This window comes from Pseudophryne corroboree, chromosome 4 (assembly GCF_028390025.1).
Source record: "Pseudophryne corroboree isolate aPseCor3 chromosome 4, aPseCor3.hap2, whole genome shotgun sequence".
NCBI classification, from domain to species: Eukaryota; Metazoa; Chordata; class Amphibia; order Anura; family Myobatrachidae; genus Pseudophryne; species Pseudophryne corroboree.
Genome location: NC_086447.1, coordinates 9,151 through 81,239, shown reverse-complemented (window position 1 = coordinate 81,239; position 72,089 = coordinate 9,151). Strand labels below are relative to the sequence as shown.

The window sequence follows — 72,089 nt, the reverse complement described above, 5'->3', positions numbered from 1 at the left end:
ACTGTTATTGACCTCTGCTCCGCTTTCTTTTCGGTACCTCTGCACCCTGACAGCCAATATTTGTTTGCATTCACATACAGAGGAGTCCAATACACGTGGACTCGGTTACCCCAAGGTTTCATAGATAGTCCAAGTATATTTTCTCAGGCTTTGCATGATTGTTTACAGTCTTTCCAACCGGAAAGTGGATCAGTGTTGATACAGTACGTGGATGATCTACTGCTGTGTTCTGATTCATTGGAGGCATCCCTGAAGGATACGAAACAGCTCCTGTTTCATCTTTCAGACACAGGTCACAAGGTCTCCAAAGACAAGTTGCAATTATGCCAAGCTAAGGTAAAATACTTGGGACACTGTCTAACACAAGGACTGAGACACCTGACCGCTGATAGAATCCAAGCCATTAGAGACATGACACTGCCACAAACCCAGCAACAGATCAGGACGTTTTTAGGAATGTGTGGGTATTGCCGTAATTGGATCCCAGGGTTTTCCATATTGGCGCTACCTTTGCAGGAAATGGTCTCTTCAAACAAACCTGATCGGATTTCGCATACAGACGAATCCGAAACAGCATTTGAGAGACTCAAACAGTGCCTAACGCAGGCACCAGCATTAGGTATGCCAGACTATGGGAAACCCTTTGAACTATACGGAACAGAAAGTGCTGGGTGCGCAGCAGGGGTACTAACACAAAAACACGGTGATGCCAGCAGGCCAATTGCATACTACAGCGCTCAGCTAGACACGGTAGCGCGATCCCTCCCCACATGCTTGCGTAGCGTTGCGGCGATAGCATTGCTAGTGACGAAAAGCGAAGATGTCGTGCTAGGCCACAACCTCACAATCCATACACCACATGCGGTATCGGCCTTATTGAATTCTGCCCAAACCAGACATGTCTCATCAGCAAGGTTTACGAGATGGGAATTGGCATTAATGGCCCCAGTAAACATCATCATAAGGAGATGCAGCGCATTAAACCCTGCAACATTTCTCCCAGGTGTGCCTGGACAGGCACAAAGGGTGGGAGGTGAGAGTGATGGGGAAGGAGGATTTAATGCAAAGGAAGATACACATGATTGTATGGAATATTTGACCCAAAATTTTTCCGCAAGGCCTGACATCAGTGACAATCCACTAGAAGATGCAGAACTCACGTTCTACACGGACGGTAGTTGTCACAGACAGTCAGACTCGGGAGACTTGTGTACTGGATACGCAGTCGTAGATGACCAAGACACCATAGAAGCGGAACCGCTAGGCCCACCTCACTCAGCCCAGGTTGCTGAACTGGTCGCCCTAACCAGAGCATGTGAATTGGCTAAGGGTAAGTCTGCCAATATCTACACCGATTCTAGATACGCGTTCGGGGTAGTCCATGATTTCGGAGCGCTATGGCGTCTCAGAAATTTCATGACGGCAGCTGGTACACCGATAGCGCATGCAGCTCACATAAAAAGGCTTCTAACAGCGATACAGGAACCCGACAGAGTGGCTGTTATCAAATGTAAAGCACATACATATAGTCAAGACCCAGTATCCCTTGGTAACAGCCGAGCAGACGAAGCTGCAAAGCTTGCAGCTGCTACCCCCATACGGACAGACACCACACAACTGATGGTATTTAATACCATCAACACACAAAAGTTGTGTGAAATGCAGAATTTGTGTTCCACTCAGGAGAAGGCAGTCTGGAAGGCAAAGGGATATGGCCAGGAGTCCTCAGGGCTCTGGACGGATGGACATGGTAAACCAGTGGCCCCCAGGGCATACCTCCCGTGTCTGGCTGAAGCAGCTCACGGGCTGACTCATCTAGGCAAGGAGGGGATGTGCAAATTGGTAAGAGCATACTGGTGCGCCCCAGGATTCTCCTCTCATGCGAGTAAAAGAGCAATGTCATGCCTTACCTGTCTGAGAAAGAATATTGGAAAGGCAATACCTACAGAACCATCCCATATCCCACCTGCCGGCGGCCCTTTCCAAGTAATACAAATTGACTTCATTCAATTACCCCCATGTAGAAATTTGAAATATGTACTTGTTTGTATAGATGTTTTCTCGAATTGGGTCGAAGCTTTTCCAACAGCTACAAATACCGCTATGTTTACAGCTAAGAAAATTGTGCAGGAATTTGTATGTAGATATGGTATCCCTAGAATCATTGAAAGTGATAGGGGTACCCATTTTACAGGTGATGTCTTTCAAGGAATGTGTAAGTTGATGGGAATTGATAGTAAGCTGCACACTCCGTACCGTCCACAGGCGAGCGCGAAGGTCGAAAGAGTGAACAGCACTATTAAAAATAAATTGAGTAAAGTAATGGCAGAGACAGGATTGACGTGGCCAGAAGCTTTACCCATTGTTTTGTATAGTATCAGAACCACTCCCAGGTCCCCTCTTAATCTGTCCCCTTTTGAAATCTTGTTTGGTCGACAACCGCATGTCATGATTAACCCTCAGGATGATTTGAAATGTAACAATGAAGTAACTGTAAAGTACTTGATTAACATGAGTAAGCAGTTGAAGAATCAAAATGATAATCTGAAGTTGGTGATTCCTGATTTACCAGATAGTAATTGTCATGACATTGAACCTGGGGATTATGTAATGATACGAAATTTTCTACGCTCAGGTTGTCTTATTGATAGATGGGAAGGACCATACCAGGTCTTATTGACTAGCACCACAGCATTGAAGGTTGCTGAGAGAGAGACTTGGGTCCATTCATCCCACTGCAAGAAGGTTGCTGATCCAGAGAAGTCCCGTGATAAGGAACAGACGGTAGAGGTTGTATCACTAGAGTGTCTGTTCCAGGAGGACTGAGGCGGCACCTGAGCCTTGAAGACCGAAAGCAGCTGTCGACTCCCCTCTCCCTTTTATTGTTTTCTCCACTTCCCATCCCCTCTCCTTTAAAATTTCTTTTTCCCCCTTCTCATTCTTCTCTATTTCCTCCTCAAAGATGGACTTGCCCCAAGAGACTGTGGTCCGGATTTTGATGTTAACCATGATGTTGACCAGAGCAGTCTGTTCCGGCGAGAGTACCATAGAGGTCGAGAGAGGTTCTGGAATGGGTTCCGATTATGATGATGGAGGCGTAGTTTTCCAAGATCAACCAAGCCAACAAGCAAAGGCGAGTATCAGAAAACGATCCGATAGAAGAAATTGTGATGGATTGTTAGCTGAGGAAAATTGTATCTGTAGGCTCTGTGATAATCTGGTTGAAGATGGATGCATAAAGAAATGCCAATCTAGTTTTAATATCCATATGGACCGGCATCCATTGAGTGACTATCACTCTCTAGTGGGTAACGTGTTGAACCAAACAGATTGTTGGGTATGCTCTCAAGTACCTCAGGGTCACAGTAAATCAGGGCTAGTACCATTTCCTTTAACGTTAGGGGAGGTACTTGAGCTAAGTGGTGGGAGACCGGTGGACCGGAGGTTTAACATCTCCAGCCCTCCTAGTTTGAAGCTCCACCAATACCATGTGGATAGGTCCCTCTTATGTTTTAACATCTCCAATCCCAGAAAACCGGGAAATTGGGAAGTGTCATGGAGCAACCTTACCATGACCTTTTCACACAGAGCAGATAGAATGCCTACAGATACAGAGCTCGTACGCCACATAGACAGTAGAGGAAAATCATTCCGGTATCGATATACCTTAGGAAATAGGATTACTAAAGTTGGAGAGGTATCACCAGGATACTGTGCACATATCGTACAAACTGATACGTGCATTAGACAGATGGAAGAATTAGGGTCAGGAGATTTCACCTGGAAGGTTTGTAACATGGTCATGTCCTTCTCCGTCCCTTATGTTCTCCCCGATGATGCATATTTCATATGCGGGAGAAAGGCGTACAAGTGGCTTGCCCCAAACTCTGAAGGATTGTGTTATATTGGAAAAGTATTGCCTGAAGTAATGACTGTTACACATGACAAAATGAAGGACATACACCGTGGTGCCCAAACTCCTTATACTCACACTCACTACGAGCACCTTGTTAAAAGACAACTGTCAGAAAGGTTAGAGCATCCGGCCTCTGATCTTATCCATGAATCCACCGGGATTCAGGTTCTGGTAGCGTTAGATTTCACTCGCACCGCTCGAGGTGTGATGAATTATAGATACATTTCCGCACTCGCCAATTTGTTAGATAATATCACTGAAATGTATGATGACACGTTTAGATACACTGGAAGAGAACTTCAAGCTTACAAAACAGAACTAGTTCAGCATAGGATGGTTCTTAATTATCTTACAGCAGTAACAGGCGGATATTGTGTTACATTGGCAACACAGTACGGCATAAAGTGTTGCACGTATATCACAAATAGCACCGAGGATCCGGTAGAGGTCATAGACCAAAAGATGGACGATATTCTGCAATTAAAGTGGGAATTTCGTCGAAAACACAATCTCACCCTTGCTGCTGTAGGTAATGAGCTGACTGGTTGGGTGTCATGGTTGAACCCGCGAAATTGGTTCTCCGGTTTAGGAGACTGGGCTCAAGGAGTCATAATGGATGTTGGAAAGTTTCTCCTATGTATTTTGGGTGTCGTTATATCTATTGGATTGATATTTAGATGCGGGCAGGCTTTGATGAGGTGCAAACAAAGTACAAAAGTGATGAGCTTGAGGAGTGAGGAAACTGTAATTAACCTGGATTTGATTTATGACCCAATGCTAGAAACCATGACGTAATGATGTAATGAGTATACGGTCCGCCTTTCACCCATTTCTATGTTTTCCTCCGAGGTACAAAGACCCACGTAGACGAAGGATTTGATGAGCCAAGGGGCCGACAACGGAAAGATGGAAAGAAGAAGAGCAGACGACCTGATAAACAAGATTTTGATGGACAATGCCATGGGTACCCCAGTTTCCCTAGGAACTTTAAAATCACGCTAGCCCAACATTTTTTTGTAAATCCATGGACGTTGTATGCTTTACTCACGATTTATGAGCAAAAGCACAAAGAAGAAGACTCCAATCAACCGACACCAAGCAAGACCCCAATCGACGAACGTACATTAACCTGACATAGAATATCATTGCATTTTTCGTAAGTGTTCTTTATCTTCATCTCTGCAACCCTCAGGTAATAACACACATAGTCGATAGGGAATACAGGCACAGATAGCAGCAACCACATACCCCCCCCCAATTCATGTATCATCAACTAAAATGTGCATCCCCATTGTGTTACAACCACAGCCGAAATGAGCTCGGTAGAGTTTGACAGCCCATCCACAGACCTGTACCACAGGATAAGAAGGAATTCAAATGTATACTTCGCAATACCTCGAAGCTTGATCTACCACACGTACGGCACGATGATACATGACCCTCCAAACATGGACTCATACACACATGCTCCTGCTTTCTCACTAGGTCACACCCTCTTCACACCTTCTCCTCTCTCCTCCCCTACCCAACCATGGAAATCAATTAACCCCTGACTTACATTTTTCTCCTTAAATATTTTGTGGCAGTTATTATTGACTGCCAAAGGGTGGACTGTCAAAGTCAGAAAAATGTCTTAGTGCACACTGCCATATTTGCACCGCACACTGGTCCGTGCTGCGCATGCGTACGCTCTCCCGTGGAAGCGCATACCCGCAATAGCGTGCACTCGCACGCGCAGTATGCGCATTTACGGTAGAGTTTATGTGATCGTAGCGTGCGACTCATTCGTTACAAAAGTTCACAATTAATGTAGTTTATAGATCATGTTCCCCTCAATAGTTTCTGTAAGTTTGGTTTAGATAGAATGTCCCTGAGCGGAGGAATCCCTCTTTGTATTGCACGAAGGGTCTAACAGGAGTCATACAGCAGTGTTTGATACCCATCGGAAGAGTATTTAATTAGCAATATTCCGGTGTTGGTTTGGAGCGTATTAATCGCTCGTGCGAATAGTTATGGACATAAGAAGTTTATGTCCATTTCTATGATTTGCACATACTCAGGTATGCGGCGGGAAACCCAGTTCCCCGCCCACCTGAGCTGTTGGAAATCAGCACAGCCCACCTGTATGAATCAACCTATGACCTTTGGTTACAGTACAGGGCCGAATTCCTGTGTCCAGTAAACTGTAGGATTGTAGGGACTAGGAGATTGCATTGTGTGTGGGGCATAAATAGGCAGACCGACCACATCCAGCTCTCACTCTCTCATCAACGGTTATCTGCTGATAATCGGGAGCTGGATATCGAGGCGCTGGCGATCATACCCTTTGTGCGTAAGTTCTCTTCATAATCATTGTCTTTCTGCGAGCCAATCTCTCTCTCTCTCTCTCTCTCTATCTCTCTCTCTCCTCTTTTTCTCTTAAATACCTTATAGTATTATAGTATTGTATCGTATTGCATTTAGGTCAGTGTAGTATTGTCTTTTTGTATTTATTGTTTAGTTCTGTGGTTAGGAAGTCTCTGTTATATTGTAGTGTATCATATGTACTGTTATCCCCTTTTACAAGTATATTAGACATAATACAGTTAATAGGCCTTGGAAACCTAAACCAGTATCTGTGTATTTCCTATAGTGATAAGTGTTCACTTGAGCGTCGGTGACGCTCAAACAGCTTTGTAGATAGTCAGGTTACACAAGGTTGCATTTACACCCTGTACTCACATTAAGGTATTCTGTGTGTTTCATCGGTATGAGGTTTAATATCAAGGTATAGTGTTGTGAGCGTCTGCACCGCTGGTGACCTCCTCGTGGTCTCTAGCGTACGCTACGTTACAGCGAATCTTTCCCCTAGACATAACCAATAACGTGTCCTGTGATCACTGGGCCGTGAGCGAACGTGACGCTTGAGCGTCTCGCCTACGGCTGAGCGATCGTTACGCAAATAGCGTATCATTACGGTATTTCTTAAGTAAACAGCGTACAGTGTTCTTAGCTTCATAAGGGTTGTTTATACGACAAGGAATTTAGCATTGTCAATCTGTACAGGAAGTGGCCGGGCAGCGCTCTTATCCTGCTGTTACTGATGCTTCCTCTCAGCGGGGAGTGAGTGAAGCAGGGAGAGGAGCGGAGGTCAGGGGTGCAGAATCAGTACAGGAAGTGGCCGGGCAGCGCTCTTATCCTGCTGTTACTGATGCTTCCTCTCAGCGGGGAGTGTGGGAAGCAGGGAGAGGAGCTGAGGTCAGGGATGCAGCATCTGTACAGGAAGTGGCCGGACAGTGCTCTTATCCTGCAATTGCTGATGCTTCCTCTCAGCGGTGAGTGAGGGAAGCAGGGAGAGGAGCTGAGGTCAGGGATGCAGCATCTGTACAGGAAGTGGCCGGGCAGCGCTCTTATCCTGCTGTTACTGATGCTTCCTCTCAGCGGGGAGTGAGGGAAGCAGGGAGAGGAGCTGAGGTCAGGGATGCAGCATCTGTACAGGAAGTGGCCGGGCAGCGCTCTTATCCTGCTGTTACTGATGCTTCCTCTCAGCGGGGAGTGAGGGAAGCAGGGAGAGGAGCTGAGGTCAGGGATGCAGCATCTGTACAGGAAGTGGCCGGGCAGCGCTCTTATCCTGCAATTGCTGATGCTTCCTCTCCGCGGGGAGTGAGGGAAGCAGGGAGAGGAGCTGAGGTCAGGGGCGCAGCATCTGTACAGGAAGTGGCCGGGCAGCGCTCTTATCCTGCTGTTGCTGATGCTTCCTCTCAGCGGTGAGTGAGGGAAGCAGGGAGAGGAGCTGAGGTCAGGGGCGCAGCATCTGTACAGGAAGTGGCTGGGCAGTGCTCTTATCCTGCTGTTGCTTCCTCTCAGCAGTGAGTGAGGGAAGCAGGGAGAGGAACTGATGTCAGGGGCGCAGCATCTGTACAGGAAGTGGCCGGGCAGCGCTCTTATCCTGCTGTTGCTGTTGCTTCCTCAGCAGTGAGTGAGGGAAGCAGGGAGAGGAGCTGAGGTCAGGGATGCAGCATCTGTACAGGAAGTGGCCGGGCAGCACTCTTATCCTGCTGTTGCTGATGCTTCCTCTCAGCGGTGAGTGATGGAAGCAGGGAGAGGAGCTGAGGTCAGGGACACAGCATCTGTACAGGAAGTGGCCGGGCAGCACTCTTATCCTGCTGTTGCTGATGCTTCCTCTCAGTGGTGAGTGAGGGAAGCAGGGAGAGGAGCTGAGGTCAGGGGCGCAGCAGCTGTACAGGAAGTGGCCGGGCAGCGCTCTTATCCTGCTGTTACTGATGCTTCCTCTCAGTGGTGAGTGAGGGAAGCAGGGAGAGGAGCTGAGGTCAGGGGTGCAGCATCTGTACAGGAAGTGGCCGGACAGCGCTCTTATCCTGCTGTTGCTTCCTCTCAGTGGTGAGTGAGGGAAGCAAGGAGAGGAGCTGAGGTCAGGGGCGCAGCATCTGTACAGGAAGTGGCCGGGCAGCGCTCTTATTCTGCTGTTACTGATGCTTCCTCTCAGCGGTGAGTGAGGGAAGCAGGGAGAGGAGCTGAGGTCAGGGGTGCAGAATCAGTACAGGAAGTGGCCGGACAGCGCTCTTATCCTGCAATTGCTGATGCTTCCTCTCAGCGGTGAGTGAGGGAAGCAGGGAGAGGAGCTGAGGTCAGGGGCGCAGCATCTGTACAGGAAGTGGCCGGGCAGCGCGCTTATCCTGCTGTTACTGAAGCTTCCTCTCAGTGGTGAGTGTGGGAAGCAGGGAGAGGAGCTGAGGTCAGGGGCGCAGCATCTGTACAGGAAGTGGGCGGGCAGCGCTCTTATCCTGCTGTTACTGATGCTTCCTCTCAGTGGTGAGTGTGGGTTAGCAGGGAGAGGAGCTGAGGTCAGGGGCGCAGCATCTGTACAGGAAGTGGCCGGGCAGCGCTCTTATCCTGCTGTTACTGATGCTTCCTCTCAGTGGTGAGTGTGGGAAGCAGGAAGAGGAGCTGAGGTCAGGGATGCAGCATCTGTACAGGAAGTGACCGGGCAGCGCTCTTATCCTGCTGTTACTGATGCTTCCTCTCAGCGGGGAGTGAGGGAAGCAGGGAGAGGAGCTGAGGTCAGGGATGCAGCATCTGTACAGGAAGTGGCCGGGCAGCGCTCTTATCCTGCTGTTACTGATGCTTCCTCTCAGCGGGGAGTGAGGGAAGCAGGGAGAGGAGCTGAGGTCAGGGATGCAGCATCTGTACAGGAAGTGGCCGGGCAGCGCTCTTATCCTGCAATTGCTGATGCTTCCTCTCCGCGGGGAGTGAGGGAAGCAGGGAGAGGAGCTGAGGTCAGGGGCGCAGCATCTGTACAGGAAGTGGCCGGGCAGCGCTCTTATCCTGCTGTTACTGATGCTTCCTCTCAGCGGTGAGTGAGGGAAGCAGGGAGAGGAGCTGAGGTCAGGGGCGCAGCATCTGTACAGGAAGTGGCCGGGCAGCGCTCTTATCCTGCTGTTACTGATGCTTCCTCTCAGCGGGGAGTGAGTGAAGCAGGGAGAGGAGCGGAGGTCAGGGGTGCAGAATCAGTACAGGAAGTGGCCGGGCAGCGCTCTTATCCTGCTGTTACTGATGCTTCCTCTCAGCGGGGAGTGTGGGAAGCAGGGAGAGGAGCTGAGGTCAGGGATGCAGCATCTGTACAGGAAGTGGCCGGACAGTGCTCTTATCCTGCAATTGCTGATGCTTCCTCTCAGCGGTGAGTGAGGGAAGCAGGGAGAGGAGCTGAGGTCAGGGATGCAGCATCTGTACAGGAAGTGGCCGGGCAGCGCTCTTATCCTGCTGTTACTGATGCTTCCTCTCAGCGGGGAGTGAGGGAAGCAGGGAGAGGAGCTGAGGTCACGGATGCAGCATCTGTACAGGAAGTGGCCGGGCAGCGCTCTTATCCTGCTGTTACTGATGCTTCCTCTCAGCGGGGAGTGAGGGAAGCAGGGAGAGGAGCTGAGGTCAGGGATGCAGCATCTGTACAGGAAGTGGCCGGGCAGCGCTCTTATCCTGCAATTGCTGATGCTTCCTCTCCGCGGGGAGTGAGGGAAGCAGGGAGAGGAGCTGAGGTCAGGGGCGCAGCATCTGTACAGGAAGTGGCCGGGCAGCGCTCTTATCCTGCTGTTGCTGATGCTTCCTCTCAGCGGTGAGTGAGGGAAGCAGGGAGAGGAGCTGAGGTCAGGGATGCAGCATCTGTACAGGAAGTGGCCGGACAGAGCTCTTATCCTGCTGTTGCTTCCTCTCAGTGGTGAGTGAGGGAAGCAGGGAGAGGAGCTGAGGTCAGGGGCGCAGCATCTGTACAGGAAGTGGCCGGGCAGCGCTCTTATCCTGCTGATGCTTCCTCTCAGTGGTGAGTGAGGGAAGCAGGGAGAGGAGCTGAGGTCAGGGGCGCAGCATCTGTACAGGAAGTGGCTGGGCAGCGCTCTTATCCTGCTGTTACTGATGCTTCCTCTCAGCGGTGAGTGTGGGAAGCAGGGAGAGGAGCTGAGGTCAGGGGCGCAGCATCTGTACAGGAAGTGGCCGGGCAGCGCTCTTATCCTGCTGTTACTGATGCTTCCTCTCAGCGGTGAGTGAGGGAAGCAGGGAGAGGAGCTGTGGTCAAGGATGCAGCATCTGTACAGGAAGTGGCCGGGCAGCGCTCTTATCCTGCTGTTACTGATGCTTCCTCTCAGTGGTGAGTGAGGGAAGCAGGGAGAGGAGCTGAGGTCAGGGGCGCAGCATCTGTACAGGAAGTGGCCGGGCAGCGCTCTTATCCTGCTGTTACTGATGCTTCCTCTCAGCGGTGAGTGAGGGAAGCAGGGAGAGGAGCTGAGGTCAGGGGCGCAGCATCTGTACAGGAAGTGGCCGGGCAGCGCTCTTATCCTGCTGTTACTGATGCTTCCTCTCAGCGGTGAGTGAGGGAAGCAGGGAGAGGAGCTGTGGTCAAGGATGCAGCATCTGTACAGGAAGTGGCCGGGCAGCGCTCTTATCCTGCTGTTACTGATGCTTCCTCTCAGTGGTGAGTGTGGGAAGCAGGGAGAGGAGCTGAGGTCAGGGGCGCAGCATCTGTACAGAAAGTGGCCGGGCAGCGCTCTTATCCTGCTGTTACTGATGCTTCCTCTCAGCGGTGAGTGAGGGAAGCAGGGAGAGGAGCTGTGGTCAAGGATGCAGCATCTGTACAGGAAGTGGCCGGGCAGCGCTCTTATCCTGCTGTTACTGATGCTTCCTCTCAGTGGCGAGTGTGGGAAGCAGGGAGAGGAGCTGAGGTCAGGGGCGCAGCATCTGTACAGGAAGTGGCCGGGCAGCGCTCTTATCCTGCTGTTACTGATGCTTCCTCTCAGTGGTGAGTGAGGGAAGCAGGGAGAGGAGCTGAGGTCAGGGGCGCAGCATCTGTACAGGAAGTGGCCGGGCAGCGCTCTTATCCTGCTGTTGCTTCCTCTCAGTGGTGAGTGAGGGAAGCAGGGATAGGAGCTGAGGTCAGGGATGCAGCATCTGTACAGGAAGTGGCCGGGCAGCGCTCTTATCCTGCTGTTACTGATGCTTCCTCTCAGCGGGGAGTGAGGGAAGCAGGGATAGGAGCTGAGGTCAGGGATGCAGCATCTGTACAGGAAGTGGCCGGGCAGCGCTCTTATCCTGCTGTTACTGATGCTTCCTCTCAGCGGGGAGTGAGGGAAGCAGGGAGAGGAGCTGAGGTCAGGGGCGCAGCATCTGTACAGGAAGTGGCCGGGCAGTGCTCTTATCCTGCTGTTACTGATGCTTCCTCTCAGTGGTGAGTGAGGGAAGCAGGGAGAGGAGCTGAGGTCAGGGGCGCAGCATCTGTACAGGAAGTGGCCGGGCAGCGCTCTTATCCTGCTGTTACTGATGCTTCCTCTCAGTGGTGAGTGAGGGAAGCAGGGAGAGGAGCTGAGGTCAGGGATGCAGCATCTGTACAGGAAGTGGCCGGGCAGTGCTCTTATCCTGCTGTTACTGATGCTTCCTCTCAGTGGTGAGTGAGGGAAGCAGGGAGAGGAGCTGAGGTCAGGGATGCAGCATCTGTACAGGAAGTGGCCGGGCAGCGCTCTTATCCTGCTGTTACTGATGCTTCCTCTCAGTGGTGAGTGAGGGAAGCAGGGAGAGGAGCTGAGGTCAGGGGCGCAGCATCTGTACAGGAAGTGGCCGGGCAGTGCTCTTATCCTGCTGTTACTGATGCTTCCTCTCAGTGGTGAGTGAGGGAAGCAGGGAGAGGAGCTGAGGTCAGGGGCGCAGCATCTGTACAGGAAGTGGCCGGGCAGCGCTCTTATCCTGCTGTTACTGATGCTTCCTCTCAGTGGTGAGTGAGGGAAGCAGGGAGAGGAGCTGAGGTCAGGGGCGCAGCATCTGTACAGGAAGTGACCGGGCAGCGCTCTTATCCTGCTGTTACTGATGCTTCCTCTCAGTGGTGAGTGAGGGAAGCAGGGAGAGGAGCTGAGGTCAGGGACGCAGCATCTGTACAGGAAGTGGCCGGGCAGCGCTCTTATCCTGCTGTTACTGATGCTTCCTCTCAGCAGTGAGTGAGGGAAGCAGGGAGAGGAGCTGAGGTCAGGGGCGCAGCATCTGTACAGGAAGTAGCCGGGCAGCGCTCTTATCCTGCTGTTGCTGATGCTTCCTCTCAGTGGTGAGTGAGGGAAGCAGGGAGAGGAGCTGAGGTCAGGGGCGCAGCATCTGTACAGGAAGTGGCCGGGCAGCGCTCTTATCCTGCTGTTGCTGATGCTTCCTCTCAGTGGTGAGTGAGGGAAGCAGGGAGAGGAGCTGAGGTCAGGGATGCAGCATCTGTACAGGAAGTGGCCGGGCAGCGCTCTTATCCTGCTGTTACTGATGCTTCCTCTCAGTGGTGAGTGAGGGAAGCAGGGAGAGGAGCTGAGGTCAGGGATGCAGCATCTGTACAGGAAGTGGCCGGGCAGCGCTCTTATCCTGCTGTTACTGATGCTTCCTCTCAGCGGGGAGTGAGGGAAGCAGGGAGAGGAGCTGAGGTCAGGGACGCAGCATCTGTACAGGAAGTGGCCGGGCAGCGCTCTTATCCTGCTGTTACTGATGCTTCCTCTCAGTGGTGAGTGAGGGAAGCAGGGAGAGGAGCTGAGGTCAGGGATGCAGCATCTGTACAGGAAGTGGCCGGGCAGCGCTCTTATCCTGCTGTTACTGATGCTTCCTCTCAGTGGTGAGTGAGGGAAGCAGGGAGAGGAGCTGAGGTCAGGGATGCAGCATCTGTACAGGAAGTGGCCGGGCAGCGCTATTATCCTGCTGTTACTGATGCTTCCTCTCAGCAGTGAGTGAGGGAAGCAGGGAGAGGAGCTGAGGTCAGGGATGCAGCATCTGTACAGGAAGTGGCTGGGCAGCGCTCTTATCCTGCTGTTACTGATGCTTCCTCTCAGTGGTGAGTGAGGGAAGCAGGGAGAGGAGCTGAGGTCAGGGAAGCAGCATCTGTACAGGAAGTGGCCGGGCAGTGCTCTTATCCTGCTGTTACTGATGCTTCCTCTCAGCGGTGAGTGAGGGAAGCAGGGAGAGGAGCTGAGGTCAGGGGCGCAGCATCTGTACAGGAAGTGGCCGGGCAGCGCTCTTATCCTGCTGTTACTGATGCTTCCTCTCAGTGGTGAGTGAGGGAAGCAGGGAGAGGAGCTGAGGTCAGGGGCGCAGCATCTGTACAGGAAATGGCCGGGCAGCGCTCTTATCCTGCTGTTACTGATGCTTCCTCTCAGTGGTGAGTGAGGGAAGCAGGGAGAGGAGCTGAGGTCAGGGGCGCAGCATCTGTACAGGAAGTGGCCGGGCAGCGCTCTTATCCTGCTGTTACTGATGCTTCCTCTCAGTGGTGAGTGAGGGAAGCAGGGAGAGGAGCTGAGGTCAGGGATGCAGCATCTGTACAGAAAGTGGCCGGGCAGCGCTCTTATCCTGCTGTTACTGATGCTTCCTCTCAGTGGTGAGTGTGGGAAGCAGGGAGAGGAGCTGAGGTCAGGGGTGCAGCATCTGTACAGGAAGTGGCCGGGCAGCACTCTTATCCTGCTGTTACTGATGCTTCCTCTCAGCGGTGAGTGAGGGAAGCAGGGAGAGGAGCTGTGGTCAAGGATGCAGCATCTGTACAGGAAGTGGCCGGGCAGCGCTCTTATCCTGCTGTTACTGATGCTTCCTCTCAGCGGGGAGTGAGGGAAGCAGGGAGAGGAGCTGAGGTCAGGGGCGCAGCATCTGTACAGGAAGTGGCCGGACAGCGCTCTTTTCCTGCTGTTACTGATGCTTCCTCTCAGCGGGGAGTGAGGGAAGCAGGGAGAGGAGCTGAGGTCAGGGGTGCAGCATCTGTACAGGAAGTGGCCGGGCAGCGCTCTTATCCTGCTGTTACTGATGCTTCCTCTCAGTGGTGAGTGAGGGAAGCAGGGAGAGGAGCTGAGGTCAGGGGCGCAGCATCTGTACAGGAAGTGGCCGGGCAGCGCTCTTATCCTGCTGTTGCTGATGCTTCCTCTCAGCAGTGAGTGAGGGAAGCAGGGAGAGGAGCTGAGGTCAGGGGCGCAGCATCTGTACAGGAAGTGGCCGGGCAGCGCTCTTATCCTGCTGATACTGATGCTTCCTCTCAGCGGTGAGTGTGGGAAGCAGGGAGAGGAGCTGAGGTCAGGGGCGCAGCATCTGTACAGGAAGTGGCCGGGCAGCGCTCTTATCCTGCTGTTGCTGATGCTTCCTCTCAGCAGTGAGTGAGGGAAGCAGGGAGAGGAGCTGAGGTCAGGGGCGCAGCATCTGTACAGGAAGTGGCCGGGCAGCGCTCTTATCCTGCTGATACTGATGCTTCCTCTCAGCGGTGAGTGTGGGAAGCAGGGAGAGGAGCTGAGGTCAGGGGCGCAGCATCTGTACAGGAAGTGGCTGGGCAGCGCTCTTATCCTGCTGTTACTGATGCTTCCTCTCAGCGGTGAGTGAGGGAAGCAGGGAGAGGAGCTGAGGTCAGGGATGCAGCATCTGTACAGGAAGTGGCTGGGCAGCGCTCTTATCCTGCTGTTACTGATGCTTCCTCTCAGTGGTGAGTGTGGGAAGCAGGGAGAGGAGCTGAGGTCAGGGATGCAGCATCTGTACAGGAAGTGGCCGGGCAGCGCTCTTATCCTGCTGTTACTGATGCTTCCTCTCAGCGGTGAGTGAGGGAAGCAGGGAGAGGAGCTGTGGTCAAGGATGCAGCATCTGTACAGGAAGTGGCCGGGCAGCGCTCTTATCCTGCTGTTACTGATGCTTCCTCTCAGTGGTGAGTGAGGGAAGCAGGGAGAGGAGCTGAGGTCAGGGGCGCAGCATCTGTACAGGAAGTGGCCGGGCAGCGCTCTTATCCTGCTGTTACTGATGCTTCCTCTCAGCGGTGAGTGAGGGAAGCAGGGAGAGGAGCTGAGGTCAGGGGCGCAGCATCTGTACAGGAAGTGGCCGGGCAGCGCTCTTATCCTGCTGTTACTGATGCTTCCTCTCAGCGGTGAGTGAGGGAAGCAGGGAGAGGAGCTGTGGTCAAGGATGCAGCATCTGTACAGGAAGTGGCCGGGCAGCGCTCTTATCCTGCTGTTACTGATGCTTCCTCTCAGTGGCGAGTGTGGGAAGCAGGGAGAGGAGCTGAGGTCAGGGGCGCAGCATCTGTACAGGAAGTGGCCGGGCAGCGCTCTTATCCTGCTGTTACTGATGCTTCCTCTCAGTGGCGAGTGTGGGAAGCAGGGAGAGGAGCTGAGGTCAGGGGCGCAGCATCTGTACAGGAAGTGGCCGGGCAGCGCTCTTATCCTGCTGTTACTGATGCTTCCTCTCAGCGGGGAGTGAGGGAAGCAGGGAGAGGAGCTGAGGTCAGGGATGCAGCATCTGTACAGGAAGTGGCCGGGCAGCGCTCTTATCCTGCTGTTGCTTCCTCTCAGTGGTGAGTGAGGGAAGCAGGGATAGGAGCTGAGGTCAGGGATGCAGCATCTGTACAGGAAGTGGCCGGGCAGCGCTCTTATCCTGCTGTTACTGATGCTTCCTCTCAGCGGGGAGTGAGGGAAGCAGGGATAGGAGCTGAGGTCAGGGATGCAGCATCTGTACAGGAAGTGGCCGGGCAGCGCTCTTATCCTGCTGTTACTGATGCTTCCTCTCAGCGGGGAGTGAGGGAAGCAGGGAGAGGAGCTGAGGTCAGGGGCGCAGCATCTGTACAGGAAGTGGCCGGGCAGTGCTCTTATCCTGCTGTTACTGATGCTTCCTCTCAGTGGTGAGTGAGGGAAGCAGGGAGAGGAGCTGAGGTCAGGGGCGCAGCATCTGTACAGGAAGTGGCCGGGCAGCGCTCTTATCCTGCTGTTACTGATGCTTCCTCTCAGTGGTGAGTGAGGGAAGCAGGGAGAGGAGCTGAGGTCAGGGATGCAGCATCTGTACAGGAAGTGGCCGGGCAGTGCTCTTATCCTGCTGTTACTGATGCTTCCTCTCAGTGGTGAGTGAGGGAAGCAGGGAGAGGAGCTGAGGTCAGGGATGCAGCATCTGTACAGGAAGTGGCCGGGCAGCGCTCTTATCCTGCTGTTACTGATGCTTCCTCTCAGTGGTGAGTGAGGGAAGCAGGGAGAGGAGCTGAGGTCAGGGGCGCAGCATCTGTACAGGAAGTGACCGGGCAGCGCTCTTATCCTGCTGTTACTGATGCTTCCTCTCAGTGGTGAGTGAGGGAAGCAGGGAGAGGAGCTGAGGTCAGGGACGCAGCATCTGTACAGGAAGTGGCCGGGCAGCGCTCTTATCCTGCTGTTACTGATGCTTCCTCTCAGCAGTGAGTGAGGGAAGCAGGGAGAGGAGCTGAGGTCAGGGGCGCAGCATCTGTACAGGAAGTAGCCGGGCAGCGCTCTTATCCTGCTGTTGCTGATGCTTCCTCTCAGTGGTGAGTGAGGGAAGCAGGGAGAGGAGCTGAGGTCAGGGGCGCAGCATCTGTACAGGAAGTGGCCGGGCAGCGCTCTTATCCTGCTGTTGCTGATGCTTCCTCTCAGTGGTGAGTGAGGGAAGCAGGGAGAGGAGCTGAGGTCAGGGATGCAGCATCTGTACAGGAAGTGGCCGGGCAGCGCTCTTATCCTGCTGTTACTGATGCTTCCTCTCAGTGGTGAGTGAGGGAAGCAGGGAGAGGAGCTGAGGTCAGGGATGCAGCATCTGTACAGGAAGTGGCCGGGCAGCGCTCTTATCCTGCTGTTACTGATGCTTCCTCTCAGTGGTGAGTGTGGGAAGCAGGGAGAGGAGCTGAGGTCAGGGGCGCAGCATCTGTACAGGAAGTGGCCGGGCAGCGCTCTTATCCTGCTGTTACTGATGCTTCCTCTCGGCGGGGAGTGAGGGAAGCAGGGAGAGGAGCTGAGGTCAGGGATGCAGCATCTGTACAGGAAGTGGCCGGGCAGTGCTCTTATCCTGCTGTTGCTGATGCTTCCTCTCAGTGGTGAGTGAGGGAAGCAGGGAGAGGAGCTGAGGTCACGGATGCAGCATCTGTACAGGAAGTGGCCGGGCAGCGCGCTTATCCTGCTGTTACTGATGCTTCCTCTCAGCGGTGAGTGAGGGAAGCAGGGAGAGGAGCTGAGGTCAGGGGGGCAGCATCTGTACAGGAAGTGGCCGGACAGCGCTCTTATCCTGCTGTTACTGATGCTTCCTCTCAGTGGTGAGTGAGGGAAGCAGGGAGAGGAGCTGAGGTCAGGGACGCAGAATCAGTACAGGAAGTGGCCGGGCAGCGCTCTTATCCTGCTGTTACTGATGCTTCCTCTCAGCGGGGAGTGTGGGAAGCAGGGAGAGGAGCTGAGGTCAGGGGCGCAGCATCTGTACAGGAAGTGGCCGGGCAGCGCTCTTATCCTGCTGTTACTGATGCTTCCTCTCAGTGGTGAGTGAGGGAAGCAGGGAGAGGAGCTGAGGTCAGGGGTGCAGAATCAGTACAGGAAGTGGCCGGACAGCGCTCTTATCCTGCTGTTACTGATGCTTCCTCTCAGTGGTGAGTGAGGGAAGCAGGGAGAGGAGCTGAGGTCAGGGACGCAGAATCAGTACAGGAAGTGGCCGGGCAGCGCTCTTATCCTGCTGTTACTGATGCTTCCTCTCAGTGGTGAGTGAGGGAAGCAGGGAGAGGAGCTGAGGTCAGGGACGCAGAATCAGTACAGGAAGTGGCCGGGCAGCGCTCTTATCCTGCTGTTACTGATGCTTCCTCTCAGTGGTGAGTGAGGGAAGCAGGGAGAGGAGCTGAGGTCAGGGGCGCAGCATCTGTACAGGAAGTGGCCGGGCAGCGCTCTTATCCTGCTGTTACTGATGCTTCCTCTCAGTGGTGAGTGAGGGAAGCAGGGAGAGGAGCTGAGGTCAGGGGCGCAGCATCTGTACAGGAAGTGGCCGGGCAGCGCTCTTATCCTGCTGTTACTGATGCTTCCTCTCAGTGGTGAGTGAGGGAAGCAGGGAGAGGAGCTGAGGTCAGGGATGCAGCATCTGTACAGGAAGTGGCCGGGCAGCGCTCTTATCCTGCTGTTACTGATGCTTCCTCTCAGTGGGGAGTGAGGGAAGCAGGGAGAGGAGCTGAGGTCAGGGGCGCAGCATCTGTACAGGAAGTGGCCGGGCAGCGCTCTTATCCTGCTGTTACTGATGCTTCCTCTCAGTGGTGAGTGAGGGAAGCAGGGAGAGGAGCTGAGGTCAGGGATGCAGCATCTGTACAGGAAGTGGCCGGGCAGCGCTCTTATCCTGCTGTTACTGATGCTTCCTCTCAGTGGTGAGTGAGGGAAGCAGGGAGAGGAGCTGAGGTCAGGGGCGCAGCATCTGTACAGGAAGTGACCGGGCAGCACTCTTATCCTGCTGTTACTGATGCTTCCTCTCAGTGGTGAGTGAGGGAAGCAGGGAGAGGAGCTGAGGTCAGGGGCGCAGCATCTGTACAGGAAGTGGCCGGGCAGCACTCTTATCCTGCTGTTACTGATGCTTCCTCTCAGTGGTGAGTGAGGGAAGCAGGGAGAGGAGCTGAGGTCAGGGATGCAGCATCTGTACAGGAAGTGACCGGGCAGCGCTCTTATCCTGCTGTTACTGATGCTTCCTCTCAGTGGTGAGTGTGGGAAGCAGGGAGAGGAGCTGAGGTCAGGGATGCAGCATCTGTACAGGAAGTGGCCGGGCAGCGCTCTTATCCTGCTGTTGCTGATGCTTCCTCTCAGTGGTGAGTGAGGGAAGCAGGGAGAGGAGCTGAGGTCAGGGGCGCAGCATCTGTACAGGAAGTAGCCGGGCAGCGCTCTTATCCTGCTGTTGCTGATGCTTCCTCTCAGCGGTGAGTGATGGAAGCAGGGAGAGGAGCTGAGGTCAGGGATGCAGCATCTGTACAGGAAGTGGCCGGGCAGCGCTCTTATCCTGCTGTTACTGATGCTTCCTCTCAGCGGTGAGTGAGGGAAGCAGGGAGAGGAGCGGAGGTCAGGGGTGCAGCATCTGTACAGGAAGTGGCCGGGCAGCGCTCTTATCCTGCTGTTACTGATGCTTCCTCTCAGTGGTGAGTGAGGGAAGCAGGGAGAGGAGCTGAGGTCAGGGATGCAGCATCTGTACAGGAAGTGGCCGGGCAGCGCTCTTATCCTGCTGTTACTGATGCTTCCTCTCAGCGGGGAGTGAGGGAAGCAGGGAGAGGAGCTGAGGTCAGGGGCGCAGCATCTGTACAGGAAGTGGCCGGGCAGCGCTCTTATCCTGCTGTTACTGATGCTTCCTCTCAGCGGGGAGTGAGGGAAGCAGGGAGAGGAGCTGAGGTCAGGGGCGCAGCATCTGTACAGGAAGTGACCGGGCAGCGCTCTTATCCTGCTGTTACTGATGCTTCCTCTCAGCGGTGAGTGAGGGAAGCAGGGAGAGGAGCTGAGGTCAGGGGTGCAGCATCTGTACAGGAAGTGGCCGGGCAGCGCTATTATCCTGCTGTTACTGATGATTCCTCTCAGTGGTGAGTGAGGGAAGCAGGGAGAGGAGCTGAGGTCAGGGATGCAGCATCTGTACAGGAAGTGACCGGGCAGCGCTCTTATCCTGCTGTTACTGATGCTTCCTCTCAGCGGGGAGTGAGGGAAGCAGGGAGAGGAGCTGAGGTCAGGGGCGCAGCAACTGTACAGGAAGTGACCGGGCAGCGCTCTTATCCTGCTGTTACTGATGCTTCCTCTCAGTGGTGAGTGAGGGAAGCAGGGAGAGGAGCTGAGGTCAGGGATGCAGCATCTGTACAGGAAGTGACCGGGCAGCGCTCTTATCCTGCTGTTACTGATGCTTCCTCTCAGTGGTGAGTGAGGGAAGCAGGGAGAGGAGCTGAGGTCAGGGGCGCAGCATCTGTACAGGAAGTGGCCGGGCAGCACTCTTATCCTGCTGTTACTGATGCTTCCTCTCAGCGGTGAGTGAGGGAAGCAGGGAGAGGAGCTGAGGTCAGGGGTGCAGCATCTGTACAGGAAGTGACCGGGCAGCGCTCTTATCCTGCTGTTACTGATGCTTCCTCTCAGCGGGGAGTGAGGGAAGCAGGGAGAGGAGCTGAGGTCAGGGGCGCAGCATCTGTACAGGAAGTGGCCGGGCAGCGCTCTTATCCTGCTGTTACTGATGCTTCCTCTCAGTGGTGAGTGAGGGAAGCAGGGAGAGGAGCTGAGGTCAGGGATGCAGCATCTGTACAGGAAGTGGCCGGGCAGTGCTCTTATCCTGCTGTTACTGATGCTTCCTCTCAGTGGTGAGTGAGGGAAGCAGGGAGAGGAGCTGAGGTCAGGGATGCAGCATCTGTACAGGAAGTGGCCGGGCAGCGCTCTTATCCTGCTGTTACTGATGCTTCCTCTCAGTGGTGAGTGAGGGAAGCAGGGAGAGGAGCTGAGGTCAGGGGCGCAGCATCTGTACAGGAAGTGACCGGGCAGCGCTCTTATCCTGCTGTTACTGATGCTTCCTCTCAGTGGTGAGTGAGGGAAGCAGGGAGAGGAGCTGAGGTCAGGGACGCAGCATCTGTACAGGAAGTGGCCGGGCAGCGCTCTTATCCTGCTGTTACTGATGCTTCCTCTCAGCAGTGAGTGAGGAAAGCAGGGAGAGGAGCTGAGGTCAGGGGCGCAGCATCTGTACAGGAAGTAGCCGGGCAGCGCTCTTATCCTGCTGTTGCTGATGCTTCCTCTCAGTGGTGAGTGAGGGAAGCAGGGAGAGGAGCTGAGGTCAGGGGCGCAGCATCTGTACAGGAAGTGGCCGGGCAGCGCTCTTATCCTGCTGTTGCTGATGCTTCCTCTCAGTGGTGAGTGAGGGAAGCAGGGAGAGGAGCTGAGGTCAGGGATGCAGCATCTGTACAGGAAGTGGCCGGGCAGCGCTCTTATCCTGCTGTTGCTGATGCTTCCTCTCAGTGGTGAGTGAGGGAAGCAGGGAGAGGAGCTGAGGTCAGGGATGCAGCATCTGTACAGGAAGTGGCCGGGCAGCGCTCTTATCCTGCTGTTACTGATGCTTCCTCTCAGTGGTGAGTGAGGGAAGCAGGGAGAGGAGCTGAGGTCAGGGATGCAGCATCTGTACAGGAAGTGGCCGGGCAGCGCTCTTATCCTGCTGTTACTGATGCTTCCTCTCAGTGGTGAGTGTGGGAAGCAGGGAGAGGAGCTGAGGTCAGGGGCGCAGCATCTGTACAGGAAGTGGCCGGGCAGCGCTCTTATCCTGCTGTTACTGATGCTTCCTCTCGGCGGGGAGTGAGGGAAGCAGGGAGAGGAGCTGAGGTCAGGGATGCAGCATCTGTACAGGAAGTGGCTGGGCAGTGCTCTTATCCTGCTGTTGCTGATGCTTCCTCTCAGTGGTGAGTGAGGGAAGCAGGGAGAGGAGCTGAGGTCACGGATGCAGCATCTGTACAGGAAGTGGCCGGGCAGCGCGCTTATCCTGCTGTTACTGATGCTTCCTCTCAGCGGTGAGTGAGGGAAGCAGGGAGAGGAGCTGAGGTCAGGGGTGCAGAATCAGTACAGGAAGTGGCCGGACAGCGCTCTTATCCTGCTGTTACTGATGCTTCCTCTCAGTGGTGAGTGAGGGAAGCAGGGAGAGGAGCTGAGGTCAGGGACGCAGAATCAGTACAGGAAGTGGCCGGGCAGCGCTCTTATCCTGCTGTTACTGATGCTTCCTCTCAGCGGGGAGTGTGGGAAGCAGGGAGAGGAGCTGAGGTCAGGGGCGCAGCATCTGTACAGGAAGTGGCCGGGCAGCGCTCTTATCCTGCTGTTACTGATGCTTCCTCTCAGTGGTGAGTGAGGGAAGCAGGGAGAGGAGCTGAGGTCAGGGGTGCAGAATCAGTACAGGAAGTGGCCGGACAGCGCTCTTATCCTGCTGTTACTGATGCTTCCTCTCAGTGGTGAGTGAGGGAAGCAGGGAGAGGAGCTGAGGTCAGGGACGCAGAATCAGTACAGGAAGTGGCCGGGCAGCGCTCTTATCCTGCTGTTACTGATGCTTCCTCTCAGCGGTGAGTGAGGGAAGCAGGGAGAGGAGCTGAGGTCAGGGGCGCAGCATCTGTACAGGAAGTGGCCGGGCAGCGCTCTTATCCTGCTGTTACTGATGCTTCCTCTCAGCAGTGAGTGAGGGAAGCAGGGAGAGGAGCTGAGGTCAGGGGCGCAGCATCTGTACAGGAAGTGGCCGGACAGCGCTCTTATCCTGCTGTTACTGATGCTTCCTCTCAGTGGTGAGTGAGGGAAGCAGGGAGAGGAGCTGAGGTCAGGGGCGCAGCATCTGTACAGGAAGTGGCCGGGCAGCGCTCTTATCCTGCTGTTACTGATGCTTCCTCTCAGTGGTGAGTGAGGGAAGCAGGGAGAGGAGCTGAGGTCAGGGACACAGCATCTGTACAGGAAGTGGCCGGGCAGCACTCTTATCCTGCTGTTACTGATGCTTCCTCTCAGTGGTGAGTGAGGGAAGCAGGGAGAGGAGCTGAGGTCAGGGGTGCAGCATCTGTACAGGAAGTGGCCGGGCAGCGCTCTTATCCTGCTGTTGCTGATGCTTCCTCTCAGCGGGGAGTGAGGGAAGCAGGGAGAGGAGCTGAGGTCAGGGATGCAGCATCTGTACAGGAAGTGGCCGGGCAGCGCTCTTATCCTGCTGTTACTGATGCTTCCTCTCAGCGGGGAGTGAGGGAAGCAGGGAGAGGAGCTGAGGTCAGGGATGCAGCATCTGTACAGGAAGTGGCCGGGCAGCGCTCTTATCCTGCTGTTACTGATGCTTCCTCTCAGCGGGGAGTGAGGGAAGCAGGGAGAGGAGCTGAGGTCAGGGATGCAGCAGCTGTACAGGAAGTGACCGGGCAGCGCTCTTATCCTGCTGTTACTGATGCTTCCTCTCAGCGGTGAGTGAGGGAAGCAGGGAGAGGAGCTGAGGTCAGGGACGCAGCATCTGTACAGGAAGTGGCCGGGCAGCGCTCTTATCCTGCTGTTACTGATGCTTCCTCTCAGTGGTGAGTGAGGGAAGCAGGGAGAGGAGCTGAGGTCAGGGGCGCAGCATCTGTACAGGAAGTGACCGGGCAGCGCTCTTATCCTGCTGTTACTGTTGCTTCCTCTCAGTGGTGAGTGAGGGAAGCAGGGAGAGGAGCTGAGGTCAGGGATGCAGCATCTGTACAGGAAGTGGCCGGGCAGCGCTCTTATCCTGCTGTTACTGATGCTTCCTCTCAGTGGTGAGTGAGGGAAGCAGGGAGAGGAGCTGAGGTCAGGGGTGCAGCATCTGTACAGGAAGTGGCCGGGCAGCGCTCTTATCCTGCTGTTACTGATGCTTCCTCTCAGTGGTGAGTGAGGGAAGCAGGGAGAGGAGCTGAGGTCAGGGATGCAGCATCTGTACAGGAAGTGGCCGGGCAGCGCTATTATCCTGCTGTTACTGATGCTTCCTCTCAGTGGTGAGTGAGGGAAGCAGGGAGAGGAGCTGAGGTCAGGGAAGCAGCATCTGTACAGGAAGTGGCCGGGCAGCGCTCTTATCCTGCTGTTACTGATGCTTCCTCTCAGCGGGGAGTGAGGGAAGCAGGGAGAGGAGCTGAGGTCAGGGATGCAGCATCTGTACAGGAAGTGACCGGGCAGCACTCTTATCCTGCTGTTACTGATGCTTCCTCTCAGTGGTGAGTGAGGGAAGCAGGGAGAGGAGCTGAGGTCAGGGATGCAGCATCTGTACAGGAAGTGGCCGGACAGCACTCTTATCCTGCTGTTACTGATGCTTCCTCTCAGTGGTGAGTGAGGGAAGCAGAGAGGAGCTGAGGTCAGGGATGCAGCATCTGTACAGGAAGTGACCGGGCAGCACTCTTATCCTGCTGTTACTGTTACTTCCTCTCAGTGGTGAGTGAGGGAAGCAGGGAGAGGAGCTGAGGTCAGGGGTGCAGCATCTGTACAGGAAGTGGCCGGGCAGCGCTCTTATCCTGCTGTTACTGATGCTTCCTCTCAGCGGGGAGTGAGGGAAGCAGGGAGAGGAGCTGAGGTCAGGGGTGCAGCATCTGTACAGGAAGTGGCCGGGCAGCGCTCTTATCCTGCTGTTACTGATGCTTCCTCTCAGCGGGGAGTGAGGGAAGCAGGGAGAGGAGCTGAGGTCAGGGGCGCAGCAGCTGTACAGGAAGTGGCCGGGCAGCGCTCTTATCCTGCTGTTACTGATGCTTCCTCTCAGTGGTGAGTGAGGGAAGCAGGGAGAGGAGCTGAGGTCAGGGGCGCAGCATCTGTACAGGAAGTGGCCGGGCAGCGCTCTTATCCTGCTGTTACTGATGCTTCCTCTCAGTGGTGAGTGAGGGAAGCAGGGAGAGGAGCTGAGGTCAGGGGTGCAGCATCTGTACAGGAAGTGGCCGGGCAGCGCTCTTATCCTGCTGTTACTGATGCTTCCTCTCAGCGGTGAGTGAGGGAAGCAGGGAGAGGAGCTGAGGTCAGGGATGCAGCATCTGTACAGGAAGTGGCCGGGCAGCGCTATTATCCTGCTGTTACTGATGCTTCCTCTCAGTGGTGAGTGAGGGAAGCAGGGAGAGGAGCTGAGGTCAGGGAAGCAGCATCTGTACAGGAAGTGGCCGGGCAGCGCTCTTATCCTGCTGTTACTGATGCTTCCTCTCAGCGGGGAGTGAGGGAAGCAGGGAGAGGAGCTGAGGTCAGGGATGCAGCATCTGTACAGGAAGTGACCGGGCAGCACTCTTATCCTGCTGTTACTGATGCTTCCTCTCAGTGGTGAGTGAGGGAAGCAGAGAGGAGCTGAGGTCAGGGATGCAGCATCTGTACAGGAAGTGGCCGGGCAGCGCTCTTATCCTGCTGTTACTGATGCTTCCTCTCAGCGGTGAGTGAGGGAAGCAGGGAGAGGAGCTGAGGTCAGGGATGCAGCATCTGTACAGGAAGTGGCCGGGCAGCGCTATTATCCTGCTGTTACTGATGCTTCCTCTCAGTGGTGAGTGAGGGAAGCAGGGAGAGGAGCTGAGGTCAGGGAAGCAGCATCTGTACAGGAAGTGGCCGGGCAGCGCTCTTATCCTGCTGTTACTGATGCTTCCTCTCAGCGGGGAGTGAGGGAAGCAGGGAGAGGAGCTGAGGTCAGGGATGCAGCATCTGTACAGGAAGTGACCGGGCAGCACTCTTATCCTGCTGTTACTGATGCTTCCTCTCAGTGGTGAGTGAGGGAAGCAGAGAGGAGCTGAGGTCAGGGGTGCAGCATCTGTACAGGAAGTGGCCGGACAGCGCTCTTATCCTGCTGTTACTGATGCTTCCTCTCAGCGGGGAGTGAGGGAAGCAGGGAGAGGAGCTGAGGTCAGGGATGCAGCATCTGTACAGGAAGTGACCGGGCAGCACTCTTATCCTGCTGTTACTGATGCTTCCTCTCAGTGGTGAGTGAGGGAAGCAGGGAGAGGAGCTGAGGTCAGGGGCGCAGCATCTGTACAGGAAGTGGCCGGGCAGCGCTCTTATCCTGCTGTTACTGATGCTTCCTCTCAGTGGTGAGTGAGGGAAGCAGGGAGAGGAGCTGAGGTCAGGGATGCAGCATCTGTACAGGAAGTGGCCGGGCAGCGCTCTTATCCTGCTGTTACTGATGCTTCCTCTCAGCGGGGAGTGAGGGAAGCAGGGAGAGGAGCTGAGGTCAGGGGTGCAGCATCTGTACAGGAAGTGGCCGGACAGTGCTCTTATCCTGCAATTGCTGATGCTTCCTCTCAGCGGTGAGTGAGGGAAGCAGGGAGAGGAGCTGAGGTCAGGGATGCAGCATCTGTACAGGAAGTGGCCGGGCAGCGCTCTTATCCTGCTGTTACTGATGCTTCCTCTCAGTGGTGAGTGAGGGAAGCAGGGAGAGGAGCCGAGGTCAGGGATGCAGCATCTGTACAGGAAGTGGCCGGGCAGCGCTCTTATCCTGCTGTTACTGATGCTTCCTCTCAGTGGTGAGTGAGGGAAGCAGGGAGAGGAGCTGAGGTCAGGGGCGCAGCATCTGTACAGGAAGTGGCCGGGCAGTGCTCTTATCCTGCTGTTACTGATGCTTCCTCTCAGTGGTGAGTGAGGGAAGCAGGGAGAGGAGCCGAGGTCAGGGATGCAGCATCTGTACAGGAAGTGGCCGGGCAGCGCTCTTATCCTGCTGTTACTGATGCTTCCTCTCAGTGGTGAGTGAGGGAAGCAGGGAGAGGAGCTGAGGTCAGGGGTGCAGCATCTGTACAGGAAGTGGCCGGGCAGCGCTCTTATCCTGCTGTTACTGATGCTTCCTCTCAGCGGTGAGTGAGGGAAGCAGGGAGAGGAGCTGAGGTCAGGGATGCAGCATCTGTACAGGAAGTGGCCGGGCAGCGCTCTTATCCTGCTGTTACTGTTGCTTCCTCTCAGTGGTGAGTGAGGGAAGCAGGGAGAGGAGCTGAGGTCAGGGATGCAGCATCTGTACAGGAAGTGGCCGGGCAGCGCTCTTATCCTGCTGTTACTGATGCTTCCTCTCAGCGGGGAGTGAGGGAAGCAGGGAGAGGAGCTGAGGTCAGGGGTGCAGCATCTGTACAGGAAGTGGCCGGGCAGCGCTCTTATCCTGCTGTTACTGATGCTTCCTCTCAGTGGTGAGTGAGGGAAGCAGGGAGAGGAGCTGAGGTCAGGGGCGCAGCATCTGTACAGGAAGTGGCCGGGCAGCACTCTTATCCTGCTGTTGCTGATGCTTCCTCTCAGTGGTGAGTGAGGGAAGCAGGGAGAGGAGCTGAGGTCAGGGATGCAGCATCTGTACAGGAAGTGGCCGGGCAGCACTCTTATCCTGCTGTTGCTGATGCTTCCTCTCAGTGGTGAGTGAGGGAAGCAGGGAGAGGAGCTGAGGTCAGGGATGCAGCATCTGTACAGGAAGTGGCCGGGCAGCGCTCTTATCCTGCTGTTACTGATGCTTCCTCTCAGTGGTGAGTGAGGGAAGCAGGGAGAGGAGCTGAGGTCAGGGGCGCAGCATCTGTACAGGAAGTGGCCGGGCAGTGCTCTTATCCTGCTGTTACTGATGCTTCCTCTCAGTGGTGAGTGAGGGAAGCAGGGAGAGGAGCTGAGGTCAGGGGCGCAGCATCTGTACAGGAAGTGGCCGGGCAGCGCTCTTATTCTGCTGTTACTGATGCTTCCTCTCAGCGGTGAGTGAGGGAAGCAGGGAGAGGAGCTGAGGTCAGGGGCGCAGCATCTGTACAGGAAGTGGCCGGGCAGCGCTCTTATCCTGCTGTTACTGATGCTTCCTCTCAGCGGGGAGTGAGGGAAGCAGGGAGAGGAGCTGAGGTCAGGGGCGCAGCATCTGTACAGGAAGTGGCCGGGCAGCGCTCTTATCCTGCTGTTACTGATGCTTCCTCTCAGCGGGGAGTGAGGGAAGCAGGGAGAGGAGCTGAGGTCAGGGGTGCAGCATCTGTACAGGAAGTGGCCGGGCAGCGCTCTTATCCTGCTGTTGCTTCCTCTCAGCGGGGAGTGAGGGAAGCAGGGAGAGGAGCTGAGGTGCGGTCCGCCGCCATTTTCTTGATTGGAGTGGCTGAGTATGACGTCACACAGCCACCCCAAAAATGCCCCTGCTAGGACCGTTTTGCTTGCGCCGCCCCCGTAATGCTCCTTCGAGCACCTCTGCCTGGTAATGGATAAGATTGCATTGCCGTTGCAGCCTGAATAACCCCCAGAAGCCCTTATGATAACATGGAGGCCGGGAGAGTGGAATCCTCCGACAGCTCACTTACCCCGGCAAATAATGACACCATTAGAATCTAGAATCATTTATTATAAATGGATTACAGTGGTGACTACAGAGAAGTTCTAGTTGTATTTATAGCGAGAGGTAATAACATTACTGTGTGGCCCCTACACATCGTGTCTCCGTCCTGCATACCGGATGACGTTCCATCATGAGACAATCCCATCGTAGCCTTGTATTCCGCACTTCTTGCCCGCTATGCGGCAGCCAAATGTAAGCGCCTCCTGCATTGTCTGACCTGAGGAGAAGGCCGAGAGTGATTACATGCTTCAACAAGTGACCGTGTCTGAATAACGCCGGAAATGATCAGCGCCAAGATGCAGCATTATTACTGGTGGCTGATCATGTCCCACAGTATCCACCATCCCCACCACGCCTCATAGACTGTAAGCTCATACGGTTTCATGTCACTGTATGTAATGTATGCTGCCCCCCTTAATGTACAGAGCTACATCGTACGTCAGAATTATGGGGGAATCTCATTAGCAGGCGATGGGGGTTGTGTTGTTGCTAGGAGATACGGCAGAGCCACCTTTGCTGATTTCTGCACGCACCTCCCTGACACACAATCAGAAAGCCGGTGATAATGTAGCTGGTGGTGATGCCCCTTCCCGGGACTTAGGATCTCATTCAGACCTGATCACAGCAGCAAATTTGTTCTCTAATGGGCAAAACCATGTGCAGTGTGTGTGTGTGTGTGTGTGTGTGTGTGTGTGTGTGTGTCAGATGTAACACGTGCCGTGCAGGTGGGGCAGATGTAACACGTGCCGTGCAGGTGGGGCAGATGTAATAAGTGCAGAGAGAGTTAGATTTGGAGGTGGTATGTTGAAACTGAAATCTAAATTGCAGTGTAAGAATAAAGCAGCCAGTATTTACCCTGCACAGAAACAGTATAACCCACCCAAATCTAACTCTCTCTGCACATGTTACATCTGCCCCACCTGCAGTGCACATGGGGGGTCATTCAGGGCGATTGCAGTCTGAAGCCCTATGAGGAGAGTGCTCGCGCACACCGTGAAGGCCAGTGAGATGTGAAAGCATCTCAGGACTGCGATCACCTTTGACTGCCAATGGCATTAGAACGCTGTTGGTGGGGCACGGTCCGGACAATGCAGGCATGTACGGACTGTTGCGGGGGGGCGGCCCGCGGTGGCTGCGTGCCGTCACATGCAGCCGCTGCAATCCGGGATGCGGCGGGTAGCCGCCTTCCAGTGCGGCTTGCTACTTGGCGGGTGCAATAGCACCGCCGCCGTGCGATGCTTTTGCACCTGTGTGGGGAAGGGGGGGCTGTAGGGCCTGACATGCGGGGCGGACTAGCCCTGTGCTGGGCGTCCCCCCGCATGTCTGAGTAACTGATCGTCGCTGTGCTACATGTATCCCATCTACAATCAGATATGAATGACCCCCATGGTTTTGCCCATTAGGTAAGACATTTGCTGCTGTGATCAGGTCTGAATTACGCCCGTATTCTATACAGAACAGGAGCCACTGGTGTCCGGGAAGGTTGGAGCTCTCTATGACCATCTACCTGGGAGCTACAACAATTACATAACTGAATAAGGACCAATAGAAAATCATTTCCAGGTTATACCAGAACAAATGTCACATCGGACTGACTCATTTATTCCATTAACTCACCTACAGGGGTGACCACTTACCTTTAGACAAAGCGAATATGACGGAAGCGTTGAATGTATCTCCAGCCCCCAGTGTGTCCACAATGGCCTCAGGTGGAAAGGAGGGGGAATGAATAACGCGTCCATCAGGACCTAGAGCGTCAGCTCCTTGCTCAGCCCACGCACAGACCAGGTACGCGCTGGAGGAGAGAGGAAAGGTGATGTCACTGATAGAGCAATACATCCCAGGCATCTCTGTATGCACAATAACACTGTACGTGCCGCGCACTAACACTGTATGTGCCACACAATAACACTATGTACTGCGCAATAACACTGTACGTGCCGCGCACTAACACGGTATGTGCCACACAATAACACTATGTACTGCGCAATAACACTGTATGTGCCGCGCAATAACACTGTACGTGCCGCGCAATAACACTGTGAAGGTGAGATGTACTAAAGGAAAAATGCGGTAAAACCCCCGAAAATGTTAGTACATATGCGATCAACATCGCTGCGATAAGCGGCGATGTATCTTAATACATCCTGCCCTATGTACTGCACAATAACACTGTATGTACCGCCCATTATTATACACTATTCATCTCTACAATGTGGCAATTCCCTGGGGTAACAGGTCACTGGTCCAGCACAGCCAATCGCATGCAGCTGCGCCGGCCTGTGATCCCAGGACGCAGACAATGAGTCAGGAAGTGAGGATGGAGACTTCATCTGTCAGTAAATCCTGTACAGTACATCTATCACAGAGAGAAGTTCTCGCACATACGGGGGAAAGTTCTACGGAATGGATCCGGTTTACAGAAAGAAATGACAGAGAACAATCTGCATCTTCTGGACCCCCCCCCCCCCACATACACCAAAACACAGAGCGCTTCGGAAGCTATAGTGCAGACACGCCATCATGTAATATCTGCAACCACCGCATGATAATTTAGTGGTTAGGGTATCAGGGTTAGTTTGGGTGACGGGGTTTGTCAAAGTCAAATTGCATATTTCGATATTTAGAATACGCTATGGCATTTATTAATGGATGCATCTACGATGCATGCGTCAATACGGTAGGGCGCGAATGACCATAACGGCAAGTTACTGTACGCATTACGGAAGAAGATGCATTTGTTAATAAATATCATACTGTGACAAAAATAGCAAATAATTCTTACACACACTCAAATGTGGTATCTCCAGGAATACAAATCAAATAGTGTCCGAAAACAAACAGTATCAGACTGTCTTGTTTAAGCAGGCATTGTGGCCATGGAATATGGACCTTTGATTTAATGTGTAAATACCATTGTTTGCCTCAAGTGTTGTCATCGTCTCTAACAAACAAGAAGCCAGATACGATACAATAGCAAGGACATGTAGATTCTTGATTGTGTGCTTAACACACATCCATGCACGTCAGAATCCGGTGTATTTATATTCATTAAAATACAGACCAGATATTGATACTTGAATTAAGAGTGATATGGCATATGACATATGTATTCTGGTTTTATGATTTACACAACACTGACCTGTTCCCTACACAGTGAGTTATACATAGCCTTTCCCGGTATCTCCAAGCCCCAAGGAGGGGCTTGAAGATACCGGAAACCAGCTGCAATAAAAGGTTCTCAAGGTAATCGGGGAGAGACTCTGATAACACACTCTCAAGGATGTTGCAGATGCGGACATTGTTCCGGCGATTGCAGTTGTCAATATCCTCTAACTGGTCTCTGTACGCTTCCATATCGGCCCGAATGTCCGAGAGTTCCTGACAACTAGTTTGAAAGTGGCAGACTTCATCAACTTTATGCTCCAAGGAGTCGGTACGGGAACCTAGGTCAGCCAGTCCAGATCTAAATTCAGTCAGAACCGCCCTCATTTCAGATTGAGTCGTTTTCGTGACAATGGCCACTATATCTTTAGTGAGTGAGGCAGTTAAGGTAGCAGTGTCATCCGGATCAGATGATCGATCTGCTGATGAAGAGTTCTGGACAGAGGAACCGGCCTTCTCCCAAGCGCGTAAGATACTAGGTTTAGGAGTATGCGAATTTTGACGTTCTTTTTGAGACATTGGCACTGAGACACAGGTCAATATAGTCGTGTATTGCAATATATGCGGTAGGGCCCTCTGTCACCAAGCGGTCGCTGTGATTAGGGAAACAGGAACATCATGTGGCTCGCCGAGCGTTTAAAGAAGCTTAGAAATGGTGTGGAGACCACCACAATCAGATGGCAGCAGGAGCAGGGGAGTGTAGCGCCTCGTATACTGAGGACGTGGTTACTTGTTATCCAGCAGACCTCCACAAATCCTGGGCCAGCCAAGGGATAAGCGAGAACAGCCGTGATATAGGTGCTGCAACAGGGATTGAGGGTAACCAATGCTGTGCATGGGAGAATGGAGGTCCTCCTTACCTCAGAATCTTGTGGGTATCCGGTCAGAGGCATACATGCTGCACATCAGGAGCTCCAGATTGACAGAGGGACATCTGAGGATAGCCGACAGGCACTCTCAGGCGTTTGAAAGGGAGTCCAAAATGGCCGCCGTGGCCCACCAGGAAGGCCCCACCCCCCCTCCGTGGATAATGTGTAGAGCCGTGCTGGGGTCCCCCCCTGTCGTTGGGAAGAGTGGTGAAGGCCTCGAGGGGTAGGTAAATCTGGTAAGGAAGCCTAGAGGGAGGCCTGCGGCTCCGGATTCCGAGTCCCCAGCTCCACGGAGCCCAGGATGCGGGTTAGCGCCGCACCCGAGTCTCCGGATCTCCGTCGCGACTAGGCCGCAACCTGCAGGGACCGAGCGAGCAGTCCCCCGGCTCCGCGGCTGTCAGCGGCCAGCTGCGGCAGTCTCCAGGGAGGCAAGGGGAGCCCAGGGTGTGGGACACAAGGTGGCATGCAGCTGGACAGGAGGTTTCACATAGGAGGCCCTAACAATATGGCCGCAGCACATCTCATAGGGCAGGCAGGCCGGGCCATTTTCCTCCACTGTCCGGTAGAGAAAGTAGGCTGGAGAGGCAAAGAGGGTCACCAGGCAGTGTCCAGCAGCGGTTGGTGCCCCAGGAGGGAGAGCGAGCGGCCACTCGTCGGGTTCACGGCACCAGAAGCTCGCGGCGGACCGTCGTGAAAATCATGGCCCCGGTCTGGAGGGCTCAGGTAGGCCGCAGTCCGCAGGAGCTTTAAATTTGTTCCCGACTCCCCAGGGGGGACTGAGAGGTTAGGAGCAATAGTAGGGTCAATCAGAGTGCCCGGTTAGTGGTTTTAAAGGCTCAAGCTGCAGGAGCTCCCTCCAGGCACGTCTGGCCTCCTCAGCAGCTAGGCCACGCCCCCCTCAGCTGTCATTTAATAAAAATCCTCTCCACCTCTACCAACTTTACCGTCGCCAATCTATATTCTGTTTTCTTCACCGATTCCTCTTCATCTTTTGCGTTCACAAAGGTCGTACAATACATGGACCCGACTCGCCCAAGTTTCATTGACGGCCATACAGAAACCAGACAGAGTGGCTGTTATTAAGTTCCAGGCCCACACTTACAACCAAGACCCAGTCTCACTTGGTAACAAGCCGCACAGACGAAGCTGCCAAACAGGCAGCAACATACAAATAACACACAACTGATGACATTCAATATGATTACCACACAGAAATTGATTGAGATGCAAAAATTGTGTTCCCTACAGGAAAAGGAGGTCTGGAAGGCGAAGGGGTATGGCCAAGAGTCCTCCGGACTCTGGAGAGATGGACAAGGTAAACCAGTAGCCCCCAGAGCATACCTCATAAGCTTAGGTGAGGCGGCACATGGTCTGACTCAACTACGGTAAGGAAGGTATGTGCAAATTGGTAAGAGCTTACTGGCGTGTACCAGGGTTCTCTTCTCAGGCAAGCAGGATAGCAATAACCTGTCTTACTTGCATTTGGTAAGGTAGTACTAACAGAGCCATCCCATATCCCTCCTGCAGATGGACCTTTTCAGGTAATACAAATCGAATTCGTACAGTTACCACCCTGTAGGAATTTGAATTATGAATTGGTGTGCACTGATGTTTTCTCAAACTGGGTAGAGGCATATCCTGCCGCCACAAATACTACACCTCCCCTACTCCCACCTGTACTACTCACACTGGTACACCCTCACGCCTCCCCTACTCCCACCTGTACTACTCATACTGATACACCCTCACGCCTCCCCTACCCCCACCTGTACTACTCCCACTGGTACACCCTCACACCTCCCCTACTCCCACCTGTACTACTCACACTGGTACACCCTCACACCTCCCCTACTCCCACCTGTACTACTCACACTGGTACACCCTCACACCTCCCCTACTCCCACCTGTACTACTCACACTGGTACACCCTCACACCTCCCCTACTCCCACCTGTACACCCTCACACCTCCCCTACTCCCACCTGTACTACTCACACTGGTACACCCTCACACCTCCCCTACTCCCACCTGTACTACTCACACTGGTACACCCTCACACCTCCCCTACTCCCACCTGTACCACTCGCACTGGTACACCCTCACGCCTACCCTAATCCCACCTGTACTACTCACACTGGTACACCCTCACATCCCCTACTCCCACCTGTACTACTCATACTGATACACCCTCACACCTCCCCTACTCCCACCTGTACCACTCACACTGCTACACCCTCACACCTCCCCTACTCCCACCTGTACTACTCACACTGGTACACCCCCACACCTCCCCTACTCCCACCTGTACCACTCACACTGGTACACCCTCACACCTCCCCTACTCCCACCTGTACTACTCACACTGGTACACCCTCACGCCTCCCCTACTACCACCTGTACTACTCACACTGGTACACCCTCACACCTCTCCTACTCCCACCTGTACTACTCACACTGGTATACCCTCACACCTCCCATAATCCCACCTGTACTACTCACACTGGTACACCCTCACACCTCCCCTACTCCCACCTGTACCACTCACACTGGTACACCCTCACGCCTACCCTACTCCCACCTGTACTACTCACACTGGTACACCCTCACACCTCCCCTACTCCCACCTGTACTACTCACACTGGTACACCCTCACACTTCCCCTACTCCCACCTGTACTACTCACACTGGTACACCCTCACGCCTCCCCTACTCCCACCTGTACTACTCACACTGGTACACCCTCACACCTCCCCTACTCCCACCTGTACTACTCACACTGGTACATCCTCACACCTTCCCTACTCCCACCTGTACTACTCACACTGGTACACACTCACACCTTCCCTACTCCCACCTGTACTACTCACACTGGTACACCCTCACACCTCACCTACTCCCACCTGTACTACTCACACTGGTACACCCTCACACCTTCCCTACTCCCACCTGTACTACTCACACTGGTACACACTCACACCTTCCCTACTCCCACCTGTACTACTCCCACTGGTACACCCTCACACCTACCCTACTCCCACCTGTACTACTCACACTGGTACATCCTCACACCTCCCCTATTCCCACCTGTACTACTCACACTGGCACACCCTCACACCTTCCCTACTCCCACCTGTACTACTCACACTGGTACACACTCACACCTTCCCTACTCCCACCTGTACTACTCACACTGGTACACCCTCACGCCTCCCCTACTCCCACCTGTACTACTCACACTGGTACACCCCCACACCTCCCCTACTCCCACCTGTACCACTCACACTGGTACACCCTCACACCTCCCCTACTCCCACCTGTACTACTCACACTGGTACACCCTCACGCCTCCCCTAATCCCACCTGTACTACTCACACTGGTACACCCTCACACCTCCCCTACTCCCACCTGTACCACTCACACTGGTACACCCTCACGCCTACCCTACTCCCACCTGTACTACTCACACTGGTACACCCTCACACCAACCCTACTCCCACCTGTACTACTCACACTGGTACACCCTCACACCTCCCCTACTCCCACCTGTACTACTCACACTGGTACACCCTCACACCTCCCCTACTCCCACCTGTACTACTCACACTGGTACACCCTCACACCTCCCCTATTCCCACCTGTACTACTCACACTGGTACACCCTTACACCTCCCCTACTCCCACCTGTATTACTCACACTGGTACACCCTCACACCTCCCCTACTCCCACCTGTACCACTCACACTGGTACACCCTCACACCTCCCCTACTCCCACCTGTACTACTCATACTGATACACCCTCACGCCTCCCCTACTCCCACCTGTACTACTCACACTGGTACACCCTCACGCCTCCCCTACTCCCACCTGTACTACTCATACTGATACACCCTCACGCCTCCCCTACCCCCACCTGTACTACTCCCACTGGTACACCCTCACACCTACCCTACTCCCACCTGTACTACTCACACTGGTACACCCCCACACCTCCCCTACTCCCACCTGTACCACTCACACTGGTACACCCTCACACCTCCCCTACTCCCACCTGTACTACTCACACTGGTACACCCCCACACCTCCCCTACTCCCACCTGTATTACTCACACTGGTACACCCTCACACCTCCCCTACTCCCACCTGTACCACTCACACTGGTACACCCCCACACCTCCCCTACTCCCACCTGTACCACTCACACTGGTACACCCTCACGCCTCCTCTACCCCCACCTGTACTACTACCACTGGTACACCCTCACGCCTCCCCTACTCCCACCTGTGCTACTCACACTGGTACACCCTCACACCTCCTTTACTCCCAACTGTGCTACTCCCACTGGTACACCCTCACGCCTCCCCTACTCCCACCTGTACTACTCCCACTGGTACACCCTCACACCTCCCCTACTCCCACTGGTACACCCTCACACCTCCCCTACTTCCACCTGTGCTACTCCCACTGGTACACCCTCACACACCTCCCCTACTCCCACCTGTGCTACTCCCACTGGTACACCCTCACGCCTCCCCTACTCCCACCTGTGCTACTTCCACTGGTACACCCTCACGCCTCCCCTACTCCCACTGGTACACCCTCACGACTCCCCTACTCCCACTGGTACACCCTCACACCTCCCCTACTCCCACTGGTACACCCTCACACCTCCCCTACTCCCACCTGTGCTACTTCCACTGGTACACTCTCACGCCTCCCCTACTCCCACTGGTACACCCTCACGACTCCCCTACTCCCACCTGTACTACTCCCACTGGTACACCCTCACACCTCCCCTACTCCCACCGGTACACCCTCACACTGGTACACCCTCACACCTCCCCTACTCCCACCTGTGCTACTCCCACTGGTACACCCTCACACCTCCCCTACTCCCACCTGTGCTACTTCCACTGGTACACCCTCACGCCTCCCCTACTCCCACTGGTACACCCTCACGACTCCCCTACTCCCACTGGTACACCCTCACACCTCCCCTACTCCCACTGGTACACCCTCACACCTCCCCTACTCCCACCTGTGCTACTTCCACTGGTACACTCTCACGCCTCCCCTACTCCCACTGGTACACCCTCACGACTCCCCTACTCCCACCTGTACTACTCCCACTGGTACACCCTCACACCTCCCCTACTCCCACCGGTACACCCTCACACTGGTACACCCTCACGCCTCCCCTACTCCCACCTATACTACTCACACTGGTACACCCTCACGCCTCCCCTACGCCCACTGGTACACCCTCACACCTCCCCTACTCCCACTGGTACACCCTCACGCCTCCCCTACTCCCACCTGTACTACTCCCACTGGTACACTCTCACGCCTCCCCTACTCCCACTGGTACACCCTCACGACTCCCCTACTCCCACCTGTACTACTCCCACTGGTACACCCTCACACCTCCCCTACTCCCACCGGTACACCCTCACACTGGTACACCCTCACGCCTCCCCTACTCCCACCTATACTACTCACACTGGTACACCCTCACGCCTCCCCTACTCCCACTGGTACACCCTCACACCTCCCCTACTCCCACTGGTACACCCTCACACCTCCCCTACTCCCACCTGTGCTACTCCCACTGGTACACCCTCACGCCTCCCCTACTCCCACCTGTGCTACTCCCACTGGTACACCCTCACACCTCCAAAACTCCCACCTGTACTCACACTGGTACACCCTCACACCTCCCCTACTCCCACTGGTACACCCTCACACCTCCCCTACTCCCACCTGTACTAGTCACACTGGTACACCCTCACACCTCCCCTACTCCCACCTGTGCTACTCACACTGGTACACCCTCACACCTCCCCTACTCCCACCTGTACTACTAACACTGGTACACCCTCACGCCTACCCTACCCCCACCTGTACTACTCACACTGGTACACCCTCACACCTCCCCTACTCCCACCGGTACACCCTCACACTGGTACACCCTCACGCCTCCCCTACTCCCACCTGTACTACTCACACTGGTACACCCTCACACCTCCCCTACTCCCACCGGTACACCCTCACACTGATACACCCTCACACCTCCCCTACTCCCACCGGTACACCCTCACACTGGTACACCCTCACGCCTCCCCTACTCCCACCTGTACTACTAACACTGGCACACCCTCACGCCTACCCTACTCCCACCTGTACTACTCACACTGGTACACCCTCACGCCTCCCCTACTCCCACCTGTACTACTAACACTGGCACACCCTCACGCCTACCCTACCCCCACCTGTACTACTCACACTGGTACACCCTCACACCTCCCCTACTCCCACCTGTACTACTCACACTGGTACACCCTCACACCTGTACTACTCACACCTGTACTACTCACACTGATACACCCTCACACCTCCCCTACTCCTACCTGTACTACTCACACTGGTACACCCTCACATACTCCCACCTATGCTACTCCCACTGGTACACCCTCACACCTCCCCTACTCCTACCTGTACTACTCACACTGGTACACCCTCACACCTACCCTACTCCCACCTGTACTACTCACACTGGTACACCCTCACACCTCCCCTAGTCCCACCTGTACTACTCACACTGGTACACCCTCACGCCTCCCCTACTCCCACCGGTACACCCTCACACTGGTACTTCCTCACGCCTCCCCTACTCCCACCTGTACTACTCACACTGGTACACCCTCACACCTCCCCTAGTCCCACCTGTACTACTCACACTGGTACACCCTCACGCCTCCCCTACTCCCACCGGTACACCCTCACACTGGTACTTCCTCACACCTCCCCTACTCCCACCTGTACTACTAACACTGGCACACCCTCACGCCTCCCCTACTCCCACCTGTACTACTCACACTGGTACACCCTCACACCTCCCCTACCCCCACCTGTACTACTCACACTAGTACACCCTCACGCCTCCCCTACTACCACTGGTACACCCTCACACCTCCCCTACTCCCAACTGTGCTACTCCCACTGGTACACCCTCACGCCTCCGCTACTCCTACCTGTACTACTCACACTGGTACACCCTCACAGCTCCCCTACTCCCACTGGTACACCCTCACACCTCCCCTACTCCCACCTGTACTACTCACACTGGTACATCCTCACACCTCCCCTGCTCCCACCTGTACTACTCCCACCTGTACACCCTCACACCTCCCCTACTCCCACCTGTACTACTCACACTGGTACACCCTCACACCTCCCCTACTCCCACCTGTACTACTCCCACTGGTACACCCTCACACCTCCCCTGCTCCCACCTGTACTACTCCCACCTGTACTACTCCTACTGGTATACCCTCACACCTCCCCTACTCCCACTTGTGCTACTCCCACTGGTACATCCTCACGCCTCCACTACTCCAACTGGTACACCCTCACACCTCCCCTACTCCCACCTGTACTACTCCCACCTGTACTACTCCTACTGGTACACCCTCACACCTTCCCTACTCCCACCTGTACTACTCACACTGGTACACCCTCACACCTCCCCTACTCCCACCTGTACTACTCCCACTGGTACACCCTCACAACTCCCCTACTCCCACCTGTACTACTCACACTGGTACACCCTCACACCTCCAAAACTCCCACCTGTACTCACACTGGTACACCCTCACACCTCCCCTACTCCCACTGGTACACCCTCACACCTCCCCTACTCCCACCTGTGCTAATCCCACTGGTACACCCTCACAACTCCCCTACTCCCACCTGTACTACTCACACTGGTACACCCTCACACCTCCCCTTAATTTTCCAGCCGCTGCGATTTAGTGACAAGAGTAACCCATTTGGGATGGGCAGACATCACATCTGGACCGCCTGGGTCAAACAAGTGTGTGCTTACTTTTCCATCTGGCGGTGGAGGGTCTGGGCTCAGCAGTTCCCAGTTTTTAAGACCCCCTCCAGTATCTCAGGCACTGGGTTTAAACAGCCGGATTGATGGCGGGTATTCCCTATCATCAGAGGTGCTTCCCTCACCACCCTCCTTTTTGGATGACACCACTCCCTTTATCTTTGGTGCATCAGAGAGGAGAGTGATCTGCATCAACAAAATCTGGTCTCTCGGGTCCTCACTCTCCCTCCCCAACACTATATTCCCTGGGAACTCCACCTCCATCACCTCTGGTGCATCTGGACAGTGGTTTGCCTCCCCCTCCTCCATTTTGAGTGACGTTACTCCCTCTACATCTGAGGTATCACAGGGTAGCACAATCTGCATCACCAGCCTTGCATCAGGAAACCTGGCAGGGATAGTCAGTGGCTGGGGCCCTTCTTCGGCACTTAACCACTGGGATGAATTTGGCTGCAGGGGAGCAGCGAGTATCTGTAATTCTTCTCCACGTGCTCCCCCCTCAAAAGCCTCTACGTCCTCCCTTGGGTCTGAAGTGTCTTCTACCCCCTAAAATGATAATTGCTGGGCCTCCACTAGCATAGCAAACTGGACAGCTGGTTCAGGTGCCACTGGCAGACTAGACCTCACCTGCAGCGGTGAGTCCTCGGCCCTTATCAGTTCCTTGGTACCCTTGACACCAACATCTTCTTGGTACTGGCATTCATTCACCAGTTCCTCATCTTCCATCTCTGAATGGAAAGCTTGGAAGCTGCACTTCTCCCAGGTCTATTGCTGTATCAAGCAGATCATGACTCTGGGTCTTGTCCTCTGTGTGTGGTGCATTGAGCCCTCCCACCACAGGCACCTTAGCTGACTGGTTAGTCCTTTGTAAAGGAATGCTATAACTCAGCTGTTCCCGATATATAACTTGCATAGGGTAGCACAGGGTAGCATTCACTGCACTTACCCACACTGTATGGTCCAGACTCCATGGGGTATATTTACTAAGGTCCCGATTTTGACCGAGATGCCGTTTTTTCTTCAAAGTGTCATCTCGGTCATTTATATACTATACTGGAAACTACTGAGGAGGAAAGGGATCTAGGAGTCACTATTTCAGATGACTTAAAAGCAGGTAAGCAATGTAACAAGGCAATGAGGAAGGCTAGTCAGATGCTTGGCTGCATTGGGAGAGGAATCAGCAGCAGAAAGAAAGAAGTATTAATGCCACTGTATAGGTCATTGGTACGGCCTCATCTAGAATACTGTATTCAGTTCTGGAGGCCATATCTTCTAAAGGATATTAATACATTAGAAACTGTACAAAGGAGGGCAACTAAAATGGTGCATGGCCTACATCACAAAACATACCCAGAAAGAGTAAGAAATCTCAATATGTATAGTTTGGAGCAGAGAAGGGAAAGGGGAGACATGATAGAAACTTTCAAATATATGAAGGGTTTTAACAAAGTCCAGGAGGGAAACATTCTCCAAATGAAGAGAAGCAATAGGACACGAGGACATGCACTGAGACTGGAGGGGGGGAGGTTCAGGGGAAATTTGCGGAAAAATTATTTCACAGAAAGGGTAGTGGACAAGTGGAATAGCCTCCCATCAGAGGTGGTAGAGGCTAAGACAGTAGAGCAATTTAAACATGCATGGGATAGACATAAGGATATCCTTACAAAGAAATAAGGATCAAATAAGGTTAGTGATAAAAAATAATATAAAAAAATAAAAAAAAATAAGGGGCAGACTAGATGGGCCAAGTGGTTCTTATCTGCCGACAAATTCTATGTTTCTATGTTTCTATTTACTAAGCAAAAATCACGGCAGTGATGAGGGCATTCGTAATATTTTGGAAGTCCTAGGAAAAAATCACGAATCAATACACCATCGGTCAAATACGCCTGCAATTTGCTAGAAATCGTGAATTTACTAAAAAGTGCAAAACACAAACACTGCCGACAATAGCCAAACACTGCCGTGATGAAATACAAATCGTGAAAAAGTGCTAAAAAAAAACAGACCTGCTTTTTTATCCCGTGTTTGTATAGGCATGCACGGATCCATGAGATCCGTGCATGTATTTCAGTGGGAAGGGGTGGGAAATGTTATAATTTTTCCCAAAAAAAAATGCGTGGGGTCCCCCCTCCTAAACCAAACCAGCCTCGGGCTCTTTGAGCCGGCCCTGGTTGCAAAAATATGGGAAAAAAATTGACAGGGGTTCCCCCATATTTAAGCAACCAGCATCGGGCTCTGCGCCTGGTCCTGGTTCCAAAAATACGGGGGACAAAAAGCGTAGGGGTCCCCCGTATTTTTGAAACCAGCACCGGGCTCCACTAGCTGGACAGATAATGCCACAGCCGGGGGTCAATTTTATACAGTGCCTTGCGACCGTGGCATCAAATATCCAACTAGTCACCCCTGGCCGGGGTACCCTGGGGGAGTGGGGACCCCTTCAATCAAGGGGGTCCCCCCCCCAGCCACCCAAGGGCCAGGGGTGAAGCCCGAGGCTGTCCCGGCTGCGGATGGGGGGCTGATAGCCTTTGTTGAAAGTAATGAATATTGTTTTTAGTAGCAGTACTACAAGTCCCAGCAAGCCTCCCCCGCAAGCTGGTACTTGGAGAACCACAAGTACCAGCATGCGGCGGAAAACCGGGCCCGCTGGTACCTGTAGTACTACTACTAAAAAAATACCCCAATAAAGACATTACACACACACCTTGAAAGTATAACTTTAATGCATACATACACACCACCATATACACATACTTACCTTATGTTCACACGAGGGTCGGTCCTCTTCTCCAGTAGAATCCATGGGGTACCTGTTGAAAAAATCCTACTCACCAGATCCAGTGTAGAGGGCTCCTCGGATAATCCATTTGTAATCCACGTACTTGTAAAAATAAAAAAACGGGACACCCGACCACGAACTGAAAGGGGACCCATGTTTTCACATGGTACCCCTTTCCCCGAATGCCAGAAACCCCCTCTGACTGATGTCTAAGTGGGTTTCTTCAGCCAATCAGGGAGCGCCACGTTGTGGCACCCTCCTGATCGGCTGTGTGCTCCTGCACTGTCTGACAGGCGGCACACGGCAGTGTTACAATGTAGCGCCTATGCGCTCCATTGTAACCAATGGTGGGAACTTTCTGCCCTGCGGTTGACCTAAAGTGACGTCACCACTGACCAGAAAGTTCCCACCATTGGTTACAATGGAGCGCATAGGCGCTACATTGTAACACTGCCGTGTGCCGCCTGTCAGACAGTACAGGAGCACACAGCCGATCAGGAGGGTGCTACAACGTGGCGCTCCCTGATTGGCTGATGAAACCTTCTTGGACTTAAGTCAGAGGGGGTTCCAGGCATTCGGGGAAAGGGGACCCATTTGAAAACATGGGTCCCCTTTCAGTGCGAGGTCGGGTATCCGTTTTTTTATTTTTACAAGTACGTGGTTTACAAAAGGATTTACAGAGGAGCCTAACACACTGGATTATGTGAGTATAATTTTTTCAACAGGTACACCATGGATTCTACATGGAGAAGAGCACCGACCTGCGTGTGAACATAAGGTAAGTATGTGTATATGGAGGTGTGGATGGATGTATTAAAGTTATACTTTCAAGGTGTGTGTGTGTTGTCTTTATTGGGGTATTTTTTTAGTAGTAGTACTACAGGTACCAGCGGGCCCATTTTTCCGCCGCATGCTGGTACTTGTGGTTCTCCAAGTACCAGCTTGCGGGGGAGGCTTGCTGGGCCTTGTAGTACTGCTACTAAAAACAATATCATTCACTTTCAACAAAGGCTATCAGCCTCCCATCCGCAGCCCATTGGATGGGGGGGACAGCCTCGGGCTTCACCCCTGGCCCCTGGCCCCTGGCCCTTGGGTGGCTGGGGGGGGACCCCTTGATTGAAGGGGTCCCCACTCCCCCAGGGTACCCCGGCCAGGGGTGACTAGTTGGATATTTGATGCCACGGCCGCAAGGCACTGTATAAAAGTGACCCCCGGCTGTGACATTATCTGTCCAGCTAGTGGAGCCCGGTGCTGGTTTCTAAAATACGGGGGACCCCTACGCTTTTTGTCCCCCGTATTTTTGGAACCAGGACCAGGCGCAGAGCCCGATGCTGGTTGCTTAAATATGGGGGAACCCCTGTCCATTTTTTCCCCATATTTCTGCAACCAGGATCTGCTCAAAGAGCCCGAGGCTGGTTTGGCTTAGGAGGGGGGACCCCACGCAATTGTTTTTTTACATTTAAACTTTTTTTTTTAACTAAGTGCACAATGAAGCCCAGCACGGATCTCTCAGATCCGGCCGAGATTCATTGTATTAAAGTCGGCAGTGTTTTACAAGTCACTCACGTAAAACACTGCCAAAAAAAAACGAATGACATCGACATCGGAAAACCCGAAAATGCAGAATACGGCAGCTTAGTAAATTAGTCGTAATCAATTCAAAAAGTTGCATATTTACACTTTCGATGTCATTCGTGATTGAACTTTGACCTCAAACGGGAAAATACGAATCTTAGTAAATATACCCCCATGTACGCCTTTCTGGGGATAACTGCCTCCTGGAATGATCCAACACACCTTGCTCCCTGGTCTGTTCACGCCACCTTAGAGTGGATTCCATCAGCCGACTGCTCGAGCTCTCCATCCTCTGACCCAGTCGCTGGCTTGGCAAATCTCCTCCATGCAAAACTTCAGACCCCAGGTTGTGTTGCTGGCCCATATCCTGGGGCACATCCTGATAGGACAGGGGAGTCTGTAGAGTATTGGACACTGTAGGACTGTTGTCTGGTAATCCCAGCATCTCCTTTATTACCCGCATCCGATCCTCGGGTGTTGCGCCATCTCCCAGCGCTTCTAGACGGGCCTGTAATACCTCCGGTGTCCTATCAAACTTTTCTCCAACCTTCCCCTCTCTAAGGGCTTTCAGATGGGGTTGTACTAACCCTCGGGATCCCACCTCCGATCCTCCGCTCTCCCTGCGGTTACTGGCATCGAATGTCCCGGTTGAAGGTCTCAACCATTCTGTCACTTGTTCCTCCTCATCTGACTCCTCAGAATCCTCCTCATCACCACAAGGGTGTTCTTGATCCCATTGCAGCAATTTCACAATTAGGGATTCCTTTCCATCTGTTGTGGTCACCTTAATACCTCGCGCTCGACAGACCATATGCAGGAATCTCTTGTTGAGGTTTCTGTACATTTCTGTTTCTGCCTCCATGCTGCTGACTTTCCAAACGTACCAACAACTTTTCAGCAAGATACCTGGCTACTGTGTGCCAAACTGTTTACAAGGCTCTTAGGTGCCCTCCGCTGACACCTCTCCCAGCCTTACCCAGGTAAACTGGGACTGAGTGAGCCCACTGCTGCCACCAATTGTGAAGATACGGATTCTCTGATCACTCAGGTAAACAGTTTAGTAAAGTGGCAAATGCCCTTTATTGTAAATATACACACACAGTACACAATAACATTAACAATTGTAAGCCAGGATGGTATCTTACTTACTAAGTCCCCACAGTAGTTTAGGATTACAGTCTTCTGAGGTCACATGCCAGCAGTAGTTCTGTGTCCATAATGCATCCAGACACAATCCTTACTCAGCACACTGGAAGCGCTATCCTACCAGTAGCGTTTAGAAGCCATACACCTCATTCCTCTCAGGTAAAAACTCCACTCTCTCTGTTCCAATGGGTGTGGTTCATCAAATCGACAGTATCTAGGTCGACAATGTTTAGGTCGACCACTATAGGTCGACAGTCACTAGGTCGACATGGATGGAAGGTCGACATGGTTTCTAGGTCGACATGTGCTAGGTCGACAGGTCTAAAGGTCGACATGAGGATTTTTTTTTTAATGTCGTTTTCTTCGTAGAGTGACCGGGATCCCAAATTAGTGTACCGCGTCCCCTCGCATGGCTCGCTTCGCTCGCCATGCTTCGGGCATGGTGCCTTCGCTCCGCTACCGCTTCGCACGGCACAGATTACCGTTCCAATCGTAGTCCACATGGATCGTTAAGTATGAAAAAATTCAAAAAAAGAAAAAAAATGTGAAAAACTCATGTCGACCTTTAGACCTGTCGACCTAGCACATGTCGACCTAGAAACCCTGTCGACCTTCCATCCATGTCGACCTAGTGACTGTCGACCTATAGTGGTCGACCTAAACATTGTCGACCTAGATACTGTCGATCTTCAGACCGGATCCCGTTCCAATAGCCCCTGTTTGTTATCATCAACCCTTTGTCTGTCCTACCATGAGGCAACACCTTCTGGCTCTGTATTGGGTGGGTTACGTTAAGGGGCTGGCTACAGAACAGTTTCAGATAGACCTACTTTCACATGTCCAGGCATGTCCCCTAGGCCACACTAGATGTTCACTAAATTAACCTTACTTAATCTGATTGTGTAGCCTGGAATCCATTGTGTGGGGAAGAATGAGGGGGTTGTATGGGCTGACATCTGAGACTGGCTGTATCTACCCAACAGCAAACACACAGGTTATCTGAGCAGTCACATGGGGGGAACATTATTTTACAAACTATAACACAATAACCAATACATTCACACACACACACATACACACACACACACACACACACACACACACACACACACACACACACACACACACACACATATATATATATATATATACATACACATCGTCTTATGCACTCTGTACAGTACATCAGGCTAGAGATATTATTCCCTGATAAACAAAGGACACATATAACAGAGGGATAATGTTTCACAATAATATGTAATGTCCAGTTCCACAGTTCTATTGGGAATCCAGGCAGCATGCTGTATAGGTGATAACACAGTTCTGTCCTGCCTCTTTACACTTACACACTGAATCCCAAAACAGGCTGGCAAAAAGTACTCCTCATGAGCCAGCTGGGGCTGCGTCCGTTACACTACTCACACTGGTACACCCTCACACCACCCCTACTCCCACCTGTAATACTCACACTGGTACACCCTCACACCTCCCCTACTCCCACCTGTACTACTCACACTGGTACACCCTCACACCTCCCCTACTCCCACCTGTACTACTCACACTGGTACACCCTCACACCTCCCCTACTCCCACCTGTACTACTCACACTGGTACACCCTCACACCTCACCTACTACCACCTGTACTAATCACACTGGTACATCCTCACACCTACCCTACTACCACCTGTACTACTCACACCTCCCCTACTCCCACCTGTACTACTCACACTGGTACACCCTCACACCTCCCCTACTCCCACCTGTACTACTCACACTGGTACACCCTCACACCTCACCTACTACCACCTGTACTAATCACACTGGTACATCCTCACACCTCCCCTACTCCCACCTGTACTACTCACACCTCCCCTACTCCCACCTGTACTACTCACACTGGTACACCCTCACACCTCCCCTACTCCCACCTGTACTACTCACACTGGTACACCCTCACACCTCACCTACTACCACCTGTACTAATCACACTGGTACATCCTCACACCTCCCCTACTCCCACCTGTACTACTCACACCTCCCCTACTCCCACCTGTACTACTCACACTGGTACACCCTCACACCTCCCCTACTCCCACCTGTACTACTCACACTGGTACACCCTCACACCTCCCCTACTCCCACCTGTACTACTCACACTGGTACACCCTCACACCTCCCCTACTCTCACCTGTACTACTGACACTGGTACACTCTCACACCTCCCCTACTCCCACCTGTACTACTCACAACTCCCCTACTCCCACCTGTACTACTCACACTGGTACACCCTCACACCTCCCCTACTCCCACCAGTACTACTCACACTGGTACACCCTCACACCTCCCCTACTCCCACCTGTACTACTCACACTGGTACACCCTCACACCTCCCCTACTCCCACCTGTACTACTCATACTGGTACACCCTCACACCTCCCCTACTCCCACCTGTACTACTCACACTGGTACACCCTCACACCTCCCCTACTCCCACCTGTACTACTCACACTGCTACACCCTCACACCTCCCCTACTCCCACCTGTACTACTCACACTGGTACACCCTCACACCTCCCCTACTCCCACCTGTACTACTCACACTGGTACACCCTCACACCTCCCCTACTCCCACTTGTACTACTCACACTGGTACACCCTCACACCTCCCCTACTCCCACCTGTACTACTCAAACTGGTACACCCTCACACCTCCCCTACTCCCACCTGTACTACTCACACTGGTACACCCTCACACCTCCCCTACTCCCGCCTGTACTACTCACACTGGTACACCCTCACACCTCCCCTACTCCCACCTGTACTACTCACACTGGTACACCCTCACACCTCCCCTACTCCCACCTGTACTACTGACACTGGTACACCCTCACACCTCCCCTACTCCCACCTGTACTACTCACACTGGCACATCCTCACACCTCCCCTATCCCACCTGTACTACTGACACTGGTACACCCTCACACCTCCCCTACTCCCACCTGTACTACTCACACTGGTACACCCTCACACCTCCCCTACTCCCACCTGTACTACTCACACTGGTACACCCTCACACCTCCCCTACTCCCACCTGTACTACTCACACTGGTACACCCTCACACCTCCCCTACTCCCACCTGTACTACTCACACTGGTACACCCTCACACCTCCCCTACTCCCACCTGTACTACTCACACGGGTACACCCTCACACCTCCCCTACTCCCACCTCCACTACTCACACTGGTACACCCTCACACCTCCCCTACTCCCACCTGTACTACTCACACTGGTACACCCTCAAACCTCCCCTACTCCCACCTGTACTACTCACACTGGTACACCCTCACACCTCCCCTACTCCCACCTGTACTACTCACACTGGTACATCCTCACACCTCCCCTACTCCCACCTGTACTACTCACACTGGCACATCCTCACACCTCCCCTATCCCACCTGTACTACTGACACTGGTACACCCTCACACCTCCCCTACTCCCACCTGTACTACTCACACTGGTACACCCTCACACCTCCCCTACTCCCACCTGTACTACTCACACTGGTACACCCTCACACCTCCCCTACTCCCACCTGTACTACTCACACTGGCACACCCTCACACCTCCCCTACTCCCACCTGTACTACTCACACTGGTACACCCTCACACCTCCCCTACTCCCACCTGTACTACTCACACGGGTACACCCTCACACCTCCCCTACTCCCACCTCCACTACTCACACTGGTACACCCTCACACCTCCCCTACTCCCACCTGTACTACTCACACTGGTACACCCTCAAACCTCCCCTACTCCCACCTGTACTACTCACACTGGTACACCCTCACACCTCCCCTACTCCCACCTGTACTACTCACACTGGTACATCCTCACACCTCCCCTACTCCCACCTGTACTACTCACACTGGTACATCCTCACACCTACCCTACTCCCACCTGTACTACTCCCACCTGTACTACTCACACTGGTACACCCTCAAACCTCCCCTACTCCCACCTGTACTACTCACACTGGTACACCCTCACACCTCCCCTACTCCCACCTGTACTACTCACACTGGTACACCCTCACACCTCCCCTACTCCCACCTGTACCACTCAACACTGGTACACCCTCACACCTTCCCTACTCCCACCTGTACTACTCACACTGGTACACCCTCACACCTCCACTACTCCCACCTGTACTACTCACACTGGTACACCCTCACACCTCCCCTACTCCCACCTGTACTACTCACACTGGTACATCCTCACACCTCCCCTACTCCCACCTGTACTACTCACACTGGTACACCCTCACACCTCCCCTACTCCCACCTGTACCACTCACACTGGTACACCCTCACGCCTCCCCTAATCCCACCTGTACTACTCACACTGGTAAACCCTCACACCTCCCCTTCTCCCACCTGTACACCCTCACACTGGTACACCCACACCCTACTCCCACCTGTACACCCTCACACCTCCCCTACTCCCACCTGTACTACTCACACTGGTACACTCTCACACCTACGCTACTCCCACCTGTATTACTCACACTGGTACACCCTCACACCTACGCTACTCCCACCTGATTTATTCACACTGGTACACCCTCACACCTCCCCTACTTCCCCCTGTACTACTCACACTGGTACACCCTCACACCTCCCATACTTCCACCTGTACACCATCACACCTCCCCTACTCCCACCTATACTACTCACACTGGTACACCCTCACACCTCCACTACTCCCACCTGTACTACTCACACTGGTACACCCTCACACCTCCCCTACTCCCACCTGTACTACTCACACTGGTACACCCTCACACCTCCCCTACTCCCACCTGTACTACTCACACTGGTACACCCTCACACCTCCCCTACTCCCACCTGTACTACTCACACTGGTACACCCTCACACCTCCCCTACTCCCACAGGTACACCCTCACACCTCCCCTACTCCCACCTGTATTACTCACACTAGTACACCCTCACACCTACGCTACTCCCACCTGTATTACTCACACTGGTACACCCTCACACCTCCCCTACTCCCACCTGTACCACTCACACTGGTACACCCTCACGCCTCCCCTAATCCCACCTGTACTACTCACACTGGTAAACCCTCACACCTCCCCTACTCCCACCTGTACACCCTCACACTGGTACACCCACACACCTCCCCTACTCCCACCTGTACACCCTCACACCTCCACTACTCCCACCTGTACTACTCACACTGGTACACCCTCACACCTACGCTACTCCCACCTGTATTACTCACACTGGTACACCCTCACACCTACGCTACTCCCACCTGAATTATTCACACTGGTACACCCTCACACCTCCCCTACTTCCCCCTGTACTACTCACACTGGTACACCCTCACACCTCCCATACTTCCACCTGTACACCATCACACCTCCCCTACTCCCACCTATACTACTCACACTGGTACACCCTCACACCTCCACTACTCCCACCTGTACTACTCACACTGGTACACCCTCACACCTCCCCTACTCCCACCTGTACTACTCACACTGGTACACCCTCACACCTCCCCTACTCCCACCTGTACTACTCACACTGGTACACCCTCACACCTACCCTACTCCCACAGGTACACCCTCACACCTCCCCTACTCCCACCTGTATTACTCACACTAGTACACCCTCACACCTACGCTACTCCCACCTGTATTACTCACACTGGTACACCCTCACACCTCCCCTACTCCCACATATACGACTCACACTGGTACACCATCACACCTCCACTACTCCCACCTGTACTACTCACACCTCCCTTACTCCCACCTGTAGTACTCACAATGGTACATCCTCACACCTCCCCTACTCCCACCTGTACTACTCACACTGGTACACTCTCACACCTCCCCTACTCCCACCTGTACTACTCACACTGGTACACCCTCACACCTCCCCTACTACCACCTGTACTACTCACACTGGTACACCTTCAAACCTTCCCTACTCCCACCTGTACTACTCACACTGGTACACCCTCACACCTCCCCTACTCCCACCTGTACTACTCACACCTCCACTACTCCCACCTGTATCACTGACACTGGTACACCCTCACACCTCCCCTACTCCCACCTGTACTACTCACACTGGTACACTCTCACACCTCCCCTACTCCCACCTGTACTACTCACACTGGTACACCCTCACACCTCCCCTACTCCCACCTGTACTACTCACACTAGTACACCCTCACACCTTCCCTACTTCCACCTCCACTACTCACACTGGTACACCCTCACACCTCCCCTACTCCCACCTGTACTACTCACACTGGGACACCCTCACACCTCCACTACTCCCACCTGTACTACTCACACTGGTACACCCTCACACCTCCCCTACTCCCACCTGTACCACTCACACTGGTACACCCTCACGCCTCCCCTAATCCCACCTGTACTACTCACACTGGTACACCCTCACGGCTCCCCTACCCCCACCTGTACTACTCACACTGGTACACCCTCATGCCTCCCCTACTCCCACCTGTACTACTCCCATCTGTACACCCTCACACCTCCCCTACTCCCACCTGAACACCCTCACACTGGTACACCATCACACCTGCACTACTCCCACCTGTACTACTTACACTGGTACACCCTCACACCTCCCCTACTCCCACCTGTACTACTCACACTAGTACACCCTCACACCTCCCCTACTCCCACCTGTACTACTCACACTGGTACACCCTCACACCTCCCCTACTCCCACCTGTACTACTCACACTGATACACTCTCACACCTCCCCTACTCCCACCTGTACACCCTCACACCTCCCCTACTCCCACCTGTATTACTCACACTAGTACACCCTCACACCTACGCTACTCCCACCTGTATTACTCACACTGGTACACCCTCACACCTCCCCTACTCCCACAGGTACACCCTCACACCTCCCCTACTCCCACCTGTATTACTCACACTAGTACACCCTCACACCTCCCCTACTCCCACCTGTACTACTCACACTGGTACACCCTCACACCTCCCCTACTCCCACCTGTACTACTCACACTAGTACACCCTCACACCTTCCCTACTTCCACCTCCACTACTCACACTGGTACACCCTCACACCTCCCCTACTCCCACCTGTACTACTCACACTGGGACACCCTCACACCTCCACTACTCCCACCTGTACTACTCACACTGGTACACCCTCACACCTCCCCTACTCCCACCTGTACCACTCACACTGGTACACCCTCACGCCTCCCCTAATCCCACCTGTACTACTCACACTGGTACACCCTCACGGCTCCCCTACCCCCACCTGTACTACTCACACTGGTACACCCTCATGCCTCCCCTACTCCCACCTGTACTACTCCCATCTGTACACCCTCACACCTCCCCTACTCCCACCTGAACACCCTCACACTGGTACACCATCACACCTGCACTACTCCCACCTGTACTACTTACACTGGTACACCCTCACACCTCCCCTACTCCCACCTGTACTACTCACACTAGTACACCCTCACACCTCCCCTACTCCCACCTGTACTACTCACACTGGTACACCCTCACACCTCCCCTACTCCCACCTGTACTACTCACACTAGTACACCCTCACACCTCCCCTACTCCCACCTGTACTACACACACTGGTACACCCTCACACCTCCCCTACTCCCACCTGTACTACTCACACTGGTACACCCTCACACCTCCCCTACTCCCACAGGTACACCCTCACACCTCCCCTACTCCCACCTGTATTACTCACACTAGTACACCCTCACACCTACGCTACTCCCACCTGTATTACTCACACTGGTACACCCTCACACCTCCCCTACTCCCACATGTACGACTCACACTGGTACACCATCACACCTCCACTACTCCCACCTGTACTACTCACACCTCCCTTACTCCCACCTGTAGTACTCACACTGGTACATCCTCACACCTCCCCTACTCCCACCTGTACTACTCACACTGGTACACCCTCACACCTCCCCTACTACCACCTGTACTACTCACACTGGTACACCCTCACACCTCCCCTACTCCCACCTGTACTACTCACACCTCCACTACTCCCACCTGTATTACTGATACTGGTACACCCTCACACCTCCCCTACTCCCACCTGTACTACTCACACTAGTACACCCTCACACCTTCCCTACTTCCACCTCCACTACTCACACTGGTACACCCTCACACCTCCCCTACTCCCACCTGTACTACTCACACTGGTACACCCTCACACCTCCCCTACTCCCACCTGTACCACTCACACTGGTACACCCTCACGCCTCCCCTAATCCCACCTGTACTACTCACACTGGTACACCCTCACGGCTCCCCTACCCACACCTGTACTACTCACACTGGTACACCCTCATGCCTCCCCTACTCCCACCTGTACTACTCCCACCTGTACACCCTCACACCTCCGCTACTCCCACCTGAACACCCTCACACTGGTACACCATCACACCTGCACTACTCCCACCTGTACTACTTACACTGGTACACCCTCACACCTCCCCTACTCCCACCTGTACTACTCACACTAGTACACCCTCACACCTCCCCTACTCCCACCTGTACTACTGACACTGGTACACCCTCACACCTCCCCTACTCCCACCTGTACCACTCACACTGATACACCCTCACACCTCCCCTACTCCCACCTGTACCACTCACACTGGTACACCCTCACACCTCCCCTACTCTCACCTGTACCACTCACACTGGTACACCCTCACACCTCCCCTACTCCCACCTGTACCACTCACACTGGTACACCCTCACACCTCCCCTACTCCCATCTGTACTACTCACACTGGTACACCCTCACACCTCCCCTACTCCCACCTGTACTACTCACACTGGTACACCCTCACACCTCCCCTACTCCCACCTGTACCACTCACACTGGTACACCCTCACACCTCCCCTACTCCCACCTGTACTACTCACACTGGTACACCCTCACACCTCCCCTACTCCCACCTGTACTACTCACACTGGTACACCCTCACACCTCCCCTACTCCCACCTGTACTACTCACACTGGTACACCCTCACACCTCCCCTACTCCCACCTGTACTACTCACACTGGTACACCCTCACACCTCCCCTATCCCACCTGTACTACTGACACTGGTACACCATCACACCTCCCCTACTCCCACCTCCACTACTCACACTGGTACACCCTCACACCACCCCTACTCCCACCTGTACTACTTACACCTCCCCTACTCCCACCTGTACTACTCACACTAGTACACCCTCACACCTCCCCTACTCCCACCTCCACTACTCACACTGGTACACCCTCACACCTCCCCTACTCCCACCTGTACTACTCACACTGGTACACCCTCACACCTCCCCTACTCCCACCTCCACTACTCACACCTCCACTACTCTCACCTGTATCACTGACACTGGTACACCCTCACACCTCCCCTACTCCCACCTGTACCACTCACACTGGTACACCCTCACACCTCCACTACTCCTACCTGCACTACTGACATGGTACACCCTCACACCTCCCCTACTCCCACCTGTACAACTCACACTGGTACACCCTCACACCTCCCCTACTCCCACCTGTACTACTCACACTGGTACACCCTCACACCTCCCCTACGCCCACCTGTACTACTCACACTGGTACACCCTCACACCTCCCCTACTCCCACCTGAACACCCTCACACTGGTACACCATCACACCTGCACTACTCCCACCTGTACTACTCACACTGGTACACACTCACACCTCCCCTACTCCCACCTGTACTACTCACACTAGTATACCCTCACACCTCCCCTACTCCCACCTGTACTACTCACACTGGAACACTCTCACACCTACCCTACTCCCACCTGTACTACTCACACTGGTACACCCTCACACCTCCCCTACTCCCACCTGTACTACTCACACTGGTACACCCTCACACCTCTCCTACTTCCACCTGTACTACTCACACTGGTACACCCTCACACCTCCCCTACTCCTACCTGTACTACTCACACCTCCACTACTCCCACCTGTATCACTGACATTGGTACACCCTCACACCTCCCCTACCCCCACCTGTACTACTCACACTGGTACACCCTCACACCTCCCCTACTCCCACCTATACTACTCACACTGGTACACCCTCACACCTCCCCTACTCCCACCTGTACTACTCACACTGGTACACCCTCACACCTCCCCTACTCCCACTTGTACTACTCACACTGGTACACCCTCACACCTCCACTACTCCCACCTGCACTACTGACATGGTACACCCTCACACCTCCCCTACTCCCACCTGTACACCATAACACCTCCACTACTCCCACCTGTACTACTCACACTGGTACACCCTCACACCTCCCCTACTCCCACCTGTACTACTCACACTGGTACACCCTCACACCTCCCCTACTCCCACCTGTACTACTCACACTGGTACACCCTCACACCTCCCCTACTCCCACCTGTACTACTCACACTGGTACCTCCTCACACCTCCACTACTCCCACCTGTACTACTCACACTGGTACACCCTCACACCTCCCCTACTCCCACCAGTACTACTCACACTGGTACACCCTCACACCTCCCCAACTCCCACCTGTACTACTCACACTGGTACACCCTCACACCTCACCTACTCCCACCTGTACTACTCACACTGGTACACCCTCACACCTCCCCTACTCCCACTTGTACTACTCACACTGGTACACCCTCACACCTCCACTACTCCCACCTGCACTACTGACATGGTACACCCTCACACCTCCCCTACTCCCACCTGTACACCATAACACCTCCACTACTCCCACCTGTACTACTCACACTGGTACACCCTCACACCTCCCCTACTCCCACCTGTACTACTCACACTGGTACACCCTCACACCTCCCCTACTCCCACTTGTACTACTCACACTGGTACACCCTCACACCTCCACTACTCCCACCTGCACTACTGACATGGTACACCCTCACACCTCCCCTACTCCCACCTGTACAACTCACACTGGTACACCCTCACACCTCCCCTACTCCCACCTGTACTACTCACACTGGTACACCCTCACACCTCCCCTACGCCCACCTGTACTACTCACACTGGTACACCCTCACACCTCCCCTACTCCCACCTGAACACCCTCACACTGGTACACCATCACACCTGCACTACTCCCACCTGTACTACTCACACTGGTACACACTCACACCTCCCCTACTCCCACCTGTACTACTCACACTAGTATACCCTCACACCTCCCCTACTCCCACCTGTACTACTCACACTGGAACACTCTCACACCTACCCTACTCCCACCTGTACTACTCACACTGGTACACCCTCACACCTCCCCTACTCCCACCTGTACTACTCACACTGGTACACCCTCACACCTCTCCTACTTCCACCTGTACTACTCACACTGGTACACCCTCACACCTCCCCTACTCCTACCTGTACTACTCACACCTCCACTACTCCCACCTGTATCACTGACATTGGTACACCCTCACACCTCCCCTACCCCCACCTGTACTACTCACACTGGTACACCCTCACACCTCCCCTACTCCCACCTATACTACTCACACTGGTACACCCTCACACCTCCCCTACTCCCACCTGTACTACTCACACTGGTACACCCTCACACCTCCCCTACTCCCACTTGTACTACTCACACTGGTACACCCTCACACCTCCACTACTCCCACCTGCACTACTGACATGGTACACCCTCACACCTCCCCTACTCCCACCTGTACACCATAACACCTCCACTACTCCCACCTGTACTACTCACACTGGTACACCCTCACACCTCCCCTACTCCCACCTGTACTACTCACACTGGTACACCCTCACACCTCCCCTACTCCCACCTGTACTACTCACACTGGTACACCCTCACACCTCCCCTACTCCCACCTGTACTACTCACACTGGTACCTCCTCACACCTCCACTACTCCCACCTGTACTACTCACACTGGTACACCCTCACACCTCCCCTACTCCCACCAGTACTACTCACACTGGTACACCCTCACACCTCCCCAACTCCCACCTGTACTACTCACACTGGTACACCCTCACACCTCACCTACTCCCACCTGTACTACTCACACTGGTACACCCTCACACCTCCCCTACTCCCACTTGTACTACTCACACTGGTACACCCTCACACCTCCACTACTCCCACCTGCACTACTGACATGGTACACCCTCACACCTCCCCTACTCCCACCTGTACACCATAACACCTCCACTACTCCCACCTGTACTACTCACACTGGTACACCCTCACACCTCCCCTACTCCCACCTGTACTACTCACACTGGTACACCCTCACACCTCCCCTACTCCCACTTGTACTACTCACACTGGTACACCCTCACACCTCCACTACTCCCACCTGCACTACTGACATGGTACACCCTCACACCTCCCCTACTCCCACCTGTATACCATAACACCTCCACTACTCCCACCTGTACTACTCACACTGGTACACCCTCACACCTCCCCTACTCCCACCTGTACTACTCACACCTCCACTACTCCCACCTGTATCACTGACACTGGTACACCCTCACACCTCCCCATCTCCCACCTGTACCACTCACACTGGTACACCCTCACACCTCCCCTACTCCCACCTGTACAACTCACACTGGTACACCATCACACCTCCCCTACTCCCACCTGTACTACTCACACTGGTACACCCTCACACCTCCCCTACGCCCACCTGTACTACTCACACTGGTACACCCTCACACCTCCCCTACTCCCACTTGTACTACTCACACTGGTACACCCTCACACCTCCCCTACTCCCATCTGTACTACTCACACTAGTACACCCTCACACCTCCCCTACTCCCACCTGTACTACTCACACTAGTACACCCTCACACCTCCCCTACTCCCACCTGTACCACTCACACTGGTACACCCTCACACCTCCCCTTCTCCCACCTGTACTACTCACACTGGTACACCCTCACACCTCCCCTACTCCCACCTGTACTACTCACACTGGTACACCCTCACACCTCCCCTACTCCCACCTGTACTACTCACACTGGTACACCCTCACACCTCCCCTACTCCCAGCTGTACTACTCACACTGGTACACCCTCACACCTCCCCTATCCCACCTGTACTACTGACACTGGTACACCCTCACACCTCACCTACTCCCACCTGTACTACTCACACTGGTACACCCTCACACCTCCCCTACTCCCACTTGTACTACTCACACTGGTACACCCTCACACCTCCACTACTCCCACCTGCACTACTGACATGGTACACCCTCACACCTCCCCTACTCCCACCTGTACACCATAACACCTCCACTACTCCCACCTGTACTACTCACACTGGTACACCCTCACACCTCCCCTACTCCCACCTGTACTACTCACACTGGTACACCCTCACACCTCCCCTACTCCCACTTGTACTACTCACACTGGTACACCCTCACACCTCCACTACTCCCACCTGCACTACTGACATGGTACACCCTCACACCTCCCCTACTCCCACCTGTATACCATAACACCTCCACTACTCCCACCTGTACTACTCACACTGGTACACCCTCACACCTCCCCTACTCCCACCTGTACTACTCACACCTCCACTACTCCCACCTGTATCACTGACACTGGTACACCCTCACACCTCCCCATCTCCCACCTGTACCACTCACACTGGTACACCCTCACACCTCCCCTACTCCCACCTGTACAACTCACACTGGTACACCATCACACCTCCCCTACTCCCACCTGTACTACTCACACTGGTACACCCTCACACCTCCCCTACGCCCACCTGTACTACTCACACTGGTACACCCTCACACCTCCCCTACTCCCACTTGTACTACTCACACTGGTACACCCTCACACCTCCCCTACTCCCATCTGTACTACTCACACTAGTACACCCTCACACCTCCCCTACTCCCACCTGTACTACTCACACTAGTACACCCTCACACCTCCCCTACTCCCACCTGTACCACTCACACTGGTACACCCTCACACCTCCCCTTCTCCCACCTGTACTACTCACACTGGTACACCCTCACACCTCCCCTACTCCCACCTGTACTACTCACACTGGTACACCCTCACACCTCCCCTACTCCCACCTGTACTACTCACACTGGTACACCCTCACACCTCCCCTACTCCCAGCTGTACTACTCACACTGGTACACCCTCACACCTCCCCTATCCCACCTGTACTACTGACACTGGTACACCCTCACACCTCCCCTACTCCCACCTGTACCACTCACACTGGTACACCCTCACACCTCCCCTACTCCCACCTGTACTACTCACACTGGTACACCATCACACCTCCCCTACTCCCACCTCCACTACTCACACTGGTACACCCTCACACCACCCCTACTCCCACCTGTACTACTTACACCTCCCCTACTCCCACCTGTACTACTCACACTAGTACACCCTCACACCTCCCCTACTCCCACCTCCACTACTCACACTGGTACACCCTCACACCTCCCCTACTCCCACCTGTACTACTCACACTGGTACACCCTCACACCTCCCCTACTCCCACCTCCACTACTCACACCTCCACTACTCCCACCTGTATCACTGACACTGGTACACCCTCACACCTCCCCATCTCCCACCTGTACTACTCACACTGGTACACCCTCACACCTCCACTACTCCTACCTGCACTACTGACATGGTACACCCTCACACCTCCCCTACTCCCACCTGTACAACTCACACTGGTACACCCTCACACCTCCCCTACTCCCACCTGTACTATTCACACTGGTACACCCTCACACCTCCCCTACGCCCACCTGTACTACTCACACTGGTACACCCTCACACCTCCCCTACTCCCACCTGAACACCCTCACACTGGTACACCATCACACCTGCACTACTCCCACCTGTACTACTCACACTGGTACACACTCACACCTCCCCTACTCCCACCTGTACTACTCACACTGGTACACCCTCACACCTCCCCTACTCCCACCTGTACTACTCACACTGGTACACCCTCACACCTCCCCTACTCCCACCTGTACTACTCACACTGGTACACCCTCACACCTCCCCTATCCCACCTGTACTACTGACACTGGTACACCATCACACCTCCCCTACTCCCACCTCCACTACTCACACTGGTACACCCTCACACCACCCCTACTCCCACCTGTACTACTTACACCTCCCCTACTCCCACCTGTACTACTCACACTAGTACACCCTCACACCTCCCCTACTCCCACCTCCACTACTCACACTGGTACACCCTCACACCTCCCCTACTCCCACCTGTACTACTCACACTGGTACACCCTCACACCTCCCCTACTCCCACCTCCACTACTCACACCTCCACTACTCTCACCTGTATCACTGACACTGGTACACCCTCACACCTCCCCTACTCCCACCTGTACCACTCACACTGGTACACCCTCACACCTCCACTACTCCTACCTGCACTACTGACATGGTACACCCTCACACCTCCCCTACTCCCACCTGTACAACTCACACTGGTACACCCTCACACCTCCCCTACTCCCACCTGTACTACTCACACTGGTACACCCTCACACCTCCCCTACGCCCACCTGTACTACTCACACTGGTACACCCTCACACCTCCCCTACTCCCACCTGAACACCCTCACACTGGTACACCATCACACCTGCACTACTCCCACCTGTACTACTCACACTGGTACACACTCACACCTCCCCTACTCCCACCTGTACTACTCACACTAGTATACCCTCACACCTCCCCTACTCCCACCTGTACTACTCACACTGGAACACTCTCACACCTACCCTACTCCCACCTGTACTACTCACACTGGTACACCCTCACACCTCCCCTACTCCCACCTGTACTACTCACACTGGTACACCCTCACACCTCTCCTACTTCCACCTGTACTACTCACACTGGTACACCCTCACACCTCCCCTACTCCTACCTGTACTACTCACACCTCCACTACTCCCACCTGTATCACTGACATTGGTACACCCTCACACCTCCCCTACCCCCACCTGTACTACTCACACTGGTACACCCTCACACCTCCCCTACTCCCACCTATACTACTCACACTGGTACACCCTCACACCTCCCCTACTCCCACCTGTACTACTCACACTGGTACACCCTCACACCTCCCCTACTCCCACTTGTACTACTCACACTGGTACACCCTCACACCTCCACTACTCCCACCTGCACTACTGACATGGTACACCCTCACACCTCCCCTACTCCCACCTGTACACCATAACACCTCCACTACTCCCACCTGTACTACTCACACTGGTACACCCTCACACCTCCCCTACTCCCACCTGTACTACTCACACTGGTACACCCTCACACCTCCCCTACTCCCACCTGTACTACTCACACTGGTACACCCTCACACCTCCCCTACTCCCACCTGTACTACTCACACTGGTACCTCCTCACACCTCCACTACTCCCACCTGTACTACTCACACTGGTACACCCTCACACCTCCCCTACTCCCACCAGTACTACTCACACTGGTACACCCTCACACCTCCCCAACTCCCACCTGTACTACTCACACTGGTACACCCTCACACCTCACCTACTCCCACCTGTACTACTCACACTGGTACACCCTCACACCTCCCCTACTCCCACTTGTACTACTCACACTGGTACACCCTCACACCTCCACTACTCCCACCTGCACTACTGACATGGTACACCCTCACACCTCCCCTACTCCCACCTGTACACCATAACACCTCCACTACTCCCACCTGTACTACTCACACTGGTACACCCTCACACCTCCCCTACTCCCACCTGTACTACTCACACTGGTACACCCTCACACCTCCCCTACTCCCACTTGTACTACTCACACTGGTACACCCTCACACCTCCACTACTCCCACCTGCACTACTGACATGGTACACCCTCACACCTCCCCTACTCCCACCTGTATACCATAACACCTCCACTACTCCCACCTGTACTACTCACACTGGTACACCCTCACACCTCCCCTACTCCCACCTGTACTACTCACACCTCCACTACTCCCACCTGTATCACTGACACTGGTACACCCTCACACCTCCCCATCTCCCACCTGTACCACTCACACTGGTACACCCTCACACCTCCCCTACTCCCACCTGTACAACTCACACTGGTACACCATCACACCTCCCCTACTCCCACCTGTACTACTCACACTGGTACACCCTCACACCTCCCCTACGCCCACCTGTACTACTCACACTGGTACACCCTCACACCTCCCCTACTCCCACTTGTACTACTCACACTGGTACACCCTCACACCTCCCCTACTCCCATCTGTACTACTCACACTAGTACACCCTCACACCTCCCCTACTCCCACCTGTACTACTCACACTAGTACACCCTCACACCTCCCCTACTCCCACCTGTACCACTCACACTGGTACACCCTCACACCTCCCCTTCTCCCACCTGTACTACTCACACTGGTACACCCTCACACCTCCCCTACTCCCACCTGTACTACTCACACTGGTACACCCTCACACCTCCCCTACTCCCACCTGAACTACTCACACTGGTACACCCTCACACCTCCCCTACTCCCAGCTGTACTACTCACACTGGTACACCCTCACACCTCCCCTATCCCACCTGTACTACTGACACTGGTACACCCTCACACCTCACCTACTCCCACCTGTACTACTCACACTGGTACACCCTCACACCTCCCCTACTCCCACTTGTACTACTCACACTGGTACACCCTCACACCTCCACTACTCCCACCTGCACTACTGACATGGTACACCCTCACACCTCCCCTACTCCCACCTGTACACCATAACACCTCCACTACTCCCACCTGTACTACTCACACTGGTACACCCTCACACCTCCCCTACTCCCACCTGTACTACTCACACTGGTACACCCTCACACCTCCCCTACTCCCACTTGTACTACTCACACTGGTACACCCTCACACCTCCACTACTCCCACCTGCACTACTGACATGGTACACCCTCACACCTCCCCTACTCCCACCTGTATACCATAACACCTCCACTACTCCCACCTGTACTACTCACACTGGTACACCCTCACACCTCCCCTACTCCCACCTGTACTACTCACACCTCCACTACTCCCACCTGTATCACTGACACTGGTACACCCTCACACCTCCCCATCTCCCACCTGTACCACTCACACTGGTACACCCTCACACCTCCCCTACTCCCACCTGTACAACTCACACTGGTACACCATCACACCTCCCCTACTCCCACCTGTACTACTCACACTGGTACACCCTCACACCTCCCCTACGCCCACCTGTACTACTCACACTGGTACACCCTCACACCTCCCCTACTCCCACTTGTACTACTCACACTGGTACACCCTCACACCTCCCCTACTCCCATCTGTACTACTCACACTAGTACACCCTCACACCTCCCCTACTCCCACCTGTACTACTCACACTAGTACACCCTCACACCTCCCCTACTCCCACCTGTACCACTCACACTGGTACACCCTCACACCTCCCCTTCTCCCACCTGTACTACTCACACTGGTACACCCTCACACCTCCCCTACTCCCACCTGTACTACTCACACTGGTACACCCTCACACCTCCCCTACTCCCACCTGTACTACTCACACTGGTACACCCTCACACCTCCCCTACTCCCAGCTGTACTACTCACACTGGTACACCCTCACACCTCCCCTATCCCACCTGTACTACTGACACTGGTACACCCTCACACCTCCCCTACTCCCACCTGTACCACTCACACTGGTACACCCTCACACCTCCCCTACTCCCACCTGTACTACTCACACTGGTACACCATCACACCTCCCCTACTCCCACCTCCACTACTCACACTGGTACACCCTCACACCACCCCTACTCCCACCTGTACTACTTACACCTCCCCTACTCCCACCTGTACTACTCACACTAGTACACCCTCACACCTCCCCTACTCCCACCTCCACTACTCACACTGGTACACCCTCACACCTCCCCTACTCCCACCTGTACTACTCACACTGGTACACCCTCACACCTCCCCTACTCCCACCTCCACTACTCACACCTCCACTACTCCCACCTGTATCACTGACACTGGTACACCCTCACACCTCCCCATCTCCCACCTGTACTACTCACACTGGTACACCCTCACACCTCCACTACTCCTACCTGCACTACTGACATGGTACACCCTCACACCTCCCCTACTCCCACCTGTACAACTCACACTGGTACACCCTCACACCTCCCCTACTCCCACCTGTACTATTCACACTGGTACACCCTCACACCTCCCCTACGCCCACCTGTACTACTCACACTGGTACACCCTCACACCTCCCCTACTCCCACCTGAACACCCTCACACTGGTACACCATCACACCTGCACTACTCCCACCTGTACTACTCACACTGGTACACACTCACACCTCCCCTACTCCCACCTGTACTACTCACACTGGTACACCCTCACACCTCCCCTACTCCCACCTGTAATACTCACACTGGAACACTCTCACACCTACCCTACTCCCACCTGTACTACTCACACTGGTACACCCTCACACCTCCCCTACTCCCACCTGTACTACTCACACTGCTACACCCTCACACCTCCCCTACTCCTACCTGTACTACTCACACTGGTACACCCTCACACCTCCCCTACTCCTACCTGTACTACTCACACCTCCACTACTCCCACCTGTATCACTGACATTGGTACACCCTCACACCTCCCCTACCCCCACCTGTACTACTCATACTGGTACACCCTCACACCTCCCCTACTCCCACCTATACTACTCACACTGGTACACCCTCACACCTCCCCTACTCCCACCTGTACTACTCACACTGGTACACCCTCACACCTCCCCTACTCCCACTTGTACTACTCACACTGGTACACCCTCACACCTCCACTACTCCCACCTGCACTACTGACATGGTACACCCTCACACCTCCCCTACTCCCACCTGTACACCATAACTCCTCCACTACTCCCACCTGTACTACTCACACTGGTACACCCTCACACCTCCCCTACTCCCACCTGTACTACTCACACTGGTACACCCTCACACCTCCCCCTACTCCCACCTGTACTACTCACACTGGTACACCCTCATACCACCCCTACTCCCACCTGTACTACTCACACTGCTACACCCTCACACCTCCCCTACTCCCACCTGTACTACTCACACTGGTACACCCTCACACCTCCCCTACTACCACCTGTACTACTCACACTGGTACACCCTCACACCTCCCCTACTCCCACCTGTACTACTCACACTGGTACACCCTCACACCTCCCCTACTCCCACCTGTACTACTCACACTGCTACACCCTCACACCTCCCCTACTCACACTGGTACACCCTCACACCTCCCCTACTACCACCTGTACTACTCACACTGGTACACCCTCACACCTCCCCTACTCCCACCTGTACTACTCACACTGGTACACCCTCACACCTCCCCTACTACCACCTGTACTACTCACACTGGTACACCCTCACACCTTCCCTACTCCCACCTGTACTACTCACACTGGTACACCCTCACACCTCCCCTACTCCCACCTGTACTACTCACACTGGTACACCCTCACACCTCCCCTACTACCACCTGTACTACTCACACTGGTACACCCTCACACCTCCCCTACTACCACCTGTACTACTCACACTGGTACACCCTCACACCTACCCTACTCCCACCTGTACCTCCACACTGGTACACCCTCACACCTCCCCTACTCCCACCTGTACTACACACACTGGTACACCCTCACACCTACCCTACTCCCACCTGTACCTCCACACTGGTACACCCTCACACCTCCCCTACTCCCACCTGTACTACTCACACTGGTACACCCTCACACTCCCACATCAAACCCTGTTCCCACCTCTCTGATGCTGTGATCACTGTATAACAATAGACGTTACATACAGAGAAGACACGTGGCTTACCCCTGCTGCACACGTGGGTACAGTCCAGTAACAGCCTCGGCTGCAGAGTTAAAACCCAGATATTTGGCGACATCTTTACTGACAAACACCTGGAAAGACAGGAGGGAGAACAGGTAACAGTGTCCTGTATACAGTGCCAGACAGGTGCAGCTCACTAATTACAGTGTATTATTCTAGCCAGGTGACCCTACTCTGCCAGACTCTGCGCTACTGCTGTGTGACCGTCCTGAGTGGGTGCACTCCGCCTCTCACGTTACATAGCGGATGATGACAGGAGCGTTATTACACTGTGTACATACAGATCTGTATCTACACTCTGCCACGTTACATAGCGGATGGTGACAGGAGCGTTATTACACTGTACATACAGATCTGTATCTACACTCTGCCACGTTACATAGCGGATGATGACAGGAGTGTTATTACACGGTACATACAGATCTGTATCTACACTCTGCCACGTTACATAGCGGATGATGACAGGAGCGTTATTACACTGTACATACAGATCTGTATCTACACTCTGCCACGTTACATAGCGGATGATGACAGGAGCGTTATTACACTGTGTACATACAGATCTGTATCTACACTCTGCCACGTTACATAGCGGATGATGACAGGAGCGTTATTACACTGTGTACATACAGATCTGTATCTACACTCTGCCACGTTACATAGCGGATGATGACAGGAGCGTTATTACACTGTACATACAGATCTGTATCTACACTCTGCCACGTTACATAGCGGATGATGACAGGAGCGTTATTACACTGTACATACAGATCTGTATCTACACTCTACCACGTTACATAGCGGATGATGACAGGAGCGTTATTACACTGTGTACATACAGAACTGTATCTACACTCTACCACGTTACATAGCGGATGATGACAGGAGCGTTATTACACTGTGTACATACAGAACTGTATCTACACTCTACCACGTTACATAGCGGATGATGACAGGAGCGTTATTACACTGTGTACATACAGATCTGTATCTACACTCTACCACGTTACATAGCGGATAATGACAGGAGCGTTATTACACTGTGTACATACAGATCTGTATCTACACTCTGCCACGTTACATAGCGGATGATGACAGGAGCGTTATTACACTGTACATACAGATCTGTATCTACACTCTGCCACGTTACATAGCGGATGATGACAGGAGCGTTATTACACTGTGTACATACAGATCTGTATCTACACTCTGCCACGTTACATAGCGGATGATGACAAGAGCGTTATTACACTGTGTACATACAGATCTGTATCTACACTCTGCCACGTTACATAGCGGATGATGACAGGAGCGTTATTACACTGTGTACATACAGATCTGTATCTACACTCTGCCACGTTACCTAGCGGATGATGACAGGAGCGTTATTACACTGTACATACAGATCTGTATCTACACTCTGCCACGTTACATAGCGGATGATGACAGGAGCGTTATTACACTGTATACATACAGATCTGTATCTACACTCTGCCACGTTACATAGCGGATGATGACAGGAGCGTTATTACACTGTGTACATACAGATCTGTATCTACACTCTGCCACGTTACATAGCGGATGATGACAGGAGCGTTATTACACTGTGTTCATACAGATCTGTATCTACACTCTGCCACGTTACATAGCGGATGATGACAGGAGCGTTATTACACTGTACATACAGATCTGTATCTACACTCTGCCACGTTACATAGCGGATGATGACAGGAGCGTTATTACACTGTACATACAGATCTGTATCTACACTCTGCCACGTTACATAGCGGATGATGACAGGAGCGTTATTACACTGTACATACAGATCTGTATCTACACTCTGCCACGTTACATAGCGGATGATGACAGGAGCGTTATTACACTGTACATACAGATCTGTATCTACACTCTGCCACGTTACATAGCGGATGATGACAGGAGCGTTATTACACTGTGCATACAGATCTGTATCTACACTCTGCCACGTTACATAGCGGATGATGACAGGAGCGTTATTACACTGTACATACAGATCTGTATCTACACTCTGCCACGTTACATAGCGGATGATGACAGGAGCGTTATTACACTGTGCATACAGATCTGTATCTACACTCTGCCACGTTACATAGCGGATGATGACAGGAGCGTTATTACACTGTACATACAGATCTGTATCTACACTCTGCCACGTTACATAGCGGATGATGACAGGAGCGTTATTACACTGTGTACATACAGATCTGTATCTACACTCTGCCACGTTACATAGCGGATGATGACAGGAGCGTTATTACACTGTACATACAGATCTGTATCTACACTCTGCCACGTTACATAGCGGATGATGACAGGAGCGTTATTACACTGTGTACATACAGATCTGTATCTACACTCTGCCACGTTACATAGCGGATGATGACAGAAGCGTTATTACACTGTACATACAGATCTGTATCTACACTCTGCCACGTTACATAGCGGATGATGACAGGAGCGTTATTACACTGTGTACATACAGATCTGTATCTACACTCTGCCACGTTACATAGCGGATGATGACAGGAGCGTTATTACACTGTACATACAGATCTGTATCTACACTCTGCCACGTTACATAGCGGATGATGACAGGAGTGTTATTACACTGTGTACATACAGATCTGTATCTACACTCTGCCACGTTACATAGCGGATGATGACAGGAGTGTTATTACACTGTGTACATACAGATCTGTATCTACACTCTGCCACGTTACATAGCGGATGATGACAGGAGTGTTATTACACTGTACATACAGATCTGTATCTACACTCTGCCACGTTACATAGCGGATGATGACAGGAGCGTTATTACACTGTGTACATACAGAACTGTATCTACACTCTGCCACGTTACATAGCGGATGATGACAGGAGCGTTATTACACTGTGTACATACAGATCTGTATCTACACTCTGCCACGTTACATAGCGGATGATGACAGGAGCGTTATTACACTGTACATACAGATCTGTATCTACACTCTGCCACGTTACATAGCGGATGATGACAGGAGCGTTATTACACTGTGTACATACAGATCTGTATCTACACTCTGCCACGTTACATAGCGGATGATGACAGGAGCGTTATTACACTGTACATACAGATCTGTATCTACACTCTGCCACGTTACATAGCGGATGATGACAGGAGTGTTATTACACTGTACATACAGATCTGTATCTACACTCTGCCACGTTACATAGCGGATGATGACAGGAGCGTTATTACACTGTACATACAGATCTGTATCTACACTCTGCCACGTTACATAGCGGATGATGACAGGAGTGTTATTACACTGTGTACATACAGATCTGTATCTACACTCTGCCACGTTACATAGCGGATGATGACAGGAGCGTTATTACACTGTACATACAGATCTGTATCTACACTCTGCCACGTTACATAGCGGATAATGACAGGAGCGTTATTACACTGTGTACATACAGATCTGTATCTACACTCTGCCACGTTACATAGCGGATGATGACAGGAGCGTTATTACACTGTACATACAGAACTGTATCTACACTCTGCCACGTTACATAGCGGATGATGACAGGAGCGTTATTACACTGTATACATACAGATCTGTATCTACACTCTGCCACGTTACATAGCGGATGATGACAGGAGCGTTATTACACTGTGTACATACAGATCTGTATCTACACTCTACCACGTTACATAGCGGATGATGACAGGAGCGTTATTACACTGTACATACAGATCTGTATCTACACTCTGCCACGTTACATAGCGGATGATGACAGGAGCGTTATTACACTGTGTACATACAGATCTGTATCTACACTCTGCCACGTTACATAGCGGATGATGACAGGAGCGTTATTACACTGTACATACAGATCTGTATCTACACTCTGCCACGTTACATAGCGGATGATGACAAGAGCGTTATTACACTGTGTACATACAGATCTGTATCTACACTCTGCCACGTTACATAGCGGATGATGACAGGAGCATTATTACACTGTGTACATACAGATCTGTATCTACACTCTGCCACGTTACATAGCGGATGATGACAGGAGCGTTATTACACTGTACATACAGATCTGTATCTACACTCTGCCACGTTACATAGCGGATGGTGACAGGAGCGTTATTACACTGTACATACAGATCTGTATCTACACTCTACCACGTTACATAGCGGATGATGACAGGAGCGTTATTACACTGTGTACATACAGATCTGTATCTACACTCTGCCACGTTACATAGCGGATGATGACAGGAGCGTTATTACACTGTACATACAGATCTGTATCTACACTCTGCCACGTTACATAGCGGATGATGACAGGAGCGTTATTACACTGTGTACATACAGATCTGTATCTACACTCTGCCACGTTACATAGCGGATGATGACAAGAGCGTTATTACACTGTGTACATACAGATCTGTATCTACACTCTGCCACGTTACATAGCGGATGATGACAGGAGCGTTATTACACTGTGTACATACAGATCTGTATCTACACTCTGCCACGTTACATAGCGGATGATGACAGGAGCGTTATTACACTGTACATACAGATCTGTATCTACACTCTGCCACGTTACATAGCGGATGATGACAGGAGTGTTATTACACTGTACATACAGATCTGTATCTACACTCTGCCACGTTACATAGCGGATGATGACAGGAGCGTTATTACACTGTACATACAGATCTGTATCTACACTCTGCCACGTTACATAGCGGATGATGACAGGAGCGTTATTACACTGTGTACATACAGATCTGTATCTACACTCTGCCACGTTACATAGCGGATGATGACAGGAGCGTTATTACACTGTGTACATACAGATCTGTATCTACACTCTGCCACGTTACATAGCGGATGATGACAGGAGCGTTATTACACTGTACATACAGATCTGTATCTACACTCTGCCACGTTACATAGCGGATGATAACAGAAGCGTTATTACACTGTGTACATACAGATCTGTATCTACACTCTGCCACGTTACATAGCGGATAAGGACAGGAGCGTTATTACACTGTACATACAGATCTGTATCTACACTCTGCCACGTTACACAGCGGATGGTGACAGGAGCGTTATTACACGGTGTACATACAGATCTGTATCTACACTCTGCCACGTTACATAGCGGATGATGACAGGAGCGTTATTACACTGTGTACATACAGATCTGTATCTACACTCTGCCACGTTACATAGCGGATGATGACAGGAGCGTTATTACACTGTACATACAGATCTGTATCTACACTCTGCCACGTTACATAGCGGATGATGACAGGAGCGTTATTACACTGTACATACAGATCTGTATCTACACTCTGCCACGTTACATAGCGGATGATGACAGGAGCGTTATTACACTGTGTACATACAGATCTGTATCTACACTCTGCCACGTTACA

The 72,089-nt window shown here is 53.4% G+C and overlaps 1 protein-coding gene across 1 annotated transcript; it reads right to left on the bottom strand.

Moving 5' to 3' along the window:
* Nucleotides 1-27,877: 27,877 nt before the first annotated feature.
* Nucleotides 27,878-66,734, bottom strand: KHK (ketohexokinase; the record flags this gene model as incomplete). The annotated part of the gene is made up of 3 exons (XM_063916312.1): nucleotides 27,878-28,109; nucleotides 29,530-29,687; nucleotides 66,581-66,734. Coding segments are annotated over 3 exons (401 nt in total), but the record flags the coding sequence as incomplete, so codon positions are not given.
* Nucleotides 66,735-72,089: the final 5,355 nt, after the last annotated feature.